The sequence below is a fragment of the Anopheles nili genome, chromosome X, assembly GCF_943737925.1.
Source record: "Anopheles nili chromosome X, idAnoNiliSN_F5_01, whole genome shotgun sequence".
NCBI lineage: Eukaryota > Metazoa > Arthropoda > Insecta > Diptera > Culicidae > Anopheles > Anopheles nili.
Genome location: NC_071293.1, coordinates 12,162,832 through 12,234,642, shown reverse-complemented (window position 1 = coordinate 12,234,642; position 71,811 = coordinate 12,162,832). Strand labels below are relative to the sequence as shown.

General features: G+C 45.7%; 3 protein-coding genes across 3 annotated transcripts in view; 2 read left to right on the top strand and 1 right to left on the bottom strand.

The window, feature by feature from the left end:
* The first annotated feature begins 22,281 nt into the window (after positions 1-22,281).
* LOC128728260 (forkhead box protein K1) lies at positions 22,282-26,161 on the top strand. Its single transcript, XM_053821879.1, has 6 exons — positions 22,282-22,802; positions 22,875-23,290; positions 23,410-24,061; positions 24,150-24,361; positions 24,451-24,740; positions 24,848-26,161. The coding sequence occupies exons 1-6, from the start codon at positions 22,530-22,532 to the stop codon at positions 24,991-24,993; spliced, it is 1,989 nt and encodes a 662-aa protein (XP_053677854.1). The 5' UTR covers positions 22,282-22,529; the 3' UTR covers positions 24,994-26,161.
* A 17,707-nt stretch (positions 26,162-43,868) lies between these two features.
* Positions 43,869-53,435, top strand: LOC128728987 (uncharacterized). Its single transcript, XM_053822636.1, has 7 exons — positions 43,869-44,174; positions 44,253-45,969; positions 46,055-46,442; positions 46,508-46,683; positions 46,846-47,013; positions 50,380-52,094; positions 52,164-53,435. The coding sequence occupies exons 1-7, from the start codon at positions 43,869-43,871 to the stop codon at positions 53,433-53,435; spliced, it is 5,742 nt and encodes a 1,913-aa protein (XP_053678611.1).
* Positions 53,436-64,752: 11,317 nt separating this feature from the next.
* Positions 64,753-71,811, bottom strand: part of LOC128728986 (solute carrier family 41 member 1) — a 7,581-nt gene continuing 522 nt past the window's right edge. Inside the window, exons 2-9 of the mRNA XM_053822635.1 lie at positions 67,923-68,311; positions 66,985-67,035; positions 66,069-66,393; positions 65,853-65,999; positions 65,633-65,780; positions 65,359-65,564; positions 65,128-65,276; positions 64,753-65,037 (exon numbers count right to left, since the gene is read on the bottom strand). Of these exons, the coding sequence (XP_053678610.1) occupies positions 64,753-65,037; positions 65,128-65,276; positions 65,359-65,564; positions 65,633-65,780; positions 65,853-65,999; positions 66,069-66,393; positions 66,985-67,035; positions 67,923-68,311 (1,700 nt within the window). The remainder of the gene's footprint in view (positions 65,038-65,127; positions 65,277-65,358; positions 65,565-65,632; positions 65,781-65,852; positions 66,000-66,068; positions 66,394-66,984; positions 67,036-67,922; positions 68,312-71,811) is intronic.

Below are 71,811 nucleotides of genomic sequence, written 5' to 3'. Positions count from 1 at the left end.
TGTGTGTGTTTGGAAGGGCTAACTTCGTTTGCTAACTTTTGCCACTTTCGCCATTTAATGCTTGAGCAGTGGACATCACCGGATTGTATTTAAAGCCGTCATTTCTGGGTTGTGTGTTATTTTTTATTGCAACGCTACTGCACCCCGACCGGAAATGTAGCCCTCTACGGTATGGCATTATTTTTGCCGCTGTGTTTTAATGTCTTATCGATGCATCCAACCCATATCTCAAGTCCGGACGTTTCGCAAAAAGAAAATTCCACTCCCTTATCGTAATTACCGGTGCCAGTATGCCGCGAGGACTAAAACCAGGGGTACGTGACTTGTACCAACAGAGACGCACACATTTTCGAGATTTGCTTAAATCAGGCTAATTCACTGCTTTATGTAAATATAAAAAAAAACTAAACAATACAACATGATAGCTGACTACTAACTAACAGACGCCTTCTCATCCGCCAGTTGTTTTCAGTTAGATTGTTCCGCTTAGCGCATTATGCCACCATTTAATGACAGGTTGCACATTATGCGCGTGTTAAATAATGCACTTTTTTATCGCTCTTTAACCCTCCTTGCAATGCGAAATCCCATCGCATCTATGGGGCCATCTCGCAACTGCCCGCCGGCTCCAACGACCCTATAACAGTTAAATGTTTTAAATATGGTAATAGCAAGCGCCTCCACCGTCCCCACAGCAAACGTTCGAAAGTCCGCGCGAATCGTCAAACCAATGTCTCGGAGTTCATTTATTGGTCTGCGAAATCGCGGTGCAAAAGAAAACGTTAAGAAAGTGAAACAAGCAACGCGAGTAAAAGGGGAAAAAAAGGAGAAAATGCTGCGAACGTCATCACCCCCGAACGGAAGACCGACGTAGAGGGTTTCGGAACCAAAGACACACGCCACACACGCCGAGAGATGAAGGTGACGAATCGAATTTCTGGAAAAACCAACCACCCCCTTGAACCCGGCCCATTTCCCTTCCCCTGGGGGCGTCACTCGGTCAACCCTTTGCAAGCGACATCACGCCAGATGAGATTCCTCGCGTTGGTGCAACGCTTCGACTCCGTAGAAGCCACAATGGCGCCAAGTAGTACGCGAGATTGGCCATAAAAGCGCGGGCCAAGGAATTTGGCCTTATAGCAAGTTGATGATGTCGGAGAAATTTACAACCGCGTACCGCGCCAAGGTGCGGTTCCGGTTCGCTGAACTTGTTTTTAAAGGCGGCTTTCGCTTGATTGCGTTTTGTTGAAGTGCAACACCTCCAGAACCCTGCAAATAGCTTGTGCATATAGGGTGACGATCTCGTTTCATCTCTTGGTTCTCCAACGCTTGGCTAGGAATGGTAAAACTTGTGTTTCTTAGCAGGTGTTGGCGCCATGTTGGCGCTGCAATAAACCCAGATCGTCGCAGACTCGCTCGAATGGTGTTAAAGTCATAAACAGTAGTACTTGACTCCGTTTGCCAATTAATTGCGGTTCAAGGCGTACAAGCGTTGGGTAATATGGATTTTATGCATTTGCTTTATCCCGGGTATGCTTAGTTTCATCTCTGTTGTACATTTTAAAACTTACAGCATCTATTTTTGCCCTTCTACACTTCTGACTTAACCTTCAATCCTTAATCCTTAACCCTCAACTAAACCATATGAAATGTTACCCAACTTCACTCAAAGATGTCAATCCCTGTTATAAACACATTTTTGCATCCAAGTAATTATTGTAAAAATGAACAATTTAAAAAAAAAAACAAAGTAACAGACGGAGGAATGGTAATGACTTACTTTTCCTTCAAGATTTCTTCTTCTTCTTCTTCATTATGATATCACCTATCCAAATGCTGAAGCGAAGGCCCAAAGTACTAAAATAAAGTAGTTTTAAGTATACAAATTAGTCATCCGCCCTAGGATAGTTGGCCCTTTAAGCCAACATTTGCAAACAACGATAACGACTCTTCTCACAATTACTCACGAACGTCGATGGGGCGATTCTAAGAACCCGCCAAAAAGCAAGCGCCAGCTATTTACATGCGTTAATGGTGGCATAAAATTCAGCGCAATTTTCAACCAGTGATAACACCCATAGTCTTTACAGCGGAAGAGATGAGACTAAAGCAAGAGCACGCTACTAGGGAGGCCGATCTGATAGGAAAATCCCCCACATAACAGGCAGCATCAAACAGAGAAGCGAGCGCAAGAGCGAGAGCATCCGAGAGATGCCGAGGTGTCGGAGATGCTCACGCTACGCCAAAATAGCCCGCCCGAGTTTCGCCGAGTCATCGATTTTCTGCGAAAATCGCCCTCAAGCCGCCCTCGACGTGCAATAAACAGGCCCACCGATCCTCGTCACCCTGTACATCCGACGCTGAACAATGAAGCCATTGAGCGTGGTTTCGCTCGCACGCGTCCTGAGATGCGCTATCCTTCTCGCTTGCTCACCGATACGCAAATCACGCACGCTGCTCCCCAAAGACCTACAGCGCAAGTTCGAGCTTCAAATCCGGGCTTAAAAACGCATAAAATCCCAACGAACGGATCCGAGGTGACGTCACTTGATCGAAAATAAGAGACCAAACAACAACAACAAAAAAACGCCCAATAGAGAGCCGCAATAAAAGGTAACCACAGCCACCACAGCGACGGAATAGTGATGACGCATCGCAACTGCCCCACACCTGCACCTACCACGACGCTTTCCCCCCCACCCCGGGCGAGTCCACAAGCGTGTTGTATTGCTTCCCAAAACACGCGAGCTTGTGGCTCTCAGCACCCACTAAAGCAACTGTGGGATCCAATTCACGGTCATGACAGTGGTTTGGACCAATGGCAGCCGAGAATGACGATACCGCGTGGTGAACGCGCGTTGTACGGCGTTGCTTCACTCGAAGGCAGTGGCCATTTGCAGTGATACTGTGGATCTGCGAGTCGCTCACGCCACGCGAACGAGCACAACGTGCTCATGTTTCGACGCGTTCGTGCAAGGGAAAGATGATGATTTCGGGCAGGTCAACGGTGGCGGGATGTCGTTTGGGATGGAAGGGCCTCTGGGATGGCAGGGCTTATCAGCTGGCGAACCTTGGCGGACCTAAACATAGATTAGTCATCCATTTTACTGCTCTGGGGATAGCCTAAATGAATGGTGAGGTAGCTGATGCGTTCCAACACAACCCGGGAGTACCTGAGGGTGACGTACCAGGGCGATTGCGTGATATTGGAGAGATGGTGAAAGCCATCTACAGGGGACCTGAGGTGTTCCGTAGAGTGTGGAGCATTTCGAGATTACGGGATGTCTTAAACACAGGTGTCAGGGAATTAAAGGAAATACTGTTGCACAACATGTAGTGTAAGGCCATTAAATGTAAGTCTAGTTAAGCTATAGCAATAACGGCATTTCTGGTCAACTCAAAGAAAACTTTGCCTCTATAGATAGAAGCTTAAAATACGCATTCTTATGAATCTTTTCTCATATAACCCTCCGTACTTCCACAAATTATATGTCCCAAAGAAAGTGGCTTCCAGCGCATTCCAGTGCTGTCAACCATGGCTTTCTTTTTCCGCGGGAATTTTCCGATCCTTCCTGTGCCATTCCACCCGTCCGCAGCACGTGAACCAATTCAGAGTGCAGCTACAGACGTCCATCGAGCGGACCAGCAGGCGAGTGCCGGAAATGATTGAAATATTTTCCTCACTGTCTGGCGTCTTCGAGGCAGAGACGAACCCTGGGGAGGTAGTTGGCAAACATGTGGCGCCTTTTCAACCGGCGTGCCATGTGAAGACACCATCGTATTCCAGCAGCAACAGGTCTTGGGCATAGACCACCCGTGAGCGGAAGTGCCCTTCTGTGTGTTAAAGTTGTTTGCTTTCCGATTTCGCGCCATTACCGAACAGAAAGGAGCAGATCGGTATTGTGGTGTTGGGGCGGCACTCTTGCTTGGGGCGGAAGCATGCTTTCATGCTTCGTTACATGCAGCGGCATCTGCAAATTGAAAGCTGACAAATTGAACAAGCAACGATTGTTTTATTTATACTGTTATCAAGTGGAGCTAATTTTCAACTATTTCTCAGAAAACTACTTGTTACATGCTTTCCTTGCAAGTATCAGAGTTCACTCCATGTCTCAAGTGAATTGTTGTTCTTCTTCGATAAAGACATTGCGAATTATTGGTCACATAATCTTGCTACGAACGTTTCGAACAGCTTACTATTTCACAGCAGCAAGCTGCCTAATTCAACTGATAAATATAACCAATTAAGAATATCATCAAAATCATCACAGTAACCCACAAAATATTGTACGATGTCGACACACACCAGCCACTGCCAGATACATGCCAGATGTTTTTCTTTAAATTCTTACAGGCCAGAGGTTTGAATTATTTTACAAAACCCTCATAAAAGATGTATTGGACAAATGGTATCCTTTTCCCAAAAGCTATACAGTATAAATTATCGTATTTTTGCGGAAATAACATTTCTTTTTTTTTATCTACGCTTTTTATGCCGATAAGTAGGGATAATGGTAAACACGAAGATTGCGTTTCTTGATTGAACTGAAAATGATTTAATTTAATAAAATCATATAAGGGATTCACGATAGCCGAAACGTTAGCGTGCGGCACAAACACACGATAGTATCGGTATTGAATCTCGTCTGAGCCCCCCGCGTACGCAGGACTGATTATCCAGATACGAGTAATTAAAAAAGTCATGAAAACCTTAACTAAGCATAGCAAGGTAGGCCATGTCGTTACGACGTGCTCAATTGAGTGTGGATCAGTAAAGAAGAAGACTAGATAGTGAGAGACTACAAAAATAGTAAATGATGGTACATTCATGATATCGATGAAATGCGTTTCAAATATTTTAATTATAAACATCAAGAAATTAATATCACATTTAAATTGAGAATTTATAATGCTCTACAGTTTTGGGTTCAAATTTTAAATATGTCTCCTCATATGCAGGACTTACTATCCGGTTACGTTATTACCCAAGTCAAGGAGGAAGACAGGACTTGATCGACAACGGTTATTATATCACTAAGGAATAAAGTACCACAGCTTCTAGTATCTACAACTTTCTAAGGCAGCTTACTGCATTATTACATTATACAGCAGTTGTTATTCCCGCGAATGTATGTCGTTAATGAACAGTGATGTTTGTCACTTTCCAGGACTCCCTATTGTTGAAATCAAGCCTTTAATCTTCATTTATTCATCACAAATGTAAATCTAATACGCGACACGTTGTCAAACACAATCAAAAGCTTGTTAGGTAGGTCAGGCAGCTCATTGTGGTCGTCGTGATACAGGATGTGGGATAAAGCAGAAACGTGAACAGGTACTTACCGCGCGCGATAGGAATGAATTCGTCACATTCGGTGTTGCAGAGGAGTTGATAGACAGGTCCAGCGTTTTCGGTTGCTTGCTGAGGTCCGCAACACATCCGGTACCGGACGGAGGCATTTCCGGTGGATTTTGCGAGCGTCCGGCGCCACCAGCTGTCACAGCATCGTCACTGCTGCTGGCAATGGTGAGCCGAGTGTAGTCACTGTCACTGTTGCTATTGCTGTCGCTGTCATACTGCGAGTTTTCGTCGAACTCGCCAGAACCGATATTGCTGCGGGCCTTCATCGTGGCCCCGGTTCGCTTGGAAACTTAGCGAAAGGATACCACGGTGGGCTAGGTTGGACGTTTCGATAGCCCCCAGTGTGTGGGCTTCGTAAAGAGTTACAAAGGGCGTTTAGGGGACAGGGCGACACGGAGATACCCTTCTTCACGACGGTAGCCCGTTTGCGATACGTAAGCGATGCTTTTTGTTTGCCTGTTCAATTTATGTAGTTCGTGTAATACTACGCTCCCTTCCACGATCGCTCTGACGTAAGCATAAAAACAAACACGGTACTCTAGTATATTAAAATTAACTGATACTCTCGCAATTTAACTGTACATCAATTGCAGTGTGTTGTAGTACCAAAATCCCAAATACCGCGAAAATCGCAAATTTACGACAAAAAGCAATCTAGCCAAAGCACAGCAAACGCCATCCGCTAAAGCGTGGCGAATGGCGAGGAAATCTGAATTAAAGTTCACAACAAACCAACTACAAACAAATAAACAAACATCTGTCAGTACTCCCGGGGAAATTATCAGTTGACAATGAAGTTCACACAATAAAAAAACATAATACACAAAATTGCACGCCACAGCTCTAGAAAAGGACCTTTTTTCTTATGTTGACTAGCGTTCCACAAACAACTTCTGACGTAAATGATTCATCATCAAGGTCCGCCAGCACTCACCAACACCTGTACAAGTTCGTGGCGCCGCTGTTGGTCACCGTTCCTGGTCCGGTTGGACGGCATTCTTTGGCACGTTGGAAACGGAACGAAGAGAGAGAAAATATTAGCTACTTTGTTCACACACACGCACACACACAAACCAAAGGGCTTACGCGAAAAGAGTACACAAAACAGAAGGGCCTCGTGGGCCGTTTTGTGTAACGAGTAAGAGCGAGAGGCGTGCACATGCCCTACAAACGTGTGCGTGGTTACGTTATTGTTTTTCATTCCACTGACGTTTCCCCGATCAGTGACAGCTTTCATCGAAACCTGAGTTATAGTGTTCTTTGCGAAACTATTTGTATAAATGAATGAATGTGCACGCACTTTACACGTTCGCTTTTTTTATTGAGTAATATGCAAACGATTACAATTAGACATAATAACGCTCAATTGTCGATGACATTCCGAAAAATTGCTCTCCATTGATCTCATGGGGTTTTTAAATGCATGCTTTATTTCAACTTTTGTACTTTCAAACTAAAATTTTATATTGTACGAAATAAAATTCGGGAGGAGGAAGTTCGCTAGTCGAGAGCGTTAGCATGCGAGACAAACATAAGAATAGTTTCGTATTTAAATCCTGACTAAGCCTCTCTCGTATTTCAGATGCGTAAGAATTTCAGATCATAGTCTTAACATAAAAGGCCTTAAACGCATAACAATTTTTAAGCTATTTAGGAAGCAACAGAAGAAAATACACCATTATGAATTTTAACTAAGTATGTAAATAATTTGAGTCAAATTAGTGTCTTATTGCTAATTCAATATTTTTTATTTCGATTAAGCTTATTTAGCGAGTTTAACGAATGTACTCAATTAGTTAGGTATCAGAGAAATGAAGAATTTCAAACTTTCTTCGATTGTTCATAGTACTTCACCATAACTTATAATATATATACATTGAAGATCATCTCTAGAATTTGGTAGCTTTTTTAGCAAGAAGAGGAATACAGCATTTTGATTTACGTAAAAATACATCATATTTTCTTATCCTTTGCTTAAACTTTCAACCATATTCATACCATCGCTTTTAGTTTAAATTGATTTATTACTTATTGCATCTTAAAAATATTGTTACTGATAAACGATTTCGACAACTTTCACTATTGCCATATCTCAATCCAATTTTTAAAGAAAACTAGCAATCTAACGAGTAATATTTTTAAAAAAATATTTTAAATTTGACAGATTCATGAGCATGAAACGTATTGTGCATATTTACTGCAAGGTAATAAACTATATAATAATATAGAATGACAAACAATGGTTCTATGCAAGTAAATCTTCAAATTTGATACTAAACAAATACAATTTTATACACAAATGAGCAATGCTTTCATCTAGTATGCCTATGGCTGCTCAGTAGTGTGTCAGTGTCGAGTCAGCTATATTTTGACCGCATTGCATAGAACAGATGCGACGGGTGAAGTCAATATTGTTTACATTTTTCATTGCTGTGCCGCGCGGTGCTTTCCATTAGTGTGTCAATCACAACATAAATATCTCTCTAACACCGCAAATCGAAATGTACGTAAGAATAGAATTTGCCATTACCACAAACGGTATATTTGCAAACGAAAAAAAAAATCGGAAGAGAAATAGGCAATCAACACAGAATCATTAATCTTACCATTTTGCGTTTGCAGTGTAGCGTGTGTGAGCAACCATCGGTGTGATTTGCACTTAGCAACGGTCCTATAATCGACCGAAAATCGGCATCCGGGTTATGCGCGTCATTTCCCTTTCATGTTATTCTGGGTATTCGCACGCAATTGTTTAGTTGGTAAGTGGAGTTGCTATTTAGAGGTTTTATATATATGTATATTATTTTTCCCATCCCATCACTGGTGAACACACACATTTGGTCATGGTAAATGTGGGTCAGCTAGGTTAAGACTGGAAAATTCTATCACCAAGCCGGTTTGCATTGCCGTAAATGAGTTCCATGATTATAAAATAATCTAAAAATTACCGAATTTGACCGTTCATCGCGTAAAGGATAGACCTAAGTCGGTGGGATCGTTGCAGAGCGATGATAAAATACAAAAGTGTACGCGTGTGTATGTGCGTTGTTTGGGAGAGAATAGAGTTAGCTTTGCATGGGTTAGCTTTCCGGGAGCTGCACACGAGCAAAAGAAAAAGGGTTACAATCTCTGCAGTCGCGGATCGAAAACAAAGATGGCGCTGAGGTAGAGCACTGTGCGCGGCTGTTGCTGTCATGCACACTATGATATGATGCTGTCCGCAGTATCGGCACTAACCCATGCACATTGTATAACGATTTGTCCAACACGCACACACTGCTGTCACGGGCACATAAGCTAGGCGTTCGAAGTGCTCAATTTGTTTTCAATCTCGCAACGCAGTGCTGACCGAGCGGTGAGACCTAGTACGCAGTGTAGTAAGGTGCGTTAGTTTTCTAGTATTTGGAAAATTCCAATTTTGGTGCCAGTATCCAGTGTGAAATAGGTAGGCAGATGTGATGGGTCGAATGAAAGTGTCCTCCTCAAGCGGGTTGTAAGTTGTAAGCACTTTTTATAGCTTGCAACATAGCTTGGTGAGTGGAACAAAAGAAAGTCTTCCTGGTACCTCAACCTAGTAACCTCAACTGTTAGCGGAAAATGTGAACTATTTCCATGTTGGTCTATTGCTTCTTTACAAGATAGTTTATTTACTTGGCAGTAGTGAAACGTTGGTAGCTTTTCGTTTGAGTTTACAGCGTTTTGATAGGCGACAAGAAACACGAAAAACGCGCTTCATAAGCTTGGTTAAATATTAGGTTAGGTGTGCAATGGTGTTGGTTCCGTAATGACATTGCTACCGCGCATAGAATGCTTTGCCAGCAGAAAACGTTAGTTTCGCAATATCATTCCAGCAACCAGTAATTTGCTACAACCAATGGTATTATTTTCATGATTCTATTGCGAATGTAGACATAGTATGAACTTGCACTAGAAGGAAAATGGTGTGCGAGTGTACCGTGTGCGTGCGTGTGTGCTTTGTATCAAATCCGGCGCGATGGTGGTTGCGCATTAAGGCGCTCCCGCGATCACAGTTGTGTGCGTGATCGCTCCGGCAGGCAGGTTAATTCGGCAGAAACGATCGAAAGTTTTCAGACGAAAGGCATCGGGGTATTACTTTTCATTCTGGTTACCATTAAAATGTTATAGTCACAATCGGAATGGGTATCATGCGACTGAAAGCGAAGCCTATTGCGTCATGTGTTTGGTTTTCTTTTGTCCAGCATCGTTTGAAATATGGAGCGTTTACAGTGATGTCTCGAGTTCTTACCAGCGCCGTTTGTTTTTGATGAGGAGCAAATTTCGGTTGCTTGCAAGGCGACCTTCCGGGAAGGATGATACGGAAGTATTAACGCAGCACAAATGACGGGAAATTCATACTCAAGCCAGCAAAAAAGTTGCCGGAGTTGTTTTATCTTTATTTAGCTTTTTGACGTTCTTTTCGCCCCGGTGTATAAACGGTCACCATTTGACGGACGCGTTACGTACACACGCGGTTTCTCGTGCACATTCAATCTTGTTGAGAGAAGGGAGGCATTTGTGAAAATGTTCTTCCGTTTTTACCGCATGGTGTTGTGTCTGTAAGATTTTCTCAATCGCTACAATCGTGTTTTTCCGTCGTGTTGTTTCCTGCCGATGTGTTTTCGTCTACGTTTGTCAATCCTGCCGGTGCTCCGGGAATCCGCCGATGGTGCCATTGGTAAACGCGCACCGGGAGATCAAGGCTGCAAAAGCAAGTGTTTATCCTCGTGTGTTGAGCACATCTAGCCATTGTGTAGGGTCCAGGGAACGGTCGAAGGGCCAGGGCCAGTGATTCCATGGGGGAAGAAAATCACTTCCCATTATCCGCAATCAACTCAATGGAAGAAGCGCATTCTAACGCGTTGTGTAAGTAGAAACCGACACCAATTCACTCGTGCCTTCTAAAACGGAACACGCAGCACAGTGTGCGAACATCGTTGGTTTGGAATGGCTGTTTTGTGTTTTCCACTCCTTTTCAAAAAAAACGGGCCTATCTGCAAGGGATTCTTTTGAAGTGGTACCTTTCATGCACTGCTGCTGGGTGCGAGACAACTTTCAAGTATGTGTGTGCGGTTGGTTGAAAACAAAAAAGACTAACCTTTTCCAAGTGTTGCTATTTCGCAACAAGCTAACAATGCGATACCGCGCTGGTGCACCTTTTTTCTATTTTTCTTGGTAAGAAGCCCTACTGGAGTGTTTCATTTGGTGTGGCCCTTAGGAAGGCGAGGCTTCGCGAAAGGGACGGGAAGCGTAACTTTTCCATCATTATGTCCAGCTGGGGTTTGTTTGTCGCGCGGCCAAGCGGTTTCTGGAAGTAGGCGAAAACAACACAGGCAGAGAATCTAAATCAAGTTGGGCGGAAAACTTTCCATGTTTTTAAAATTTTAATGAAAACGAAAAGGAGGAGAATGTGGTTATCATGATTTTATGAGGGATGCAGATGGCGCGAAGTGATATTTATTATTTGTGTGTATATATTTTTTTCATCCATCCTCGGATTAAGCTAACCCTTTGATCTTTGAATTTTAATTCTTTTTTTCGAATTTAGTATAACTTGAGTTTATGTTATAATTCGTTCATTAGAAAAATGTTACATTTAAGATTTACTTTTTCATACCAAGAACGCGTTTGTTTCTTCGATTTTCCTGGGAAAATTGGAGTATTCGAGACAATCGAGCCTTTTACCACGGCTTACCATAATAACCAGAATCTGGACAGGTGGAGCTCCGTGTTTGTGTGTGTGTCCATGTTTTTCGCGCGCCGGGAACGTTTTCCCACTTTTCTTGGCTTTTGTGTTCGCTTCGTTGTTTTTGTTTTCGGTGCTTTTTATTTCCGGCCATGACAATTCTCTTCCCATCCGCTGTACGACGTGTTTTTCTGTTTCTTCCCCAGTATTATGAATTCATGTGTGTGTGTGTGATGTTGCCTTGGTAAAAGATGGGAAAAATATAAACAAACAAAAATAGTCTCATTTGGGTGCACGGTACATCCACAAGCGCGAGTGTGGTTGGAACGAGTTAAAAAACATTGCTTCGCAAAGAACATTGATGTTTGCCTGCCTTTAGCACACTCTCTACACTTCGCTTATGGGTGTGTGAGTGTGCGATTAGACAACGCGAGTCACAATCTTCTCTATTCTCGCTCTCCTGTTAATGGTTCCTCTCTATTTTCTCTATCTAATGCCTTCGACATATAGTGCAATGCACAGTGGGCACACCCATACAAATCCCGGGATAAAAGTCTAGCGCCATTATTTACCGAAAAATTTGATTTAAACGTACAATTTGGTATCACTGAAAACGATGTATGATCAGTTGTTGGTAATTCATACCCTTTTGCATATTAAAAATCTTTAATAAGTTTTTTTTTTGTATTCTAACTCCAGTATGTATGTAATTGCTAAACGTTTCGTTATATTTAAACTAGCTGAACGGGTAAATTTTATCATTTTTGATGAATGCATAGTCACAAAATAATTTAAATAATATAGTAATAACAAAAAATTAGCGTTACAAGTCATTTGAAAAAAAAAAACAAACACATAAACTGAAAATAACATCAACTTGCGATACGAATAGGAAACTAGGTGCGATTATGTCATTGTAGCTCTATAAGTGTCTGATAATATTATAATATGGATCAAAACTTATACTGAAATTTCCTAGAAATGATTCAGTATCGTTACAACTATTGTATTTGATCCATTTGAAAATATCATTTGTATGACAAGGTATATATATATCCAATTCAGTTTATTAACCGGGGCTTTATTCATTGCTAATTTTATATTACATACAAAAATGACACTGATATTACAAAGATGTATATTTTGTTTTTTTTTTGCTTTGTATTGCTTGTCACGTGAAAACGAACTCAAATAAGGGCCCAAATAATAAAAACATTTCTCATGATCGTTGGGCGTTGCAACAAAAAAACAACAATTTATCTTAGAAAGAGTATTTGTTATACAAGGCAACAACGCATACCATAAATCAGCAGTCAAAATGTAAAAAAATCTATTGTACATACTGGTTTCATTCAATTAAACATTCATTTCAAGTAAAGTAGGTAAATTTGTTTCAATTTTCTGATCTGATTGCAAAATCCTTGCTTTTGCCTCTATTTCAAACACGATTACAATTAAGTTCAAAAAGTTGGTACTTTGACAAAAATTTTGAAGAAAAAATTGGTGAAAATCGGGGATGGACAACCTTCATGGTGCATAAAAACCCTACTTGATCTATCAAAACACACTCTTGTGTTGTCTTACTAGTGTCGTTTTTGAATAAACTTTGTCAAAAAGGTTCACATCAAAGTAGTTTTGCTTAAATTACCGTAAGAAGTTTCATTCCTTACGTCACACCATAACCTCAAAAACGGATGGTTTTGGTCGTTGAACCCTGTATCGTGGCTCAGAAAAAATTGATTATCTTGTGGTGTGGCACAAAGTGGCAGCAGATTTTGATTCGAAATGAAAGATAAGCTGTTTTACTACAACCTGTATTAAGTTTTAGCTTGAAGACTTTTGAAGCTTAGTAAAAAATTCGTCTTTTATTAAAAAAAAACATAATTTTACATGGGGTTTTTCATACTTTTACAATTTTTTGATGATGTAAATCTCAAAAAAAAAAAATTAAAAACATTTAATTTCAAAATGGAAAATAATTTTAATTTCGTATGCTTAGTTCAAGAGAGAAAAATTATTAGACAACCAAAAAAGAATTGAAAATTTTTAATTTTTTTCTCGCATTTTTTACTTTGACAGGCTGTTACTCCGAGAATAAACGACTTAGACTTATAATATTTTGGAGTTAACTAAGTTTAACCCTCTATTTTAAGAAAATAATTACAGTTTTTCAAAAATCTAAAAAAAATTTTGACTTTTATCCCGGCAATTGCCCAACGTGCAATGTTTAGCTGATGTTTTATTATTGAGATGGGCTGTTTTTTTCTCCGTTTTTCATTACGCCGTCACGAAAAGTCCCTGTTTTTCGGTAGCAACGAGAGTGTATGAGCAAATTTTGGGCCCCTCTTGCTATTAAAACGTACCATTTTTTTGTTTTTGCTTTTTTCCTGTACAATTTATCTCGGGTGCTGAGCAATCCAAATTGAACCGTGTGTGTTTTAGGAATTTTATTCCATGTTATAAATTCCGGACGAATGACATAAAACATTGCTCCCGTGGGTTGACAGTTCGATGCGAACGATTGACTGGGTGTTGTGTGTGCGCGAGTGATAAATTCGAGAAGATAACGTCTCTTGGTTAATGTTACAAAAAAAACAAGAAGCCATTCGACACCGGAAAAAGACCTACAGACGAAAGGGTTGGTATCGGGACTGATTTATCAAACTTTGTGTAACTTTTTCAATTACATAGCTCACGTACCGGATTTGCAAACCTCTCAGCATAAGTAATTGCCGGTCAGTGGATCAGTAATCGAATTTTTGCCTCTTTATGTTCGGAATGATTTTTTTCTGTTTGTCGAACTTTTTCAATTACGTATCTCACGTACTGGATAACGAGCCACTCGGAATAAGTCTTTGATTGAACATTTTGAATCTTGATGTTTGTCATGATAGCGCAGTATGGTTGCTTGTCTAACTTTTTCAATGAAATTGTGTAGTTTCAAATGAATATCGTACGTACTGAGGAGATGCGTTATGAACTAATCAGAATAACTCATTAACGGGTTTTATTCAGTAGTTAGAAAATATGCCACTTGATATTCGTAATAATTTTTCTACTGTTTGTTTGTGTAACCATGTAATTCATGCAGTCAAATGTCAATCAAAAATATCACGTACGGATCTTCCGTATTAGGTCACTTACTTACTTATCAGGTGCTACAACCGCTTAGCGATCTTGGCCTGCTCCAGGAGAAAACCGAAACAGCCAGTCTGTGGGCAGCCCATCGGAGCCTGGCGAGTTTATTCCATTGTCCTTCCACACATACAGGGCCAAAGATGGTTTCGTCAGCTTTGGACAAAGTCCATGTCTCAGAGATGTATTTGAGTACTGGAATTATGAATATTTTATATAGTTCCAGCTTCAGCCGTCGCGACAGCTATTTTGAGTGAAGAAGTCCGTAAAGTCCTTTTAGACTGCCCACAGGCTGACTGTCTCAGTTTCTCCTGGAGCAGGCCAAGACCGCCAAGCGTTTGTAGCACCTGATAAATAAAGTAAGTAAGAGTGATCTGTTTATCATGCGGTGCTGTGTACAATGTAATGTCCACTTAGCTACCCCAGAAACACCATGCTAAATCGAACAGCGAGCGTCGTTCGCGACACAACACCTTCCCGGCTCGATTACTCTACCCGTGCACCGCTTTTTTTTGTCGATCAAACACATTTTTCCCTTGCTTATTATGGACTAAACAACAGCACCAGTTAGTGCTGCGGAAGCGGGTGTTTTGGAAGGAAGAGTAAGCCGAACAAAGCGAGATAGCACCGCAAAAAAAAGGAAAAGGGCTCGCTATGGTGCGATGCAAAAGAGTAGCACGGAATCATGGTTAGGTAGGGCGAGTTCGAATGACAACCGGTAAAGCGTGTGGAAAGGATAGTGGAGATGGTGTCAGAAAACAAAACAAAGATAGCAGAAACAAACAATCACCGATGGTAGGCATTCCGGGTATGTTCTCTCATTCTACGGATTTGGTGAGCCGCCTCGCTTAGCAAGCGCTCTCCCTTGCAACGCAAGCAAGAGAAAGAGAACGCCTATTGTATTGTCAAACGCGAACGGGACAGAGAGAGAGAGAGAGAGAGCACGTAATTTACTCACCGCAATTGAGCTCTCTTGGTTCGCGCGCGTTAAGTAAGCACTTTTAGGTGTGTGCGTGCCACCCGTCCGCTCGAATGCAAGCTTGTGTGAGGCGGGCTGTGTGCGTGCGATTCGCGCTCGCACTCGTTAGTCGTGCAGGGAGTGTTAAACAGAGTGTTTCGAGGTAGTAGCATTTTGTGTGCCATCGAAGCAGGCGTTTTATTGGTGCGCCGTGGGTTTTCCAGGCCCATTTCTGGTCGGCATTCGTTATTTGGTGTGTGCTTCGACATATGGTGTTTCTTTTCCTTCGGCATTACGAGCAGCGAACACGCATTTTTCACGGGAAACTCGACATCTCGCACCCCGTAGGAAAGCTGGTAAGCTTTTGTTCGTGTTCGGCCGGTTTTGGTGTGCCCTCTTGCACTGGTACACAAAAAAACGAAACGTAGTGCGCCGCGTGAACGTTAGTGCGCGTGTGTTGGTGAGGTGAGTTCACGATCGCATGTTGGTATAGGTTAGGTGCGTGTGCCGATGGCACAGTGTGGATATAGCGGAGGTGCGAAAAAAAATTACTAAAGGTTCCTAATGAAAGCAAAGCAGTCGTTTTGGTTTTTTTCCATCTGTGATCCTTTTCCGTGAGCTAAGTTAGCTAGCAGTAGCAGTAGCAGCAGTCGCCCATAATGTTATCAAAACTCAAACGAATCAACTATCAAACGAATCAAGAAAGAGAGCGCATTCTCTACACGCGTGTTATGGATGGAAAATCAGCAAGGAAAAAGCGAACTGAAAGCACAATAAAACAGAGAGAACGCGTCACATGAGTGGAAACACTTGAAGAAGCTGATGAAAAGCGGCATTTCCACCAAAACCGCGCACCGGCCGGCCGGCTGGGCAAAGCTCTGGTGAAAGCCGTCCGGGAGCGAGACAGAACGAGAGATACGTAGGAAGGGATATAAAAAAATGAAACAAAACATACAACATCGAACGCGACAGGCAGTCCGTGCACAGCTTGCTTGGGATGAGCTGTGCGTTGCGAGGACGCCCGTGTTTCGGTGTATGTGTGTGCAGCTTGTGACCCCCCGTGGGAAAGGGACGTGTGTGGCAGAAGTACCCGCGGCACAGGAATGACAGGAAGGACAGGAAGAGGGCGCATCATTTATTTTGGAATTCCGAATTGCTGGCATCATCTGCCCGCGCGCGCGAACTCGTGGCCCTGCAAGAGGTCAGCCGAGATTGGGCAATGGCAGCATAATCTTTATTTTCGCTCCCAACCATTCCCGTGGAGGGCAGTCCATTTAGCTAGCCGCACACACCATCATCGCATTAAATAATGACATTATTGCGTTTGTTTGCACGGTAACACCCACCAGGGTGCTGGGAGCGTGAGGATTGGGCTTGGATGGCGCGCCGAAGTATGACAGGGCGGAAATTGACGTAAAGGATGTGAACATAACCTCACACTGGTGGGGTCATCCTGCGTAGCGCGTCGAGCAATGACAACCGAAGGGTGTAATGTAAGGGCCCTTGTTTGATGTTCATCCGGAAGAGAAGCATTGCGTTTTGTTAATAATTTATGTGTGGGCTTGTGTTTTTATAGGATGCTTTGACGAGTATGTTCGAAGCCGGGATTTAAGTTTTAGGCCATTTTTTCCCCCACAACGCGCTCGCCTAACTTTATTTTAATTAAAAAGTTGTTTTTTAATTGAATAGTTGTAATAGAAACAGCAGCTAACAAATTATATTACCCTCATTCTTTTCTGCAGGCACCGTTTCTAGTTTCGGTAAAGGTTTTCTCTCTCTTTGTAGATCAGGTCTGGTTGCATAATGTAAACATGTACTGCTGCATCCTATTTATTGATGAGAAAAATTATAGGCAAATAAGCTGTACATAGTGCAATGTTGGAAGATTTCGCTACTTTAAGAGGAAAAGTAGGCTAATCTCAGGCTGAGAGCTAGACGTATGCTAGATGCATTATGAATAATCAATTGCTCGAATGTGGTCCCGTTTCCAAGGTGTCCAGAAGAACGTAGTTGATATCGTAAGCCAGGATCAAGCATATGCGAAGGTTACGACGTAATAAGCAACATTGCTAAGGTTAAGAATAGCACAATGAGTACAGCTATAGTGAAATTTATTCTAAGCGCTCATTTAATGGAAACTTGATAGATTTTGCATATTTAGGACACCGTTTCGATTTTTAAATAATGCATGTGTTTCACTTTTACTTTTCGGTAATGATTTACCGGTAAAAACACGATTCAAACGAAGATGTGCTCAAAAATCAAATTTCTGAGCATATCGCATAAAAAACATTAACAGGTCAGCTCTTTGTTTACATTAAGCGGTAACATTTTTTGTTCATGAAATAGAATGTTTTTGTGTTTTAAGCACATCCTGATCAAACAACAACCAAATGGGAAATTATTCTAAGGAGGGAAAAAATTCTGCGCCTGGCCATGAAAGGATTATATATGAAATACCTAAAAAATCTACAAAAACGCTTATAACAGCGTGCTCACATAGCCATTAATACAAATATTCCTAAACAACACAGCATCAATAGACATCATAAGATGGACCACGGAACAGGAAAAGATTACAAGGCTTGTTTCAGATGGAATTCCACAAGGTGATTTGTACTACTATGCTACTATGTACATGAACTAAATAACACATGGAAGAAACAATCACAAAATTGATAAAGTTCAAATATCTAGGCGTATGGATAGACAAAAAATTATCCTTCAAACATCAAATAGAAAACCTTAAAAATCAAAGCTCGCAAAAGACTATAAGTCATAATGAGAATATGCGATCCAAAAAACAGCTGAAGTCCGCTAAGAGAACTATTAGGTTGGGTGCAAACGATAGGGTGGGTGCAAACGATAGGTTGGGTGCAAACGATACGGAACCGTTCCGGGAACAGTGTCTGGCTCCATACAAATTGTAGGAGCGATGTTCGGTTCCAGCGGTTCCGACAAAATTACGGGTACCGACAGAACAGAACGATGTGTATGTAGTAGTGAGGCTTTTCGATCGAGTGAATTCGCGTAAGAGTTTGAAGGAGGGAAAGAGCAAGCAAGTTATTGGCAATGGCAAAAGTTACACTTTTGATTTTTTGAAGTGTTGATGTTCATGCTCGTGTACGATAGGCCGATTCGGTTCCGGAACCGTGGTACAGGTTTGCACCACCCACCCTTACCACGCATAGGGCCCTACTAAGAGGCGTACTCGATCAAGGATGATCCTCATACACTCAAAACGCCAATATGCGCTTTCTTCGGAAAAATATAAGGATAATCGTAACTACCAAATTCTTAGCCAGTAAAGAAATCATTAAATCAATAACATATTCTGAAATACATAGAAGACAAATGGTAAAAAGCATTACAAAGGCAGTAAGAAATCATAAAATAACATAGTCAAACAATATCTATGAAAAACATCAGGAATCAATTAAAAAGGTGGCAAAGATCAAAGAAACCCAAATCGGAGTTCAACCTAAGGGCGCACGAGATAAAAAGCATGAACAAAATACTAGCAGGACATGATTTCTCCAGAAAATGGTTGCATCTCATGAAAATAGAAACAAATGGAGACTGTGATATGTGTAAAGTACCTGAAACAAGGATCCATAAAATCTTCTTTCGCATCAAATATCATAAAAGCAGAAAAAAGACCCTAACATAAGCCACCATAAACTACAAACAGACTGGAGGAACCCTTACGGTAAAACTATAAAAAAACAAACTTTGCAAAATTCAACAATATATCGATATGAGCAAATCCTCAGCAATTAAGAATAGAAACTTAAAATTTCTAAACAAATCAAATTAACCAACTAAAGCTAACAATCCATCCAAAATTAACCAAAACAAACAAACTTATCAAACTAACCAAAACAAACCATAGACAATCAAATCCAACCCAACCTATTCAAGGGCATACGGCGCCAGCAAGTCGAGCCCACAAAGAAGTGGAAAACCTTTGAATATATTAGAAATGGCCTCTAGGGATATTCAAAATAGAAGACTACATTTCACTTCACAGAAAGAAGATGAAGGAATGTTTTTAGCGTTTCGAGGGCGGGTAATTGTACCTCTGTGTACCAGGGAGAGATTTTTATGCCCTAATCGACTAACCTTGCGCTTCTCAACATGCTCCCGATGAGTCTTTCTCGGATTTGTTTATGTTTATGACAGCAAACATGTTATTATTTTTCTTTGCTAGATAATCCACTTTTATTGCGTATATCTCCCCGTCTCTTTCTCTCTCTCTCCACAAGTAGAAAAGTTAGAACAATCGACACTCGGCCTTCTCTCTATGGGAGTAGTACTAAGCACCGTATCGCCCTACTAAGGGTGGGGGCAACACAATATGCTATCGCCTGGCCATCGCGCGGGCGCAGGAAATAAAACGCAATTACGCACACGAACGCACGGCGTCCGGGGCTTAGCTCGCTTCCAAAAAGGGGGGTGATCGATCGATCTTTGCAAAACATCGCTTGTGTTGGGTTGCGATTCAACGAGATTTTGGGTATCGAAGATGTCCCGAACAACTGCCAATCGCTGCCTGATGGAGCGCTACTATGCGCGGACATATATGGCGCGTGAGCGCGTTCTATTGCGTAGAACGCAATTTTCTCCGCAATGTGTGTATCCGTAGTTCTCGCTCTCGCTCTCTCTTTCAGTCTCCCCTGCTACATCGCTTCTATGTTCAAGGGCATACTGTTGTCGCTAAGGCACCACAACGATGGCTTTTATTTGAGGTGAATTTTAAGCGTGCCGAGAGCCGAGAGAAAACCCCCGTTTCGGGCTCCGGAAACAACCACTAAAAACACCCATACATTCTGCGGGATATGCAAACCGGAAGCATCCTCTTCGCAACCGGAGGCTGCTTAAGAGACGCGCGTCGCGTCTTGTCACGCACGCATATGCAACGGTGTTACTTTTGTTTGTCGGTTCTGAGGCCTTGAGACACCACCACATTTGTCGTGTGCCTCTGTACCGCCACATGACACTCCATTCTGTGTCATTTTGCTCATTAAAAGGTGTAGCTGCAATAATCCACCGTCTTGCGTTCCGGTCTCACGTTTGCATTTTTTGTTTGTCTCTTTTCCCGGCAATCATAATCATCCCCCGTTGCGCAAACAATCTCCCACTCGCTTGCTCAGTTCGCAGCAGTGAGTTTTGGAAAACAAACAACTGTCAAACGGGACACCGCGTTGGTTTTGACAGTTTGACGTTAACCGAATGGGGTCCCGGATTGCTCCCTGCGCGATTGGAACAACCATCTTTGTTGCTGCCTCCTCATCCCATTCAGCAGGCTCGTTTTTCGTGGTGGTTCATTTATCTCCCGTTACCGTAAACACGAAACAAAAAAAAACTGAACAAGATAACGCTCTTAGGTAATCGACGCCAGGCACGTGTGCTCTCGTGCCGAAGTGCGCTTATTATTTCACACCCCACAAACGTATGTTGACTGTTATTGTTGTTGTTTGCGGGCTTGCTTAAGCCACCAAGCTCACCCCAGTGGCCATTTTGAGTGCTGCCTGTCGAATGCTAAACATAAAACGAGTGAGATGCGCTCACGATTACTAAGCCACACAAACCTTGCACCACGTGCGCTCGCGCGTGTTCGTCACTCGGTTCGGGAATGTAATGAAAAACACCGTACCAGGCAGGAACCGGGTGTGTGCTGTTTTGTGTAAGTCGTAAATGATACAAAAAACCCGGGCGTGTGCATCGACTTGCCAATATGTGCACTAAATCGGTCGCAATCCATTGATTTGTTTTCATTCCGTTTCACTAAAGCCTGTTAATCGGTTTCATTTGCCTGCTTTAGATGACGTGCAGAAAAGAGACACCCTCCGCTTTGCTCTCTTTTGCTCGTTGTTTGTTTGTATTTCATACGCGGTAGTTTGCATTTTTCCTAGCCCAACGGCAATCTGACACTAATCGTCAACAACATTCCCAAGCAAAACCTAGCACAACTTCATTGTGATTGTGCCCCGCGTTGCGCGCGCGCATGTGTGTGTGTTTTTGTTTCTAACAACGCAAAATTGATTGTTCCCTCCGCTAGGGGTGTCGGGAGCTCGACAAATCCACTGTTTCGTTCAACAAATCGAATCGAACACTGGTGTGGTGTGCTGTGTATTTAAAGGTGTGTACGGGTGCATAAGATGACGGCACCCTGAGGGCTTTTTATTGAGCCGGGTTTAATCACCTTTTTGCGAAATGAAGTTTCGCCTCATTTGGGCCAGTCTCATTCATTTGCGGGAAAATAGGCTACTACTTTTTTACGGGCTCTCACCCCCGGGGAGAGAAAATCGCCCTTCTGTGCATCATCGCTCTTTTTTTATCCACCTCTCGTGGTTTATACTGCCAAATCCTGGCGCATGCGCGTGCACCCTCTCGCGGCCCTTCTTCCCTCACCCGACGCAACACTGGCCTGGAACGTAAAATCAATTGGGATATTATCGTCAACAATTGCACTGGCGTGTTGCGGTCCTTCGGTGCTAGATTGGCGTCGGAAAACGAATGGCATTACAGCTCGGGGGAAAGAAGATAAAAATGGAAAAACACGTTTACAATTTCCGCAGTAAACTGCGCATTAGGAATGCGAAAATTGCTCGAGAAAATCCAACACTCAGCGAGAGTTCTTCGCGGGTTAGAAGTAATCACGAATTGCTGCATGTTTTTAATAACAATGTTATTAACAACCAGCATTTAATGTAGAACAGCGCGCGCGGATCATGGATGAGCCTTTCTTTTTCGCAGCAATTGCGATTTGCATATTTCATTATCTAAAATGTCTTCTTTTTGTTCTTTTGCAGCGTTACTCCGAAAGCACATTTGTGTCTGAGCAAGGACGGAAAGTAGTAAGCCCTTTGGTACGGACTTGTGCGTGAAGGAAAGACGCGCGTGTCATCCTTGTACGCTTGTTTTAGGTGTCGGATTGAGGTGTAGAGCGTGCGCGCGCTCCGTGTGTTGTGGAGAAAATTCAGAACTTGGAAGTGGACAAACAAAAAAAAAGTTCACACACGCGGTGGGTAGCGTGTGTGTGTGTGTGCGTGTGAAAAGTATCAGTTGGTGGGGTGGGGACCCCGGGCTGAAAGATTACCCTTCCGGAACTTCCGGTTGTGACCCAAGCACGTGGACGATGCGAAACTCTCCTTGCTCAGCAGAACAGGCGCCTAGCAGTACAGCAAACCGTTACATCGCACGTGTGTGAAACATCGCGTATCCTTGGAGTGTGAGGAGCCGAAACATCCCAGCGAACGAGTAGAGGACCTGCTAACGGACGCAGGAACAACAGCTCTAGTGAGAACCAGCAAAACAAACCCCCGGGGGTGTTGCTTGTCCTTGTCGTTAACCCTCGCAGGCGCGTGATGTCCAGCAGCACGCAGGACTGCATGCCTACCCGTGGTAACGGCGAGATGAAGGTCGTCAAACAGGAAGCCCCACAATCAATCAAAACCCCGCTAACCGAACCGGCCGCCAATTCGTCCACCGGAAGTAGCAACAGCGCGCCCACCTATCAAAAAGCCGCCCCCGCAACCAACAACCGCACCCGGCGCATTTCGATGTCCTCGCCGGTGTCCTCACCGTCGCCGACACCCGCGTCCGCCACGGTGAAGCTGAGCAATGGCGCCACCGGTAAGGTGTCGAGTGGTGGTGGCGGCGGTGCGGGTGGTGGAGCTGCGGGTGGTGGTTCGGGGGCAGCCGCCGCAAAGGGTGCTCTGGCGAATGCGGCCGCGGCTGCGGCTGCCAATGCCACCGCTTCCGCCACCGCCATTGCTGCGGCAGCGGCCGCGGCCGCGATCAGCTCGTCGGGAGGTAGCTGCGGGGAACCGAGCGGGATTGGGCTGCCCGTCGCCAACACCGCCAACTATCACAACTTCATCGGGCGGCTCATCAGCAAGGACAACATGCTGCTGATTAGCGAGGACGTGATCGAGGTGGGCCGGAACTCGTCCAAGTCGATGGTGGACTTCCACGTCGGCAAGAACAGCTTCATCTCCCGCAAGCACTTCATCATTCAGCACGACATGAACGACGAGTTCACGCTGTTCTGTTTGAGCAAGAACGGTGTCTTCATCGACAACGTGTTCCACCGCAAGAGCGACGAGCCGTACAAACTACCAAAGCTGTAAGTGTGTGTGTGTGTGTGTGAGAGAGAGAGAGAGAGAGAGAGAGAGAGAGAAAACGGTTGTCCGTTCGTCCTACCCGAGGAGTAACTAATTTTCTCTATTTCATCCCCAAACGCAGCTGCAGCATTCGCTTCCCAAGTACAAACATCAAGATCCAGTTCGAGAACCTGATCGACCAGGCCAACAATGGTATCCTGGTGGATCTGAACGAGCACACACCGGTCAAGATCGGTACCGGACCAATGGGTGGTATCCCTCTGCACGTCGGTGCCATTTCCGGTCTGCCGATAGGTGGTGCGGCGCACGGTAGCGGTGCGTACGGTGCCACCATCATCGGCCACGGTGGTGCCGGTGGTGCAGGTGGTGGCGGAGGTGGTGGTGGCGGCGGTGGCGGTGGTGGTGGAGGCCACTATCACCATCGTGGTGGCAAATCGCCATCGTCGAGCGTCATCTACGCGCCGTTAAAAATTTCGATTCCCGCCGAGCACGGTCCGTCCGGAACCGGTGTCGCCCTGCTCGGGGACGTCCCGCGTGGCCATGGGCGTGGTGGGCACGGTGGCAGTGGTGCCGGAGGACGCACCAGTGACATGCACGGTGCGAGTGGCAGCGGTTACCCTTCACCGACGGGTACGATCAGTGCCGCCAACAGCTGCCCCACTAGTCCACGGCAAAACGTGCACGAGTTTGCCCAATACAATAGCAACCATCATCACCATCACCAGCACAGCACCGCCAGTGCGGTTAGCAACAACAATAACAACAACTATTGCGTGAGTGCTTCGAAAAAGGACGACCCCTCCCCGGAAGGATGAGGGTTATGGGAAGGAGGTGTGCTTATTTTTCGTCTTTTTGGTACAGGAATTTCAAGCACCGGCCACTCAGTCGATGGAGAGCGATAAACCACCGTACAGCTACGCCCAGCTGATCGTCCAGGCCATTTCGGCATCGCCGGAAAAGCAGCTCACACTCTCGGGCATCTACTCGTTCATTTCAAAGAACTACCCGTACTATCGGACCGGCGCGAACAAGGGCTGGCAGAACTCGATTCGGCACAACCTGAGCCTCAACCGGTAAGCTGCTGCCCAGGAGGCTTTTGGAAGGATCCATCGCTGTTCGGATCCACAATCGCTGCTAACTTTCATTCTCCTCTTCCCAACAGGTACTTCATCAAGGTACCGCGATCGCAGGACGAACCGGGCAAGGGTAGCTTCTGGCGGATAGACCCATCCAGCGAGCTGAAGCTGATCGATCAGAGCTACCGGAAGCGGCGCCAGCGCGGTTCCCAATGCTTCCGCTCGCCCTTCGGTATGCCCCGCTCGGCACCGGTTTCGCCCAGCTACACCGATAACTCGCGCGAGGGCTCACCGATCAATGAGGAGCTGCTCATGTCGGCACCGGGCTCCCCAGGACCTAACAACAGCGGCTACCATCCTCCCAGCAACCACGAAGGTGAGGGGTTTTCTAGCTTGTGCTTTGCAAAAGCACATCCTTCCCTCCCTGCCAAACCAACTAACGGGGGTGGGTGTTCTTTTTTTTCTCGATTTTTTGTTTTGCAGCTACTCAGCAGCAGTCCTCGTACCAGAATCAGTACACCGCGTACGCCAGCGGCGATCATCAACCGGGTGAGGTGTACGAAGAGGATGAGCAGCTCGAATACGAAAGCGACGACTACGAGCCGGGCCTCAAGCGCCAGAAGATATAAAACCTTCGAAACCCGCAACCCCCCTTCATTTAGCCCTCCCTTTTTTTATTAGTGGGTTGCGATAACCTGCCCAAGAAATCCAACCCAATTCCACACATTTCAAGCCCGGGTCAGAGAGCAACATATTTTTGGGGCACGTAGAACACACACACCCATCCACACACACACACACCACGAACCACGGATAGCCTGTGGGGGGAATGGAGGGCCCTGTTCCATCCTTGCCCCATCTTTCCTCCGCAAACTAGGCGCTCGTACGGCTTATGTTTTAATTCTTTTTTAACATTGAAAAGCACGCGGTGTGTGGAGCTTTTTGAGATTTTGCGCAATAATTTACATATCCTTCAGTGTATGCACTCAAGTGGAGTTAAAGAGTCGAATAGAAGCGCGAGCGGTTAGGATGCGTTTTTTATTTTCTCTTTATTCTTATCAAAAGCTGCTGTTAGGACTGGCAGCATGGTTAAATTCGAGATAGAGAGAGAGAGATATGAAAGGGTGCGAAAAAGCAGGCAGCCAAGAAAAACGAAAGGGTAGTACATGTAATGCGTTTGGTTGTTTTGTTCGATTAATTTGAACAAAATCAATTATTGTAGATAGAACAGGCTTTTGTGGCACGCCCCTTTCAATATCTCGCTTTCCAATAAGCAAGATCCGTTTGTGGTTGCTTTACCGACATCTGGGATGGAGTTCTCGTTCGTAATACCAGGGTTATTTTTGTCTAATCACAGTCAAACATGCCTTGGTGTGAGGAACTTGTTGTAGGACCTTCCGGCCCTATGTATCCCTTTGTAATGGAGCGGACAGAAATTCCCGCGCCTCGTGCAATCACACTAGCACGTATCATTATTATTATTATTATTATTGTATATGTATGCATCATTTGACGGTTATAAGGAGTAACCACGATGCGAATTCACAGAAGAAAATTACATACATTTGCTGTCAAACTCATATTGCAATACAGACTCACAGACTTCATTAATTTGGTAATTCGTGGTAACACCACATGGAGCAAACTGAACTACGAATATGTTTCAGCAGATGAAATCAGAAAAGAGAAAAAAGGAATTGTTCTCATATCAAAAAGAAGCCCTCTTGCGTTTTTGTTTTCTTGTTCTTCGCTTGCCTTCCGTTTTGCTAGCCTTTCCAGGAAAGGTCCGTTGTCGTTCGATTGGCAATTGTGCAACTGCAGGTCCAGCTGCGATCGATAGTTCTTCGTCTTAAAGAGGTGGCCACGCCGTTTCGCAAACGAATGGTTGAATTGTGTGTGTGTGTGTTTTTTTTTTACTTTTACCGTTTGGTGTATTGTTTTATTTCGGTTGCACCCAAGACGTGTATCCTTTTAACGGCGCTAGGAGCGACAGTTTGGCGTGTTAATTCCCTCCTTAAACGAGTTGCGCACACAACTGCTGGTGGTACCATTTGCGTGCGTGCGTGTGTAGATGTTCGATTACCGGAAGAGGTGTTGTGCTACAGGTCGCTAATCCGAGACCGGAACTGGCTGTTGGCAGGAGATAATCGAGAGAAGGGTCGCCTGCAAGGAAAACGACCAGCTTTATGCACCTTCCCCTGAACATGAGGTTAAAGAGACGGAAGGTGGAATATAATAAAATAATATAAAATAAAATAATAATTATAATAGTTGTAATCATAAAACAAACACATACACACATCCTGCTCGGTTCAGACGAGGGGAAATCATACGCGAGAGAAAAAACAAATCACGCAACTGTAATAAATCGTGAAAGCAAAGCATATGAAAGTTTATATTTATATATATATATATATATATATATATATATATATATATATATATATATATATATATATATATATAAATATATTTATAGGCCAAGAAAAGTTAGCGTAAACGAAGTGGACGTTAAGAGTAGTTGTAAGTGACATCTCATCCTTCCCTGCTCATCATCTGCATACATCTCTCTTCTCCTGGCACCCATGGTTTTACCTCACAACTGGACATACCGTTGGGTGTCGTTATCCTTCCCCATCCGGAGCCACGTTTTGGTTTACAGGTCAGCAGATCCCTATCCTGAATAGCGCAAGCCCTGGTTAGAGATATAGTTATAAATCCTAAGGAGGATTGATATAAAGAAATGTACATCTACTCGGTGACATGAACATCTCTACCAACATGTAGACGAGCTCTACGAACTATACGATAGCTTCACTGTCGTGCAGCGAATTAGACTCGCTAGGATCCGGTGGTCTGTTCACGTCATTAGAATGGCACCGGACGACCCAGCCCGTAAAGTTGTTTTAGGCTGCCCACAGGCTGGCTGTTCTGGTTTCTCCTGGAGCATGCCAAGACCGCTAAGCGGTTGTAGCGCCTGATAAATCAGACATCTCCTCGGTCAGTTACGGCAGGAGTGCAATTTGTAGAGCAGAGGAGACACGGCGAAACACCCTTCCGGCCACTCCTCCAGCGAGCCAGCATACCCTTTGAAGGATGTGAACGAAGCTAACGGCTAGTTCTAGAGGAGGAAGCCTCAGGATATCCTCAGCTGACCGCGGACTGCGAGGTTATACAGTGTGTTCAACTGGAGAGTGGAGGATGCCTGCTTGGTCGGTTTATGTTATGAGCGCATGGGTGTGCGTGAGTGTGTGTATGTGTTTGCTGTAAGGGAAGTAGAAGTTATGTTGCGGCCACGCTTACAAGGCGCAAGAGCAGCCTCGTTGTGTAGGATTTTAAAATGAAAATCCGTGGCAGGGAAAACAGCGCACCATCACGAAAGAGAAAGAGAGAGAGTGAGAGAGAGAGGGGTGGGGGGGAATCAACATAAGGCCATTGGTTTGAGGCGTTAATTCATACTTAGATGTATTCTGTAAGAATGTCAGAAATTTGTGTCAGCATAGAGAAAAAAATGAGAGAACAAAATACAAAACAAAACTAAAAATCAATTAGATTGATTTTGAACCAGATGTGTTGAAACGGACGAATGCTTTAATGTGGCGCGGCGTAGTCGAGGTAGGTGAACCAGCTGAAGTAGAGAGACAGTAAGAAATAATTAGTGATGTACGGGAGGGATTGGGGGCTCGTTCCGGCCACACGACTTATGGAGCACATGTTGGCACAGTTTGTGCGTGTGAATCTGGGAGATTGTGTGTCCTGGCGCTCCAGGGAATGAGCCCTGCTGTTTTCGCTATTTGTTGCACGGTTATATTGCCTTTCCAATGTGTGTATGTGCGTGTGTGCGTGTGTGTGCGTGTTGATGTAGAATAGGAGGGAAAGGATCTTCTACCACGGGTTAACAGTAGCAGAAGGACATTTATTTAGAGGTTAGATACTTAATAGAGCCTCGTCATCCGTGTCGCTGTGGTGTCGATTCCCTCCTGTTTTTTTTAGACACCATCTCTCCCACCCTCTTGTGCAACATCTACTTTTTTGTCCCTCCGGTTCCCGTTCTGCTCCATGAGCATTTTCCTCTCCTGGTCATCGTTAGAATACGTAATTCGTGGTAGGTGTGTTCTGACGTGTTTCAAGCCAGTCCTTGTGGCATGTCCTGCCTCCGGCAGGACTATACAAGAGAAAAGCGTAGTTCGGCCAGGCTAGCGCGTAGCAGTACACTGGATCCAGTAGGTTAATTAAGGTTTAGTTAAAAATTGTCTAGGAACAGATACTCGACAGATAATAATCCCATCGTAAGCTACGTCTAATGTATGCGTACGAGTTGTCGTGCTGGATCGGTGAATTGAGCAGCGAGATGGTGCCCTTAGAATCAGCCTAGAACTTGTGGAATGCTGGGTTGAACTACTGCTCTTTCTAGCATTGAACAGGCGATCGAGGAAGAATATTATTAAGGACATCGATCGTTTCTTCTGTTCTACGATGCCCAAACACGGTCGTACGCATATGCATACAGATATATACACAACAGAATACATGTATATGGATGTGTACATATACTCTGCCTACATTTCAACTGTTTGCATGCCTATATGTACAAGTGCATTGGACTCTGGTGATTGTATATAAATATGTGTTTTAATTGTACCTTTATAAAAATATTCTGAATTGATGAAGATACTTCGGCTAAATCCTAACGCTCTCGACTTTATTCAATCGAACAATTGGAAAGAAATATTGTCTAGCGTATGGAAGGGCCTAGATTTATTCTTTATGCTCAATATGAAACCATATGAAAAGCCCTGTGGGTTATGTTGGTTGGTTGGTTGGTTGCTCTCATGTGTTGATGTTATTGAATTTATTGCTTATAGAACTGTGTAGCGTTAGTAACATAGTTTTGCAATGAAACTCTTAGTATATGTACAAATCTAGCATATTTGCTCGTTAGTAATTTATTGTAAATGACCTAGATTTATTGAAATCGATTTAAAAATATAAACAAAACCTATTTTGACACATAAGGGTCACAGCATGGATAAGATGTGTATGTTACAGGTAGGTGGTGAGTGCTATATTAACCTTCCAAGAACTAATTTATTTCGTCGTGATTTTAGCTTTGTTTATGAGAAATAACTCTGCCTATTGACTTTCAAAATAAAACAGACTCGATTTAATGCTATCATGAGTCATATATACCGTAAAAAGTATTTTTTGAATCAATCCAAAGGGCACGAATGATAAAGAGGTATCATTTTCAAGAGACAAAAACGATGCCGACGTTGACGTTAGTTGTGTCAATGTCGCTGTGCGTGCGCGATTGTTTTGGTCAGTATTTTACTGTGTGAATTATTTTAGAAAATTTTACAAAAAAACAAACAAACTTTAACGTACGAATGTTGATAAAATATGCTGTAACCAAAAAAAATCCTGAAGAATAAAGTCACCAACCATTCCTCCAAACTGCACTTCTCAGGCGAAGCATGCTTCAGCTTCGTTCAAGAAAAAGATGAAGAAGCAGAAGAGCTCACTGACAAAGAAGCAAAAGAAGACATAGCCACGGTCTCGGTCAAGCCATCAGAAACAGCAGCGACTTTTCGATTGAGTTATTTCATTCGGCCAGAGGTTGGCATCAAACCTCGTCCGTTCGTATCGTCGCTTTGTGTTATTGTGTTCGAAGGGAAGCAAACCAACGAGCAGCTCGGGAAAATACTTTTTCTTGTATATTTTGTGACTGTATCGACGCAAAGGACACCCTGGTGCAAGATAGAGAGAGAGAGAGAGAGAGGGTGATCGAGCGGAGGCATTGTCCTTAAGGATAACGCAGCGAGTCTCTGCGCTCGTCGTAAGAAAGTCGTGCATTTCTTTTTTTGTGTTTGAAGCTGCCAAAAAGCGAACGTCGCAATCGCCATTTTGCAGAAGGTAGCCCTGCTTCGAGTTTCCCTTTTTTTGCGCGCGTGTGTATTTGTCGCGTAGTTCGTGGTGTTCGGTTGTTTGTTTTTCCCCTTCTCTCCCCCAATTGTTTGGTTCATCTTGCTGCTGTTTGGCGTGTGTGTGTGTATGCATGTGTTCGTGCGTGTCGTCGGTGTGTCGGTGCATAAGGGCTGGTGCAAGTGCGTGAGAAAAGCCACCCCTCCAGCAGGGAGCCTGCAATATCATTACCCGCACACATCGAAAGCTCTACTATCAACCAGGTGGCCCCGGGTTGAGGGTGGGTCCACGAATCGGCAACAATCAAACCCCACCGAGTCCTTAAAATATCCAACCGTGTGCCACTCGGTCAGGAAGCCAGCCCACGCGCGCAAGCCCTGCTGCTAGGAGTCGCCTAACGTCGAGGTAACCATGTTGTCCTTTTTCGCGGGGCGACTCGAGGGTCTCTTGTGCTTCAGGAACCAAAAAAAACACTGCCTCTTTCATTTTGCTGCTCATTTCAGTTCATTTACGCCGCGGTTTCGCGCAAATTTCGACGTATCCTGACGCCACGTTTTTTTTTCTTCCACGGCATCACGACGATGGCAATCGTGGAAGGTGGCCAGTAAAACGCCAGCCAGTGAACACCTTCAAAACCCCAAACCGCACACACATCCCCAACCAGTATGGCGGATTAAGGGCGGTATCCTGAAGGGCTGCACAGCGGGAGATGATGAACGGCAAGCCAGCAACAGCAGCAACAACGGTGGATTATGTAAAGTAAACATACACACTTACCAGCCCCAAACCCCCAGCAGCGAAGTAGCGACAGCAGAGGTATGTAATGGCGGCGATGGATGCATCCTTGGCGTGCATCGTCTTTTCCACTGTGTCCTTTTTTTTCTTACTCCGGCTGCCAACATTTCGCCAGTGGAAGGTCACGGCGAAAAAGCGCCATATTTTTTTCTCTTTTCACCGTCCCCCCACTCCCCGGTGTCCTTGCGCACACCCTTCGGACTTGTTTTTTCCACGTCCACAGCAGCGCTTTCCTCCCACTGTGCGCGAGTTGCAACCCTCGTTTCGCGCGTGTGTGTGTTGTGTGAGGGGAGGGTTGGTGTGGTTTTAAAATTGAAATGTTGCTCCCAAACACATTCAGGAAGAAGCGTTTTTCTTCTTCTTCTTCTTCTTCTTCCTCAATGAGGCGGGAACTTCGCCCTGTGTGAACTAATTTTAACAAAGCGTTTAAAATAGTGTTTTCGATGGTTCGAGAAGGTTCCTGCTTCTGTTTGCTCCAAAAACAGCTGGAAGGCAGTTGGGTGTGTATGTGTGCGTACTCGATGTACGTCGCTTGCAAGCGTTGGTTTCTTCTACCCCACCAAAGATGCAGTTTCCTGTTTCGTGAGGAAATGAAGGGGGCCTCAGTCTGCAGCGGTTGCAAATAAACCAAAACGCATTATAAAGTGGCTGGGCTGGACTCCGGCGTTTCGGTCTCCTGGTCTCGCGAGGATTCTTTGTGGATCACGTATGTCCCCGAACGTGTGTTGAATGAACGCGAAGAAATAAGATCCGCTAAGTGGGAATTCTGTGGCATCGTGGGTAGATATCTGATCATTTTTGCTCTCTCGAATGTCTTTATCTTAATTCCTGCATGCTGGCTTAGGTTGCACAAACTTCTCAAGCGTCTGTTGTTTCGTTTAGCCTTTTATTTTTCCTTCGGGCATATAGCTTTCGAGTTGATTATTTAAACGTTTGGTAAAAAAAAATGTATTTACGTAAAGAGATATCGGAAACGTTAAACAGATTGGGACCCAGTTTCATTGTATATAAGTTTGTTTGCCACGAGTTAAGTATATTTTTTAAGTTTTTTTAAATGCAATCGGCTGCAATAACACTTTAAATTCAGCTCACAATTTAGAGTGGAAAAGAGCTTGATGGGATTTTTTAGATTTCTATCACTACCGAAAGATTCCGTCTTATTTCGTGCGAAAAGGGAAAACCGAAACCGATCCCGCTTGCTTGCGGACGATTGGGTTTGTCTAGAAAGAAAGATGAGAAAACGGAAACAAAAAAAACGCATCGAAGAAAACAAAAACCATATGACTCGAAGCAGTAATAACAACGCACCCGCCAACTGTCAAACGCCGCAGCCGAACGAAAGAGACGGCTTGGCAAAACGGACACAGTACGCAGCCAATCGTCCAGGTGGCTGCGTGCGTACAGTTGTGTTGAAAAGCAATACAAGCAGCCAAAAAAGGGGGTCGTGCGAGCGAGAGCGATCAGCGAACACAATCAAAACACAACGCACCCTTCTCTCTCCTTTCATCCCTTCGCGCAAAACCCTTCTATGAGCTGATGGTGAAGATAGTAACGCGCGCGCGTGTGTATGTGGGGCGCAGATGTGTTGCAAAAGAGGGACCCAGCCAAGTAAATGTGCGACAGTGTGTGCGGATGTCGGACAGGGGCTAGTGTGTTGTTTGAACCAACAGCTCAACGGGGTCAGTACAGCTGAGCGTACGGAGCAGATAGCAACGTACATCCGCATCGCAGTTCCAGTGACGGATTTGCTTTTCCCATTTATTACGCTTCCGTTAAGGGATCCCCCCCCCCCTGCCCTCTGTGTCCTTTTATCCCATCACGAGAGGGGGATCCTTCAGATTTGTGGTTTTCGTTTGTTTGTTTTTGTCTCCCATTACAAAGCCCCTGGCCAAAGTGACAGCTGGCTGCGCGCGAGCGAGCAAACCCGCTGACGGGTAGTGCAAGCGAGAACGAAAACATCAAAACATTGTGTTGTGTTGCGTTTTCCACGTCGAAGGGTCGCCTGTGCTGCGCCCGCGCTTGTGTGTGTGTGTGTGTGTGAGAGAGCATAATTTTTTCTGTGGCATTACGTCGTCGCGAAGTGACACACGAATCAGCGGGCTGTTTGTGTTTGTGCACGACGTTCCAGCTTGTGCAGGGTGAAGCAACAATAACATCAACAAAAAATCACCACCATTTTCCTGCTCGCGGAATCGCGAACCATCTCCGAAACATCTCATCCTGCGAAATCTTTATCTCGTGAACGCGTCCGAGAGTGCACAACATCTATGGTGTAGGTGTGTTGGTGTGCTCGGTGCATCCGCTCGTTCCCGTGAGCGCGCGCGCTCTTTCGCTCTTCCCTGCACAATTGCATCAACAAACACACACACACACTTGGTTTGTGTCCCTCAAGGGGTGAAGAGGGGAGGGAAGGCTAACCCACATGCCGTCAGCGAGAAGCGTCAAAACCCAACAGTAAGCGTCTAACGTACGTGCGTAGCAGCAGCTCGTAGGAGTCGCGATCGCGTCAACGTATTTTTGCCCTTTTTTTTGTTTCATTCTCGCGCCCTTCATCCCTTCATCCCTTCATTGAAAGCCCTCTATCAATCCAGATCAACGAGTGGCAACGTGTGAGCGAGACGGAGCACTGAGTGGATCGTGAGCGTGCCCCAACGCGCGCGCGCGTGTGTGTGTGTTTGTTTGTTTTTTTTTGTTTGTTTTCGAAAGCAACAGAACGGGGCACGCAGTTTTGACAATGACGCAGTTTTTGTTTTGATCCGCTTGTGCGTACCTACCACACACACACCCTACCCATCGCTCCCCCACGACCCAGCAATCCATCATTCAGCTCTGTTCGCTTCCTGCCCTCCACCCCAGTCCCCATCGACCAAAGCAATGTTCGCCTAGAGGTGGAGGACTTGGAATCGCCAAAAACACGCTGGCTGTGCTTCTTCTATCAAGTAACGGTGGGAGGAGGAGAAGGAGGAGGGGAGGTGGTGGTGGTGGTGGTGCGTACTATGCGTGAGGTGGATCGAGATACGACGCAGTCAAGTGAGTAACCGATTTGTGTTGACATGGAAGGGGTGGAAGAGGGTGGGAACTGGCGGAGGGAGCATATTAACCTAGAAACGGTCCTTTGTGTGCACACTCTCTGTATTAGTGTGGAAAAGGAGGGTTGGGAGGGGGAGTATGTCCATCTCCCCCTTCTTCCATCCGGAATGCATTCGAGCTCGGATTTCTTCACTCACCTTGCTGATTCATGCGTTTGTTTTTTTTCTTCCAAACACGAGCCTATATGAGAGAGGGAGAACGAGATAGAGAGCAAAGAAAGAAAGAAAAGCTAGTACTGATGGGAGCAACAACGAGCGAGAACGAGAGAGCTGACATTTATTGACAACCCAGCAACACGCGCGCGACAATTAGCTCGCTTTGTTTGTGCTGTCAAACGGGCTCGGCTGGACGAAACGTCATTTTTATGCACTCTTTGTTGCAGGCGCAATCGTGCTTTGGTTGTGTTTATTTCCCCCCTTTTTTTCTATTACTACTACTGCCCTTACGAAACGCACGCCATCGAAAGGCCCGTTCCTTTGTCCTTACGCACGCTCCTCGTTCTAACGTCGTAAATAGATATTCTCTCTCTCTCTCTCGTTTGGAGCGCATGAGCGTAACGGGGGTGCGTGAACGCTCTCTTGGTGCCGTGCGATTGTGCGTGGGCGTTTTCCGTGATTGTATGATTGTGTGCTTATGTCGCCATCCATCTCTGTCGTCTTGATTTTGTCCCCACGCTGTCTCTTTCCGTTTATCCGAGACAACGGACCGTCTATTGGTTGCAATTACGCATTGCCAGCTGCTATGTTTGTGTGTACGCATGTAGCAATGTGTGCGCATTGTTGGATTTTCTTTCCCACAGCTCCTGCTGTCTTCGAGGATTCGAACTGACAGGTCGGGAAAATTTTATAAAACAACTGCATAAATATTGCATACAAATGTTGTATGGCTTTAAACATTCTAAAATAACTACAACATAACTCGCCACATGAGATTGATAGGATTGTAAGACTGATCATATAGGACAGTGGGGTGTGTCAAAAGAAAAGGGGCATTTGTTTTTGTTTGTCCTTTCTGAGACATACTTCGTTACGCCTGACACATTCGGGAGCTGATTCGATCATGCAGCAACAGCTCCCGCGACGCTTATTAATATCAATAAGGCAGTTCAAGTGCAGCTCACGTGTTCTCAAGTGTCGTTAATTGATTGAAATCTCTCTCCCACCCGAGCGAGAGCGAGCGCGAGATCTCATCCTGTCTCTATCTTCATCCATGTGGAAAAAAGGGCAAAAGGGAAAAGAATAGCTAGATGCAATTAATTAAAGCAACGCTAAAGCAGGAAACTAGCCGCTCGCCCCACAAATACCGTTTTTCTTCCATTCGATCATCTTTCGATCGTTTTCCGAACAGCTATTATAATAATGTTAATAAACAAAAAAAAACAAAAATAATTCAAAGGGGATGCAAACTGCAAACGTCAAAACGTGCGAGAACCGTTCGTTTGCGACGTTTTTTCGCTTCGTTTTGTGGTGGTGTGCATTCGTCGCTTTGCGCAATGGTTTTTGTTTTTCCTCCCCCATCCTCTCCTGTCCACAATCTCCCTTCCCCATACCCTAGTTTCCTCCTTGTTTCGTGCCGTTCAAACAGAGCTTGCGGTTGAGTTGTTATTTTGGCTTGCTCATTTCGACCTCCCCGACGAACACTCTTGGGTTGGAGGGGTGGGGGAATGGCCTGGGGATAAGTGGGGTGTTGCCTCCCTCCCTCTCCTCTTCTCTTTCATCTTCACCCCCCCCCCCTCGCTCTCTCATCATTGGCTGTTTCTTTGTTCTCGCGGGCAGATAGAGCGAACGTTGAGCACAACACAGACCCAACCTTTCCGGAGCAGCTGGTTTCGGAATGGTTCGGTCGGTTGGTCGCCACCAACACACCGATACAAGCGCCCGCGCACACGCCACTTGCAACCGTGCGTATGGGTGAGTTTTAGACGAATGCACACACGTCTTCGGCAAACAATCGGGCAACCGTTCGCGCAATAATGCACTATTTATTTATTTGTGGGGTTTGTTTTTTTTTCTTGAACGTTCGATTCGCTGCTGAGTGCAATTTTGCTGCAATGCTTGTACACACGTGTGTCTGTGTGTATGTGGGGGCTAATTAGCCGTTGTGGGTAGCCCCATGACAGCCGCTCGTGTTGGCATTGGGAGACGATGTTGCAGCTAGAATTGTGGAATAAACGCAAGCTCACTCTGTTTAAAAACCCGAACCTGAAGGTGAATGCTATGGCTCGAGAGCAGTAGTTGGTGTTGCTGTTTGTTCTCTTTTGCTAGAGCTATATGCCGTTAGATGGAGATCGTTTTTGCAGTAGTATAGGCGTGCTGTTGCTTACTTGAACCGTGCCCAGAGATAGAGAACTGGGCTCTAATTTAGGTTTCAATTATGAAAAATAGCCCCCTTTAGCTGATAAGACCATGTCGACAAAGTACATTTAATTATTTTAAAACAAATTATTGCTATTCGATCGTTTTTTATGAACTGTGGGTGAACTTCATCTCACGTTTCCTTTACTATGTTTAGAGGGATCAAAAAGATATAATATTTAGAATTTTCCATAAATTCACAAAAAATGCACATAAAACACAAAACAGAAGCTTTATAAATATTCGCAAATCAGAGTATTTTAGTTTCCTGGATTTCCTACTGCTAAAAACCACCAAAAAGTGCATTCCCATTCGTCTCGTCTGCAGGAAAGTGCTGTTTTATATTACGTCGTCTCAGGTTAGCTTTCTTACCATGCAGCCCTTGCTAGCCCTAAAGCAACGTGAATGTGTTTGAGTGTGGGTTTACTATCAACCTTCCCTGAGTGAGCGAGGGGGGTGGCAGGGATGTTGTCCCGCCCTGATGGTGGTGAGAAGGGGTGTAGGGTTTGGCGAGTGAATGGTGGGTCAAAACAAAGGTCCCACACGGGATGATGCACGCACGCACACAACCACCAGTACGCATACATACGAAAAGCGGGGTGGGTGGGGGCATCAAAAGCACATTTTGCTGCTAAATCACAACAGGTTGGCGACTGATCTCAGGATTCAGCGCGTTTGTTGTGGATCCAGTCCTTTTTTGGGGCAGTTTTAAAATGGCGATTTTGTCTTAATTCACTTACGTAAATGTCAAACTTAACGGATGTTAGCACATTAGTTTCAGTCGTGCTGGAGATTTGTTCGAATTTTCGATCCCATTTTTCCATATTTGATAAACGTATTTTTTGTTTGTGTTGCTTTTTTGGCTGTCACGCAACTGTCATATCGCTTCACAATTTCGATAGCTGTCTCTGTCACTGTTCCAGATCGAACACGAACGGACACGAGCAGTTGATGGAGTCCTACACCCGTCTCCCAGCCCAGCTCCCTTCTAACCCTCCTCTATCCTTCACCATGATAAAGACCTCCCATACGTGTGTTAAGCGCTCGTTTTGTGGCTGAGTTTCGAGTCGTTTTCCGTTCCCTTTTCTTAAGGAACATTTCCAGCACATACATATCTGCAGCTAACCTTCTTTCTTGCCAACTGCAGCGGCTATAGCCCAGTGCAACAGGTTTCGAGTTTCTTTGTCTTTCGAGCCCGAGAAGTGCTTCCTCTCATCCGTCGTCTGTCATATTTGCGGGTTTCTTTTCTTTTGTGGCGCATTATTACTCGGCGTGAGTGTTCTTGGCCGGGACTGACGGGGGATTTTACGGTTTCCGATTACAACAGCTTCCGGGCGGAGGATTGGTTTATGCAAATCAGCTAAATGAGACGGATCTTTGAAAGTCTTGTTAATAATGCTTCATTTAGCGAATGGCTCCAAAGCGTGATAAGTGAGCCTCGAACTTACTCAAATACGCATAATATAAATTGTAAATAAATTTCGACGTATATATTTAAATAGTAAAAAAAGAATTAAAAACAAAGGCTTATAAAGGCTCGAGTGATCTAAACATATTTTGCTCCGTTTCCTTTTCATTCTTTTCCCCCCTTAAGTCCGTCCGTTGTATGCGCTCTTCCACTGTCTCCCTCGCCCTCCCCCTCCCCATCCTTTCTTCTCCATCACCCCACGCACCTCGAAAAATCCTCTACAACGCAAACACGTGACAGCGGGCGCATTTTCCTGCACAATCCTGTCTGAGACGCGAACAGCCCCGTGGACTGCGCAATATTGGGCATGTGGCGCGGTTTATTTACTTTGTTTTTTTTTTTTTTATTTTCTCTCTCTCTCACAAACATCTCCCCGCGCCACATAAATGCGTAGTTTATGTTGGCTTGCGAAGGTGCGTGGCGAATTTTCTACCGATTGCGAAATTCAATCTTCTCCCCTCCCTCTCTAGAAACTCTCTTCCGTGGGTGCGTGAGTGTGTGTGTCATCGTGGGGTGTAGAAAAGGGGGGGGGGGGGTGTTTGTGTAAAGTTGTTTGTTTGTTTTCGCTCTCACTCGCCACCCTCCCATCCCTTTTTTTTTCTCCGTGAGCTGTTGTCTGGGTGTTGACTTCAGCATTAAACTATGACGTTAATCAGGCAAAAGCAAAAAAAAAACAGCGAAAAATGGATGATACTGCTGAAACGGGGCACAGGGGGTGGGTGTGACCAACGTCTATTGGTTTTTTTTCGAAATCGGATGCTCCCGATCAGTTCACACTGTGAAGCTGAAGTGTAGCAACCTCTGCTCTGTGTTTTTGGGTTTTCATAGAAGAAGATTTAATTGAGGTTTATCTAGCAAAAAAGGACATCAAATTTTTTTATTTTCTAGTGCTTGAATGTCGACACACGTGCGCATCAAATGTTGACCGAAATATGTCACCATTCGGGGCTGGATCTATGTCTCAACAAAATGACGTAATTATTTCTTAATCTGTTGGTGTCTTGTAAAAAAAAAACAGAAGAACAGCTTAATCAATACTGAATTAACGCTCAACAACCAACCCATGTGCCTTGCAGATGTGCAATCACACTCTACCAATGTTCTTGTCGCTCTCTTTACCTCCAAAAGTGAATCATCGTCGCCAATGTAATTAAGCTCCTGGAGTCTGCTGCTGTTCTGCACTGTCCGGGTCGGTTGCTTCACTAATTGCCATTCCAATCACCCGGATTTGTGGGGTTTTTTATACTCTTTTCCGGTTCTTTGTTTCATGCAAAAAAAAACGAAAAAAAAGCACAAGAACAACAAGCCAATAATCGTGCCTTCCGGGAAAGGAGAGTCGGGTCTTTTACTTCATTAGTCGTTCTTTCGCTCGTTTGCTTCGCAAACACCCCCGATTCACCTTCAAAGGCTGTGCAAAATGAGACGGATCACTATGTCATCGTGCAGCGACATAGCTATGCAACTGCAGCAACTTGGTGGTGTGTATGTGTGTGATTGGTCGCTGCAACCAATGCCACTGTGACGGCAAGGTGTATGGGCGTGTGACTAGTAACAGTGTTATTTTTAAGCTACCAATCCGTCTCGTATTATAGCTCCATTCGTTCTACACCTTTAAGCGCCATCGAAGGTGGCAGATTTTCCAGTTTCAAGTTTCTCCAGTGGAAGAAGAGACCTAAACTCACGAGAAGAACCGTAGAAGGTTCGTCAACTCCGGCGGCAACTGATGCAACATCGTTGCATTTGCACTTTGCCGATGCACTATGGGATACCTGTCTTTTTTCGACATCCCGAAACAGGAACGTCAGTTTATTTCTGGCCTCACCAAACGCCCTGCTTATGTCCTGTAGGAGACCGTAAGGTGATTGCAATCAGCAGCAGTACTTCCAAACACATACACCGATACACCCACCAGCTGATTGCACGACAGGTGCATCGCCCTGTGTACGCATGTTGGTATTTGTGTGGAGTCTTTGTGTCTGGGCTGGTTGGTGAGGGCGAAAAAAAAGTATTTATTCTAGAAGCAGCAAGTCGGGTGGGATTTAGGTGTTTTTACTACACCTTTGCATTTCGTTAAAGTGATTAGAGCTCGCGAAGTTTGTTCGGACGTAGCCACAGTACGTTGAATTGAATTCCAAATTATAGTCGACTAATTGGTGTTGGTTGGCCAATTAGTGGAAATAAAAAGAATGCTTATGATTGATGAAATAACTTTGCTTTAAGTTATCGCTAGATGATCATTAATCAAGAGCATAAATGACCTATTTGAGGAATAAAAGTTGTCTAGACCCGATGGACAATATTTAGAGCTGGTTTTTATTTATTTTATCATTTTTTTGGTAATGAGATTATTATTTCTTTTTCATAACAAAAGTATATGATATTTTTAGCTTGGTTACGTAATTACCTTAACTTTCATCAAACAGCTCCAAGTTCTCTTTTGTTTGGTAGCTATCATACACCTCCATTTCTTGCAACCTATCAGTATCAGGTGTACTCGTAGTCTCATTTTTTTACCTCGGCGATAATTTTGCGCTTTTATCGCATCAACTTCCGGTCGACCTAGAAAACGTCTAGAACAACGGTGCACGTTTCAGTAGCTTAATGCTTTATCCTCAGACTGCACACATTAATGCAGCGTGTCAGTATCATCCCTCTAGGTCAGTCTCTTTGTTCGCATGATGCAAACAAATATTCAAGTGCAGTGTAAGATGGGTGTGTCTCTAAACCTGAGGGTGGTCTACAAACGCTTCATCGATATTCCAAATCCAATAATCAGGTATCAGAATGTGATCGGTGTAAGTGTTTGGAGAAATTCTGACAGATCGCCAAGTGTCACGTCTACTAACGAGAGCCCGGTGACTTTGGGATGACATCTCGGTAGAGTTTCTCGCAACATTACGATGCCTTTAGGGTTATTTTTTCGACCTCGCATAAGGCGTGTTTTGTCGTCTTCTGACCCACATAGCTGTTACTCCTCTTCGGTCCTAGTTCTTCGGCTTTTACCCCCTAGTAGCCTGTTCGAATCTTCGAATTCTGTCACCAAGAACACGCGCGTTACGTCTATGTTGTGCATTCCTTGAAGTTCAACAACCCCACCCCTGCAACGGTGGCGAAAATTGTAATCGAAGAAAGATTTCATCCCCCTCTTCCTCGCCCAAACACACACACACGCACACCTTCCCAATCGCTGAGCATTGCTTCGTGTTTGTTTACGTTACACATCTCCGAGCGCAGCAAACGAAACCAAATGAAAATCAGCAAACAATAACCGAAAACAAGCAAGCCACCCCACAGGAGGGGAGAGTGTTGTTGGATTTGTGCCCCAACACAACCCCCCGGGATGTTTGTGACCTTCTCGGGTTGCCCCTTGGCCTTGGAATGTTGCGTTTTGGCTTCGTTCGCATGGTGGGAGTTGAACAATAGCCGAAAAAAATACCAACTCCTTCACAAGGGGTGCGTGATGTGCAGTTTTCGGTTGCCAATCGGCCGCTTGCGGTTGTTCGTTGCGTTTCATTGCACGTTTGCTGTTCTTGGTTGCCAAAGGAAACCCGCAGACCTGCACAAGAACGAGTATTTGTCGCTTAAAACGATCAGCTAACGAGTTATCCTTCGCAGGGTTAAAACGTTGAATAAAAGGCCTCCGTCGAAAGGAAGGTGTTGTTGGCGGATAAGAGGCGGGGGTATGCGGATTAAACATGTTTTGCAGCTGCTGCTGTTGTTAGGTTGAATGTTAACCAGTATGGGGTTTAAAACCGACGAGTAGCTCCAAAAGTTCTTCTCAGAATTGCTTCAGAATATCTGGATTCTGAAAAACAAAACAGATGTTGCCTATTGGGAATGGTGCTTTGATCATATTAGTATTCTTTTAACACAGACGAAGATGTTTGAGATCTATGCATCCTATCCTCTAAAACCTATGATTGATCTATGATTTATATCCTCTAAAAACCCCTCCAAAATGTCCACCTTTGGCTGAAATCTGACATATATGCCAAAGAATGAAGTCTTTTAGAACTGCTGCTACGCCTGGGCCTATACGAAGTGAACTTCTCTCAACGTCACTCGTCAAGGACGAGTCACGTACGTGCCCCATACAGTAGTTTACTAAATCCCCAGCATCAGCCTTTCGCTAAGGTTGTCCGTAGGAAGACCAATCGCTTAGTGGCTCGATTTGTCGCAGCTGACTCGATTGCCCTATTGCGGGGTTATTGAAGGCGAAGAAGGCGAAGAGAAGATGTTGGTACAGTTGACGATGTTTTTGTTGCTGATGTTGCTGTGTTGTTGTGCGCCATAACACACCCCCTTTTTTTCGAAATCAGCTGATATCGAAGGTCACCCGTTTGGTCGTCCGTTACTGATGGATTAACTTGTTGGCCGTTTGTTTTGCTCTTGCTGCCTTCTTCAATCCCCTTCTCAGCAACCCTCTCTGATCCATTTCATCCCTCGTTCTCCTTCCCATCCACTCGTGCCTCCCTGGACGTTTCCATGTGACTCCGACAAGTGTGTTTCAAGTCGTTTTTCCACGTTTCCCCTTGGTGTGGTGACCTTCGGGGTTGGTGTTGTGGAGCAAGAAGGGGTTGGGTGGTCTGCTGGAGGGGAAGGGCAACGCAAGGGGGCACGGGCATCCATTCGTTTGGTTAGCTACGAGGGCATACCAATAGGAACCCGCACACCATCAGCAAGAGGGCCTGTCTTGGTTGTGTTTGTTGTGTTTGTTGCGACGAGTTCGTGTGGTTTGGTGTGATGTGAGCTGTTATGCGCGCGTGTTGGATCAGGAAGGGTGAGACCTTTGCAAGGGTGTCCCTCCCTTCCTCCTTCTCCAACCCCCCACTCTCTGCGCTAGGGCGATTGCGAAGGACGGGCTGTTACGTGACGACAACAATGTTGGGTTGCGTTGCAACTGCATTGCTTCAGGTTTAGCATTGCTTTCGTGTGCAGATATCCGACCGAGGTGTGCCATATTTCCACGTTGGCAATCTTTTATTTTTTTTGCTGTCTACAGCAAACATCCTGGAAGAAGCAACATCATTTTGGGGAGGTTACGCTTGTGACGCCATCTTGTTGAAAATTGTTCTTTTTTTAAAAGAAAACGATGATATTTAAAAATTATCATCTGTACACTTCATTACTATGGCTTAAATCTAGAAAAATCAATACCTAATTTATACAAATCTTCTCAGATTTATATATTACAGCTATATCATACGATCTTGACGATACACATTATTCTAAACATTACTTGTAATAGATTTGTAAATAATTGGCCACTTGATTAATCTCAAGCTACTAAGTATCATCTTTTGTGACATGGACACCTCCGAAACTCCTCATTGTCTAATGTAAATAAAAGGCTGTCAAATGTAACGCACATATGGCCTTGAACTAGTGGCTTAATTCTTAAATAAATGGGTAACATTTGCGTATATTTTTGTAAAGAACGCTGTCTGATTTGTTAGTAAAGGGTTTAGGTTAGATCACATCATCGTTTAGCTCGCAAAAAAATCGCTGTTTGCCCCTAACTCGACCACACTACCAGGGTGTCAGCGAACCGATCGGTCCAAGGTGCTATTTTAAGACAAAACTATTCTCCATCCACCTCCAACTTCGGTGGGCCTCACTCGCCCCCTCGCTTTGCAATGTATCAGCAAAGAGTACAGCTGGCTAGAACATCTGTTGGCTGCCAAAAAGCTAGCCGAAACCTGGCAGCGGCGCATTCGTACCTGTCGCTCATTTTGTAGACGGCCAAAATGGCCGTAATAAAGGGTTCCACGGGAACAGTGCGCAATTGGGAAATTATCGACAAAAGTTAGCTGCTTTAGTGTTTGTAACAATCCTCCTACTTTCCTACTACATCCGCAGGACATCGCATCTGAAAATGTCAGCCGACTCCCAGCGCAATCGCCCGGGCGGGACCGGCCCCGGAGTGGTGCGGTGCATGCCCGCCATCGTACCCCCGCAAGCCGTCAGCGACCGGTCCATTATCGACAGTGTGGCCGGGTTCATCAACGACGTGACACTGCAGGCACAGGCTCCTGTAGGCGACAGCAAGGATCACATCCTGTGGGTTCGGTTTGAGAATGCGGCCGATATCAGCGACCCATGCCTTGGTGACGACTGGGAGCTTGAGGGTGGCATCGCCCCACCGTTACTGATCATCCTCGGCTACGTGACAGGTGTACAGGTGAGTCGAGCGCCCTCTGGCGACGTGCTTTGACAGTTGACAGCTCTAACCGTGCGCTTGTTTTTCGCTCTACCGTAGGTTTGGATCGTGCCAGCAAACGGGGAAGCAATCGAGGTGTTATCCTGGCGCCATGGCAGCGTAAAGTGCCTGCGAGTGTTGCCAACACCTGCACCCGGTGATCGCGACTCGGCAACAGACCCAGCCGATCAGTACACGCACAAGCGCCCCCTAATCGCACTATGCGAGAGTGGCCCAACCGGGGGTAGTGCGGGTGCGGCGGTGGCCGGTACGAATGGTGGCTTTCAGTACTGTGCGGTCAATTTCGTCTCGCTCAAGGATGGAGAGACGGTTCGCAGCATCAAGTTCAAGAGCGCGATCGTCGACATCCTTGCGAACCGATCCTCGATCGTGGTGACGTTTCCGGAGCGCATCGCTGTGTTTGACGCGCGTACGCTTGAAGACCGCCTTACGGTAACGACGTGCCATCCAAGCCCGGGGCTCAATCCGAACCCGGTCGCGCTGGGATCCCGGTGGATCGCGTACGCCGAACGGCGGCTTATTCCCTCGAAGCGATCGAGCGGTGGTTGCGAAGGTGATGGCGTCACCAGTTACACCGCGACGGTGCTGAACGCGGCCAAAAGCCTTGGAAAGGGTTTGCGTGAGCTCGGGGAGCAGGTGGCCGCTGGGTTGACTGGGAGCCATCTTGGATCGAGCCTTGGATCGAGTTTGGTTGGGAGTGGAGGCGGTTCCGGAGCGTCCGGTATCGGTGGTGGTACTCTCGGTGGACCCGGTTCGACTGGTGACATCAGTGGTGGTGGATCACTGGCCGGTGGGCTTGGTGAGAACAATCAGCCCGGTGTTGTGACAGTGCTGGACATCAAGCACCCTATTAAGGACGTAAGCCCTACGACGGGTACACCAATTACGTGCACCGGTGGTGATCCGATCGTAGCACACTTTCTGGCACACTCGGAAGCCATCGTAGCGCTGGCGTTTGACGCCCCCGGTATGCTTTTACTGACCGCCGATCGGCGTGGTCACGATTTCCACGTGTTCCGGTTGCATCCGCACCCGAGTGGAGCATCCCTGGCAGCCGTACATCACCTGTACGTGTTGCACCGAGGTGACACAACGGCCAAGGTGCAAGATATCTCCTTCTCGCTGGACTCTCGGTGGGTAGCGGTCTCGACGTTGCGTGGCACAACGCACGTGTTTCCGGTCACGCCGTACGGTGGTCCAGCTGGGGTACGCACACACGGATCGCCCCACGTCGTGAATCGGCTGTCCCGGTTCCATCGCTCAGCGGGTTTGTCCATCGATGGCCGCTCCAGCAGCCCGGTGTCACATTCCGGTGAAGGTGGTGCCGGATCACACCACACACCGACGGCTACGGCTTACGCAAACCCACGTACGCCACCATTTCCACATCCGACGATTGTACAACCGTTGGCACAGTTGCGCCAGCCGGCCAGTTTGCTCGGAGGTGCTGGTGGAGTTGGCCTAGGATCCGGTGGAGGCGGTGGATCGGGATCGGGGAAGGTATCGGCCGGGGGACATCACCATCACCACGCACGCCAACGTAACTCCTCGTCATCCTCATCGGATGATCTGGTGAAGCCATTGCGTGTGTGTGCCAGTTTCGCTAAGGCTCGGTCTTGGTTGCTCGATCCGCCCGGATGTTCCGTGCGCGATACACCTGCCCATCGCATCCAGCGCAAACCGGTTGATTCGCTTTTCATCATGGCGGCACATGGCGCTCTTATTCAGTACGATCTCGAGCCGAAACACGCCTCGGGTAAGTTAAGTTCACGCTTACCTAAACTCTGGTTCTTTTTTGTGCGACTACAATAATGGGATGGGATGTCATCTTTTCGCTGCAGGCACACCGAAGGAGAAGATATGCGACGACACACCGATCGAGCTCGAGGTGGAGGCGAAGGCCCAATGGTGCCTCCAGCGCCAGGAAAATGCTTCCTCGAATGACATCCAGCCGCCGCTGTCACTCGACAATTGGCTTATAAAAGACCGGTTCCTGGAGGAAGGTGTCGGTGGTGGTGGTGGTGCCGGTGACGGTGGTTCCACGCTCGACTACGGGAGTGGGTACGATCGGCTGCAACATCCGCATAATCGCGGCAGTACCGGCAGCATCACCATGGATCACGACGATCGGTGGCTATCGCAGGTTGAAATCATCACCCACGCTGGGCCACACCGGCGCCTATGGATGGGACCGCAGTTTATGTTTAAAACGTACAACACACCGAGCGGGTAAGTAGTCATTCGCTCACGTGTGTCACGCAAGTCTCTAACGCGTAGGTTTTCTCGTTCCACAGCTCCCCACTATCGTCGATCGATACGGAAGCGGTGGAAATTTGCACCGGTGGCGCTGGTGGCGGTGGTAGCGGTGGCGTGTACAACCGGCCCCTCCAACGGTCCAACCCGATGAACATGCCTTTAGCTGGAGGTATGAGGCCCTTGGTACCAGTTCTCATTGAATCAGGATCATGTAGTAATTTTCATTCATTCGCAAATTTCCGAACCACCACTTGGATTTGAATTCACTGACGCGCATTTTCCGCTCTTTTCTCCTTTCCGGTGCTTCGATGATGGAAAACGCACAATACCTCAAAAAAACTCGAAAATTAACAACGTTTGCGAATTCTGCAAGCAGGCAGCTATGAGCAAAGTCCGCGTATGATGAACATGAACGAGTTTCGCCATCATGAAAATCTTGACACGGAGTTTTCCTCCCTCGGTCCTGTGGAATCGCAGCTGCGCGAGGATCTGGCGGATGCGATGCGCGAATCGCCTCTTATTGCGACCGGCAGAGATACGACAGGTACGGATCGTCTGCACTTGCGGTGTGCGTTTATACGCCACCCGTGTGCGATACTTACCTTCACTAAACCCCTCCTGAATTTTCCACCCTCATCAAGCACAGAAACTAAACCAAACCGCCATTGCGTTTCTTCACATTTGGGTTTCTGTTTTCGATTGGTTTTTTGTTTTGTTTTTCATTTTTTCTTGTTTAGTTATTCACGTTTCATTATTGCCATTAAGAATCGCACTGTTTTGTAGTTTGTTTGTGTAGCAAGTGGAATCTTTTCCTGTAACTTATTTCACGGCTTAGATCACTGTTATGTAGAGTAGGTTGTTTCAATCGTAATAACTTTCATTTGGCACCGGTTTGGGCTTGTTTTGTGTCTCTTTTGCTGTTTGTTTTTTTTGTTAGCATCCTACTGCGTCTGAGGATTGTATCAATTTATGTTTACCAAACTTGTTTTGCTATCCATACATCAGCCTCTTCCCTCTACTGCCTACCATGTTGCTCTCGAGACGAGAGAAATTTTGTAAGGGATGCTATGGGTTAAATTTAAAACGTTCGTGTACATTTAGCACGTTCTTTAGATACATTGAGTTATCATTCGTAGCGTCCTGACCCTTTCGCCCTTCGATGGGACACCGCATATCTGTTGCATGAAGTGGTTTTCGACGCCGAATGAGTGTTGTTACTTTTTTGATACAGCTTTTTAAATATTCTTTTTGTTTCTCGCTTTTTCATCATCCATCGCATCATGCTTTTATTTGCTCATAAATGATTTTATCATTGCTTGTTTTATTTCCTGCTCCTTTTAAAAGTAAAAAAAAACTACAACAGCAAATAAAACATATTCCAATCCCCTGCGCACTAGCTTGTAAGACAACATTTTGTTCTCTGTGCACCCCACCTGTTTTTAAGAACATTTTGTTTGCCGATGTAATATAATGACACGTGCTACAAACCGTAGCTGCATTGTTGCCACCTGGTGGAGTTGGGTGACAGAGTATTTATGTTTTTGGTTTTGTCGAAAGTAATATCGAACCCTCGCAACACATCCAATTCGCCCGATACCGTACGATGCCCCAGAGCGCTGTGGTGTATTCTAAATTTGCTAAACTGTGCTTTTATCATGCAAGCGAAAACGAACGCAAGTGTACGTTTATCAGTATCCAGCTGTAAGAAGGAGGAGACGATGGAGATGACATTTGCAAACAAGCAGAAGTAGAAACAGGAGGGAACAAAAAAAGCGTCAAACCACAAACGATAAATCTGTGTAGCGATATGTAGCTGTATTTCGTCGTGCGAAATTTTTTTTACGAAAAAAACCTCACGTGCATTTCAGGGCGTTATCGTCGATTATAACATTGAAATTGTACAAAATAACACAACCGTAAAATAGAAGAAGTAGGAAAAACATTGAACACCCCTTCGCTCCCGTATCGATTAAACACACGTTGTGAATGAAGAAAAAGAGAGAGAGAGAGAGAGAAAGAGAGAAACAACACGAGAAGTCCACAGAGAAAAATGGAAGCGAGAAAGTCAGAGGCAATTGTTGAAATGAACCATTCTGGAATCACGATATAGAAATATTAGATAAAATTCATACCCTTTGTGGAGTATATTGATGCATGCTGTTGCTGAAAGTACACCTTAACCATTTATGGCCATTACATTACATACGTCTTAGCAAAGAATTTTCTTTTGTGATTTCGAGACATCTTAGGGTATTCTTTACTATAGTTATTTTTTAACATATTAGGATTCTTTTGAGTGCAATGGAGCGTCAGAATTTCTCGTAATGGAATTCAAATGATTTTTAAAACGCTGAGCTAAAGTTTTTTGAAGAATGTGATAATGCATTATCTTGTACCTTCTTCATTTGCATACATTTATGCAGCTCTTTTTAAATTCGGCATCGCGTTTGAATGCCCATTACGCTAGATGATATTTGTTTTCCTTGTTCATAACACGATGCGTTTCTTGCTCCTTTTAGTTCGTTCTGCTTTTGGGTTATGTTTAACAATGTTGTGCCATTTATTTCCTCTTTGTTTTGCTTTCGCGTTACGTTTTCGATTTATAATTTTCTCGTTTTTTTGCCAAACTCTAACGTACAGATTATTAGTTTTTAGTAACGTTAAATAACAGCACCTTTTCCTCTTCCCGCCCCTGCGGTACGTTTCTATAACGTTTCTGTACATTTGTTCTTGAATTACTCGTTCGTGATCGCATGGTATACTTTGCAACCTGCTCTTTGTGCAGATACTTTAGGTGCTTAAGTTTCGATTTTGTGTTTTTGCGCCATTACTTCCGGCATATATGCATATAAAGCGGAAGTTGTGGCTGTATTAATACGTTACTATCGCCCCTAAAAAACAGAAACAACTCTGCACTCCGCCTGGTTTGTAAATCTAGTTTGTTTTTTTTTGTTACATCACCCAGCCAGTGTTCGCATCGTGCACATTCCTCACATAACCTGTTGATTTATCTGTACCTAGTCTGGCTCTCTAGTTGGCGTTTTAGATGTTTTGGTTGGTTGAATATTGTTTGGTACTTTTGATTACAACACAAACCTCCCAATAGTAAATCGAACAAAACATCACTTAAACAAGCTGAAACGTAACGGTTGGCTGCATTTTGATCTTCTGATTGAACAAGATACAAAAATCAATAAATCAGAACATTGCATTGCGATTTCGTTCGTGTAAACACGCGCACCGAAATGCAGTTGCTGGCTTGAAAAGAAAAAGGAAAATCCCACTTAAGACATCGCCATTCTATCCTCGCATAGACATCGCGAAGATCGAAATCCTTAAATCAAGTAGCCCAAACTGAAACGAATAGCGAAGCTAAACAAACAATCCCTAATATCTCTCTCACTATCGATAGTAGCCGAAAATGTGACAAAAAAATGGTTCTAAAACATTTGCCAATGGCTTCTTTCTTTTTTCTTCCCTTTTCTCTCTCTCTCTCTTTCTCTCTCTCTCTCTCTCTCTCTCTCTCTATCTCTTACTGCGTATCCTGGCCGTGGTTCACACACTCTCACACAAAACGAATGAAAATAAAACCAAACCGCCGTCGCCCTTGCCTTGCGCGGGTATAACAACATTTCCGATCACGTGACCACGTGGGTCTGCTCCGTTTCCGCCGTCACGTGCTTCCGGTCTGGACACGTGCTTTCGATCTCCGTCCCTGGACATCTTGATGCTGTGCCGCGCCGCTTGCCGCTCAACCCATCCAACTGGCGCCAACTCATCTCTCAACCACGCCCTTTCTCTCTCTTTCTCTCTTTCTCTTTCTTTCTTTCCTTCCCTGGCGGTTCTTGATGCGTGCGTTTCTTTTTCGAATCACCACTACCCTTCCCGGAACTACCTATTATTGTTGTAGGCAATCTATCGGCATCAACCGGTTCGACGGGCGGCGGTGGCGTCGCAGGACATCAGCAGCATCATCATCAGCAGCAACACCCGAATCCCGCATTGAACCAGCATCCATTGGCGTCCGCAACCGGGCTATCGTCCGTGTCGTCTTGTTCATCCACGTCGATCTACTCATCCACACACTCCTTGAGCTCGATCTGCGACCATCAGCAGCAGCAGCAGCAGCAGTACCATCACCAACAGTGCGGCAGTGCTAGCGGTGGCTGCAGAGCGACCGGTGTCAGCGGAAGTGGCGAAGCGGATGGAACCGGATGTTTCTATGAATGTAAGCAGCCGCCGCCCTGCACCAGCGGCGGCGACGGTAGCAACAAAGCTAGTGGTTTAGTTATGAAAGGTCTCGGTAGTGCCCAGTCGAGCGCGCAATATCAGCAACAGCAACAGCAGCATCACCATCACCACCAGCAGTACTATCCAGATCCGGGTCGACCGGATTCGGCCGCCAGTGGGCGGAACGTCGGTGGCGTAACGATTGCGAAGGTGGTCAACCCGCTCGGTACGGTGACGACGATCAGCAACGCCGGCAGCACGGCCGGACCGGAGAGCCTGGAGTCGGACGATTTCATGCAAGAGTGCGGTGAGGCCTATTTGCACGAGAACTGTGACGAGGCGCTGTTCCGTCCGGTTGTTACAGTGCACCACGGTGCAGGTGGAGGACCGGTTCCGCGCGAGTTGGATGCGCACGAGATGCACCCAGGACGGTATAGAGGTTCGTCCTTAGATCGGACCGGTTCCGGTGGCACCGATGGGGCTGGTACGTTGTTGAGCGGTGGGTTCGAACAACGTCCCGTCAGTCAGCCGGCTTCCTTGATCGGTCGCGATTTGATCGTACCGGTGATTGAGGAGAAAAATTTGGCGTACTTCAGCAGCAGCGGCAAGCAGCAGGTCCAACGTGGTACCACGGCCGGGGTGGCACACCGGAGCAAGGAGGTTACCATGATCATGGAGAAGGAAGACCAGCGGCCGCTGAGGGCTAGCGTGCGCAAAGGATCAGCAAAGGAGCAAGATGGCAATAAGCAATTGAAGGACGACAAACCGGAAAAGCAACCGGAACCGAAGCGTAGGTCTGTTGAAGTGATCCCACCCGCGTGCGAGGAGTTCGTCAACATCGAGCTGCCAGTGGCAATGGAGGAGAGTGTCTCTGCAATCCCGATGGATGCTGGAAAACCCGGTGGAAAGGCCGAAACGAATGCGAACAGTGGTAAAGGACGTGCGACTGCCAGCGATGTGGGAATGAAGGCTTCTCGTAAGGAAAAATCGTCCTTGCCAGTTGAGGATGTGTCGCGAAAAGCTAAAAAAGATACGGGCAATGGTGGCTTGCCGCAGGATAAAAGAAGCGCGCCGGAAGGGGACAGTACGCTCACCGAGAAACGAACCGGTGGTAAACGGAACGCGAACATCCAACCAAAGGATGGTTCCAAGCGAAAAGATACCGCCGTATCCGTTGAGCCGGATCGAAAGCAACGCACCCCGCCAGGGGTGATAGATGCCGTGGAACTACTGCCTCCACTGGAAGCACTGAAAATAGACGATTTGGAATTGTTCGGGGAGGATACGGATCGGGAAGTGATGTCGAAAGCCCCAGTGGCCACTAGTCGCAAGGATCGCAAGGATGTCGTAAGCAAATCGAACACGACGAGCGGTCGAGGCAAACGTGATACGAAGGTAATCGTCACCCGATGCTCAGTGGAACAAGTGGAGGAACCATGTGTCGAGGAACAGCCAGCTGCAGAGGTGTCCACAACTATGGACACCTTCTACGACCCATTAGCCACTGACGATAGGTACGAGATGTTGGGCTTCGTTGAGCCACCGTTGCCTCCGCTGGAATTGCCGGAATTTCCCTCTGAGGGTGAGTCCGAGCAAGTGACGACTGGTGCAAAACCAGAAGTCGTCGAGACCACCGAGCGAACGCTGATCAGCTTCGAAAGTCCTTTGCACGAGCACGCGTTGGATGGTGTTGAGCAGGCGAACGCTGAACCGACCCGTGTCGACCAGCAAGGTCAGGTTGCGGTGCAGATGCAAGGCGTACTAGCCGGAGGCAACATTCTGTTGGCCATGTGTTCGAGCCTGCGAGAAGCTTCGCCAGCGGTGGCGTCGGAACAGGCCACTGAGACAGGTGAATCAGCCGAAATGCACAACTCAACCACCTCGATAAGGTACGCTCCGAAACAACCCTCGCTGGAGGGGCAGGATTCGGACTACAAAAGTCTCGAGCTGGATGTGGAACTACCGCCCTCGCCTGGGGCTGCAGATGAACCGACCGATATGACGAGCTCGGCGAATACAAACGCCATCAACACCGCAACCATCGTAAGTCTCCTGTCGTCGGCGTCTGAAGACGACGAGGATGTAACGACCAACTCCACCAACAACGAGCAGGAAGAGGAACCCGGTGACGAAACAGGTCCTACGCCGCTGGTCGAGCTGGAGGATCTCCCAGTGGAGAAGGTTGGAAAAAGACGGCGACGTAAAAGAACCAGCCAGCATGGTACCGTGAGCAACACGAACGCCGACGAGGACGATGGTGGCGATGAAGAGGACGAAAATGGTGACGAAGAGGATGAAGAGCTACAGCCATTGATCTCTAGCAACAAGACGTCCTCATCGTCGCTCTCGACGGCTCCGGCAACGACGACGATGTTGGGGATGAAAAAGGACCTCCCGCTCCCGGTCGAAGATCCTCATCCATTGTACGACGTCGATAATACCGCATCCACGTTGTTCACAGCACTGCCACCGGAGGATGACGGTACGGACACCAATGGCGAGCAGCCAGTGAAGCAGGCGATCGCAACAACGCCTACTTCGCCGGCAGTAGAAGTTGCCTCCTCCACGGATGTATCTGCGACAGCTAAACCGCTTACGACCAACAGCAGTAGTAGCAGCAGTAGTCTCAGTGCGAGCGTTGGGGTCACCTTGGCGGGCAGCAAACCGGGTGCCACCCTGGCCGGTGGTGCGAATGGAAGCAATGGCAAGAAAAAGTCGAAGAAGAAGCGCAAATAATTACTGGTGAAGCGAATGGTGCTGTTGGCGCTCTCGGCGGCATCATTGCTGGTTCTGTTTTTGCTGTCCTACTTGCTGCTGCTTTATCTTTCTTGCTTTGTGCTAGGGGTTTATTTACTTAGATATGCCTAACGTTTAGCTTCCCGACCTGTGGCCTTTTGTGTTAGCTGTTTCCTTTGTATGTGTGCCCGCTCGGGCTCCAGCCAAAAAGGTTCCTTTTTTGGCCGTTCAATCTTCCGATCGAAACAATTTCGTGTCCTTTTGTGCTTCATTTTTCTCCATGATCCTAGTGCGCTCTCACTCTTCATCTTTTAATATGTTTCGCGGGTGGTGACTAAATGTCAAAACTCCTCTTTCGTTCTGTGTTTATAAGCTATCACATACGTTTGTCTTGAGCATCTGCAATGCTATCGAACTACGAGCACACGTCTATTAAACAAGCAAATAGAATTCGAATGGCGAATGATGCTGCCGAGGCCCGCCCGGGGGGGGGGGGAACATAGAATACCCCACGCGCACGTGCGACTGACACCTCTCCGATGGAAGTGCTTAATAGGCGGCAATAGATAGTAATTAGTCTCGTTTTGAGCGATCTCAACATGATATGTAACGTTTCTTAGCGATGTACTAACGATACGAGCGTTTATTTGCAACCGATCTTCATGCGGATTCATGCGCTTTCGAATGCAGCCAGCAATTTAGTGAATTTTTAGTTCTTTTTAGTTCAAATTGTTTTAACGTTCAGGCAGTGGCAGCGATATCGCACTAAGGCTTATTTGTTTCCCCTCCCAGCTCAAGCCTGAAAACAGAATATGGGGAAGCGATCATTAGGTAGCGTTATATTTATTGTTAGATCAGCAGAACCACCCTCCACAAATCCGAGCATGACGCGTGTTCAATGGCTGCCCAATAGCTTCCGTATTACAGGGAGAAACAGCAGCAAAATAGTCGAATTAAGTACGCAACCCCGGGAAACTCGCCGAAATGGCGAGTTTTGGTTTCAACTTCACTCCGCCAACATTGCATTGAATTGTGAACGTGCCATAGTAAGCTTGCACACCGAATGAGACGGAGCAGCAGTATATGTCGCATATAAAACCTGCGCGAAGGCGTGACGTGAGTGATGTTGGTCGCCAACGAAGGCTCAGTTAAACAGCAACGGCAGCATTTTTCGCGAACTTCACGAACCTGTGTGAACGGATTTGTTCTATCAAAAAGCTTCCCCATATACTAACTCTCTGGTTGCTGAACATAAGGCATTAATGTTATGTTTCGTCTACAAGTTTTAGCGCTTCATCCCGGATGCACAAATTTTACACTGTGAAGTGTGTTTTTTCGTTTCAAGTATAATCATGTATGTTACGTTTTTAATTTAAAGAGAGCAGAAGAAAAGGCCCACAACAAAAAAAACGATAATACGTAAGAGTTTTAAGGCATCAAGCAAAGCAAATGAATAACGCTGACATAGGTCAATGGATATAGGACATTCGCTGAGTGTACACACGATACATACTCACACATAGACATGTTGAGCACATGTTGAGAGTTGCCGCTAATATACAAGTATGTTTTTTCTCTCCGTTTGTTGTTAACTGTACCAATGATGTACTAGATCTAATCTAATAGAAGCAATCGATCAATCAATAGTTAACCGGCGAAGCACACGGAACCGAAAGGAATAACAATCGGTGTTAGGTAGCGCCATATAAGGCTTCGAGTTGGAAAGAGAACGAAAGGGAGCCTATCAATTGACCTATTACAAAACTGTAACGAGACAAACAAGTGACTTTACCTATCCCCCGGTAGATGACGGTACGTTTGTCCGTACAGAATCTTTGTTGAGAGCTGTGGAAAGTATGTGTATTCACTGTTTAATAACTTCAAATGGTGGCAGGTGTAATGTTCTGTATCCGGTTGTTCTGCTAGTTTAATTTTCATTGTCGTCTCGATTGTTGTTGTTCTTTTTAGTCCATCGTTTGTTTGTCAAACTGCCAGTACACGTATTAGGCGTGTATATAGAAATACAAAAGGCAACCATCCCCTCCTACACATACAAACCCGAACACACAATTACAAAACTTCACAATCACGGAAGAAAGCATAGGTGTAGGATTAGATAAAATAACGCAAAAACGGACGAGCTGAAATTATGCTGTCGAATGGTAAAAAAGATATTTTCGAATATCTCATAAATACGATAAAAAAAGATGGGGCGAATCCCGTCGAGGTGTATCGTTTGATTTTGGTTTGTTCTCTTAAGTGGCACTGCATAGTTATGATTAGGGTAAGACTACTTTTACTACCATTTCGAAGCCGAAGTCAGTCACCGAACAACGTGTTCTGCACCAGAATTTTTCTCTTACTCGAGTCCGTCAAGATCGTTAAGAATTTGTTTTTTTTTTCGGGACAGAAGTGCCCGCTACGACGGTCGAATAGTGTATTTAGCTTGTAGACTAATCCGTTTTAGTTTAATCCTTTTTCCTATTTTCGATCACATGTCTGGATGAGTTTCGCTTAATTTGGGGCACACGAGAGGTGCCTTTTTAATGTTTGTAATTACGGAAAAGTAAGAAGCATGTCCCACTCTGATGTTAACGTTTGCTTACACGACTAATACCCTCTGTAACATGAAAGGAAGAAAAGAAAACGAAACAAACTCTGCGTGAGCTGCAGGCGACACAAAAAAGTATAAAAACACACATCCACATAAAAGCAGCAAAAAAAGTACTAGGTAATCGAGTTATTCTTAAATAGACACCAAAATAACTAAACTTAATAACAAATGCGCATATATTGAAAAGGCTGAAAAAAAATTAAACAAATGGGTTTAAAAATAACAATGCGACACTTATAGCTTGGTTTAGTTGAACCAAGCTTAATGTAAAACAGATGACTAGTGAAAAGGAACAACAGCAAAAATCACCGTTGCATTCTTACTTACAGAAACCCTAATTGCAATATAAACACACTATGTTGATGGGATGTAACGCGAAGAAAAAAAGTTAAAACGAAAACGAAAAAAGAAGAAAAAAAACGATAACTATTAACGCAACGTAGCAAAATGCTGTGCTGGCCGTGGGAAGACGAACTGACTGTGGGGTGTGTCGAATGGGGGTATATAAACCGTTTCACAAATTAGAAACCCTTCCTCCCCACCCCAAGCTCCCTACGACGAAAAAGAAACACACCCACACGTACGACGCAACATATGCAAGCAAACTGATACCGGAAGAAATGTGATTATTTATATATTTATGCAGATGGGTAGGGGTTGCAGAAAGAAAAAAGAGTACAGAGATGAAGAAGGCGGGGGAAAGGGACTAAACGGAAGAAGAGCATAGGGAAGATACTGAATGATACAAAAAAAAAAGTATAGAAACACGTGTTGGTATAATTATACTTAAATTTTAAGTCAAACAATGTAACGAAAGCCACTTGTACATGCACACAAACACCCACACTCATACGAGCAACACGAGAGATATGCACGAACATTGTGTGGGTGTATGTGTGTATGGGCTCGCGAAACAAGTGGTAAAAATTGCAAACGATCAGAGTGAAAGTAGCGGTGGGAAAATTCTATTAACGGTTGAAAAACGTTTGAAAAAAAGAGAAAAAAACTCATAAAAATGAATAACGTAATAAAAATGCAAAAACTGAGAAAAAGCTCGGCGAAAAAAAATGCATACAAACAAAACAAAACAAAAAAACATGGTGATTGTGCGTTTTACTTGTTTCGGCATCGAAACTTTCGGTTGTCAGTTTTGGCTCTGTGTTGCGATAAGGGAAGAGGTTTTACTTGCACCCACCATCCATCTGAAGGCTAGTACTCATGCGTCCCATGACCTCTCTCACACAAGCAAATGGGGTGGGAGACAGGATGTCCTCGCAAAACGTGGTAATATGTGCTCGTGTCTTGAATACCTTTACTTAAGCTTAGCTTCTCTCTTTTTCTTTTCTCCTTTTCTTTTACATCTTGTGTTCTTCCATCCGACAGATGGGCCCTCGCCGATGGACGAGAGTATACCCGATGATGAGGACCACCCTTATCACCATCATCATCATCACCAGGTGGCAGATGGCGCAGGAGGCCTGCAATCGGCCTCGCTAGTACACCTCGACCAGGAGGATCTGAGCAGCAGCAGCTTTAGCTCAGCCAGCCGGGCGTCTCTCGAGCTGGCCCAGTCGTCATCATCCAACACTGGTTCACCGACCGCGTCGTACGGAGATGGTCTCCTGCCGTTCCACGGTGACTCGAGCGGTTCATTATAATATTGCGCCAGGCGGGCCAGGATCGCGTCCGCTGTCTCCGGCCCGACCTTCACTGGACGTCAGCTGCGGCTGCTGGCTGGCCAACCACGCCGGATCACGATCGTGGATGGGCGGCTGGTGGAGCTGGACGAGGAGCAGAGCCTCACACCAAAGACCGACGACGATAAGGCCACCGGCGATGGTTGGCAGCGAGTTGAAGCAGGTGTTGAAGCACCAGAGAAACCCCGGTCTGGATCACCGATGGAGGATGAACTGCTGCATTCGAAGAAGCAGGAGCTGGAGGAGCACGAACGGCTAGAGTCAATGGCGCGCCAGCGGCCTTTGGTGGCAGGAGTGAGCATCCAGCGGTTGTACCGATGGATGCAGGGTGTAAAAGTGGGCTGCCAGCGATCGTTGGGTCATCACAGCTAATAGAGGAAGGACCACCGACGCCGACATACACATACACACGGAAACATCTTAGTGGTAGCATTAACTATTCGTAAGATTAAGCCTATTTAGCGCCGAGTGACGTGGTACAGGATTCCATTGCGTTGACTCGTTTCGTTTAGCTATACTTCTGCAAGAGTTAAGTGTGAATGAATGGTTGGAAGATGAGGTAGGCAATAACGGTGGAGAAGCAGTAGTGATCGGTAGGTGCACATATCCCCTCATATCGAGACACACTATCGTGCTGTTTCTTCTCTGCCCTTTCCCAGTGTATGTTAACCCACCAAACGTTTCTCTCTCTTCAGCTGCGAACTTGATGAAGAAAAAGATAGGTTAACCGGTACGGAGAGGATGGGATCGTAGCGAAATGAATAGGACTTTTGGCGGAACCTTGATGCCGAGTTGGGTGCATGTCAACAGCTCGCCGAAGCATACCAAATGTGATGCTGGTGAACGTCACTGTACGACATTTAAGGATTTGTAAGAAGAGTACCGAGAAGACGATCGAAATGCGAACGGATAATTGAGTGCCTGTGATATCGTGGAGCCGAATGGATGATTAGTTAGCGAAGGTGTTAGAGAAGAAACGGCTCACCGTGTCGATCCACAAACGAAACGAGAAATCAATTTAGAGGAAGGAGAGACAAACTACCCCTACTACAGCGGTCAATGCGCTGTAAAAGGAGCGTCTTAGTGCTGTGTCCTTATGCTGTCCCTTCGCTCGAGGTATTGAATGCTGGTGGAAAACGCGTTCTCTTCTTCCTAACCGAACTCGGTGTGCCATAGTTGGCAGAACCGGAAGTGCAGAATTGGCAACCGAATACGAAAGTGATATTACAACGCTAGGGTGTGAGGTTATGTGGGGGTCTGTAATGCACCTCTAACCCCCAACTGCTTCACACTTTCGCGGGCCCAGCAAGGATGGTTCCGGTGCAAATCGTTAACTAGAGTCAGGATAAGGAGTACTTCAATGTTTACGTGAGTGGATCGAAGGAGAGCTATATTTTTTTAATCGTTTAGGCTTGGTATCGTTTGGGTTTTAAATTTTATTTTTTTTACACTATCCACCTTACGCTTTCGCCTCTTCGGCTTTTATAGACATGTACATCAAAAGAGTTGGGGATTTTAGTTTCATGCCAATGCTTTATAACGGTTCTGGGAACCGGAAAATGCAGTGAACAGGCGTTTTATTTCCTTTAAATTGGCATTTTAAGCATGAGTGAAGTCATCGCTGGGAGTTTTTATTTGAATTCATTTTATTATATGTTATAAAACATAAAGGGGTTAATCAATGCCAAGCTCCTTGATTAGGCTTAGTTTACATCAAAATATGTGAATTTATGTTTTCCTTTCACTCACGAAGCCTTAATTTGCCATCACCAATTAATTCCAATACCCCCACAAGTCAGCTCTTCCACATACATACGTATATACATATAGTTTTTTCTCCTATTCAACGCTAAGGCCGAGCTTGAACACTAAACAGGAGAAAAATGGACGAACATTTCAAACCTGCCATTCGGTGTGCTGGTTAAATAATTAGGTACTATAGATACTCTTTCTCTTTCTGCTCGTACGGTGTAAAATGCTTATACATAAATTAAGGAAGGCAGAAAGGATAGGGGCGGCATATATTCATATACATATTATTAAAATAGTCCAGCCGCGTTTGGGAAGCAGGCAGGATGGGTTAGAATGAATAAGATAGAAAAGAAAAGGGAAAAAGAGATAGAGGGAGAAAAAGGTAAATAGAAGATAAACATAGATAAGAAAGAATGGAAACCAAACCAACAAAGAGATGGATATCTAAGAAGGGATAAAATAGAACTCACAGTACTTTATATCGTATACAAATGTTGTTTTTTATCTAATAAATCAATAATTGAATAAAAAACTATATACACTATAAACTAGCTGGCAAAATACAGCAGTAGCATAAGATATGCATTGTGAAAAAATAATCACTCCCACACATAAACTCATTTACACATACGTGAATGTGAGCTCGGTGCATTGAGGTCTTTCCCTGGCAGTAGAATAAGACGCTGGCCATTGAACGGTGGAAAAACTAGAGAATGTATTACATAGGAGGGAAGGGAAATTGAATGCAATAAAAAAATACGCCCCACATTTTCAACGAACATCTTCGTGTTGGAAGCATTTCTTTTCGGCATTTAAGCAATATGATAGGAGACTACTGCATCTCCCTTTTTTCTTCATGTGTGCTGGAAACGAAAGAAAATCGCATGCAATAAATATCACTCTTCTGATTCAACACAATCCATTTTTCAAGATGCGCTCAAATGTGTGCTGGAGAAGGTATCTCATCGTTTGGTGCAATTTCGAACGTTAGCCTTCGTGCGTGTACTGTTGTAAATGTGAGTGGGTTTTTATCGTGGGGTTTTACAATCGTAAGCGGTGATTTATTTGACGTGCTAGGTGATGTTTAGTAAATCCGCGAGCCAGACATTAGGCCTTGGGTCAGTCGAAAGCACGGAGACGTCACCTTTCATCTGCCGTAGGTGCTCTTGGGAGACGGATCCTTCCGCGAGTACCTCCAGGTGAAAAGGTACCGTAGACAACCTGGAAGAGAGCCTGCTCGAGAGCCCGTCACAGTGGTCCGACATCTGCGAGGACATTCGTCGTTTCGCCAGCACTTTCACCGGGATCCTCTGCCGATCACATCAAAAATTACAATTTACATATCACATTATCACAAAAAAAGATGCGTTCAAATGCAACATAATTCGTTTATTTTCTGTAGCATCATCAGAACATTACATTTTACAGAATATTCTGGGGAATAGTAGAGAAAGAGAGCGAGGAAAGAGCATAACAAAATCGCCTTAAGTTTCGATTTTGATTTTCTGAGAAAAAATCACAAGATGTCCCAGGATTTTGAGGCCTTAGTGGAAATTTTGTTCGCTCCTTCCCATTCCCTCCCCACTCGCAAAAACCCCAAACCCACTCGGAACCGGGGTCAAAATGCACGGTGGAATTAAATACATGCTTTTTTTTTGTTTTCTGTTCTCTGTGTGGTTTATTTTGTTTTTTTTTGCTAACTTTATTCGTAACTGTCATTGCTATAAGTTCCACTGTGGCTTCCTGCCTGGTCGCGTATCTCTCTCTGTCTCTCCAACTCCACCTTCCTCCCGAGCTGACGCTTCTTTGTATTGCCGTTTCCCGTCCTACACCGATTCTTATGCCATAATTGCGTTCGATTCGTGTTGGCTTTATTCTCTTTGTTTGGTTATAATGTTTTTGGAAAAATATACTCTTTCTGCTAACAAATGCCCACCCATCTCACCCACTACACCGCGTTGCTTAGATTCATCTATCCACATCTCTGTGTCCCTACATGAAACTCGTTCTTTCGCCTTTCATTCGCTAAAATCACCGTCTCTAGTTCTTCTCTCTTGCTCTCTTTATCCTTCTCTCGTTCTCTCAGTGTGTTCACCTCATCTCTATCTCTAGGGTTTGTTGTTTATTCATTGTTTTTCTTTAATTATCTGTTTTCCTCTATTATTACAAGGGACCTATGTATATACACTTATATATTTCCTTTTCAGTTCTGTTATTTCCCCACCTTTTCTAATCCCCCCCTGTAACCCACCTTTGTTCCCATCGGCCAGCGGTGTGGCTTTCTCTTACGTACTCTGCCTATCTTCTCTGCCGTCTCTTCACCTACCTTCGATCACACTAGCGAAATTGGCTCGATCTGGGTCTCGTAGATGCCTAACAAACAAGAAACAGGCATTTGGACCTACTGGCATCTAGTGCTACTATGTACTGTATCTGCGCGTATGTGCTAATGTGACGTGGACCCGTCGTGGCACCGCACCCGCACACTTGGGCATCTTATACCCCTGAGGGGAGTGCCCTCCAGCCAACGAGAGTATGGGTAAGATGCTGCTGCACATGCAACACCTCCTATCTGTCGGATCAATCGCTTGCAATGTATGCCTCTTAGGTGCGGTTTATCCTTCTCCTCTTTCGCACACCGTCTATCACAATATATTCGTCCTCATGTACTACCGGAACCACATCCTTGGTGAGGACGAAGGTGCAACTCCCGGTTAGAGCCTCGAGGTGGCGGCTTATTTATACACGTACTCGTCCATTTCTTCAAGTGAGCAGCTTGAGCGCTTGGCGACGGTCTCTTCCCGCGCGAACAGCTTTACCCTTTTATTTGTGTTGTTTGCTTACGAACTAATCGCTTAAATTACACGTACACGTGTGTTCAGCGCGCGTCTGTCGGTAACGATGTTGGAGAGGTTGACGAATCACGTGGCCTGATGTCCTGCCAGGGAAAATGCAGCGTTGCTCACCTTCCTCTGGTTCGGATCGTTTACCTCTCCCTCTTCCACCATAGCTCTCGCTTTCTTTTTCTCTCTCACTTTAACTATGCTTTGTCGTAAGTGCGTCCCGCTCCACCAACATTCGAAGGACGAGCTTCTCTATCTCATATTATCCTTTAGCCACATCATTTGGTTGTTAACGTTATTGTCACAGATACTTCCCTAAACTATAGGATTGACGTCGTTCGCTGGTACGGGAGATACGTACAAACGGCATCGAAGATTCCGGATCCCTTGCCTGAGCTAGAGATCTTGGAGTTGCGTCCGGTTGAGCAAATGAATTTCTGGAACAGCGGGGTTGAAGCACCATAATACCATCCCTTTTCGGCTTCCTCCAACCTACTCGTTCCCACGCTTTCTTAGGCACTTCTTTGATTGCGTTCATGTGTACTGACATATCTCTGGCCCTTTTTTTTAATTGTGCGCTCGCTGTTTGGGTAACCCGATCAACCCCGCTATTCTGTTTGTAACGAGCTTTTCTTCTGTCTCTTCTCCCCTTTATCAAACTATATTTTTTGTGGGAATCAGAACATCCCTTTGTTCCTGGAAATACCAAAATCAGGACCTTCGCGAGGCCCATGGGCATCACTCCACGCGATGGATTGCAAATGTTTTCGTCCCTTGTGGTTTCGCATAAAATAGTGGTTGTGCTTTCTTGTTTATCTCTTTACTTGGCTTTGGTGTGCGCGCCACTTCTACGCTACCGTTGTGCCTGCGAAAAGGATGAAAGGAAAAGCGCTCATAAAACCGGGAAACCGGAAACCGTGAACTGGAAGCAAGCGGTTGATAAAAGCGCAAGGAACGGAAGCGTGTTGGTGTTTGAGACTCCTTTCCACTAGCGACACTTTTTTGGGTTCGCTTACGGGCGATTTTTGAGCTGTCCCCTGAAGAACTTCTTAAATGACCCCCCTAAAGCGCGGTAACGAATGGACGGGAAATGGAGCGAGGGAAAATCTCACAGAAAAGCCCGCGGAGTGGTAAAGGCGTCTAACTAATGGCAAGGAGAAGGGGACAGATGTGTATGAAAATCTCCACTTTTTTGCAACTGGAAACTCATTTCGATAGCGGTGTGTTTTCCCTCGCGTTCGCGCGTTGTTAACTGCTAATGGTTTTTGTTTATTGTAAATTCGGTAGAAAGCGTCCACAGGACTGCTAGCTGTGTGCCTAACAATTCTCAAACCCCCCGTTTGTACGTCTTCCTAACATGAGAGGCGCGTCTTCCTACTACTATTACTACAACTGCTTGGTAGGCCTGCTGCTGGTCCAGACCCGCGGGCTGTCCGGGACGAGTAATTCGATTAAATTAAGATAATTCAGATACGCGGGTTTGCTTCAGCCGCTGAAGATTAGTTCCGTAGTGAAGTAAAGGTAGTGAAATAAGCATGCTACGCGCACGTGTCTTGCAAATTCTGGCCGCTTCCTTGTGTAGTACAATTAGTTAAAGTGGCGCCAATTCGAACCGATTTCCGAAACCGGTAACGCCCGAGAAAAAAGTTTAAATTATGTGCGCACTGTTGCACGCACTACCAAATGAACAAATCAGCAAAAGGTTATATTTTGTAATTAAAAAAAAAATAATAATAAAAAAAGGCGGAAAATAAATGCGGCCAAAATCGAGCAAAAGGGCAAGAACAGTTAAATTTTGCAATTCGTGAAACTCTGGTCTCTAAACGCTGATTAGCGAAACGTTGTCTTCCTTTTTTAGTCTACCGGTTAATACTGCTGCTGATCCACGCCGAACACCACCTAGTGGAGGTGATAGGGGTGTATGTCACGGGATCAGGGCTAACTGTGTAGCAAAAGGTCACAAAACCACTGCATAAATACCCTCTGACTGATTCTGCCTGTTCCGCTAAGCGTAAAGTCTTCCCGTGTCTCTTCACATCCTGGCGATGTATGAATTTCTCTACTCTCGCGAACTATATGCTATTGTAATTAGAACAGGTGAAAGCTCTCTGGCCGTTCGTAGTCCTATATGAATTCAAACTTTTTTTTGTGAAAAACGATTGCATCCCCGCAATTTCCTCAGTGTCGTGGAAGCGGGAATGCATTGCAATGAAGAATAGAGAAAAAAAATTAAAGGTATCCTTAAAGCTACGTAAATAAATGAACGATATTCGGTGTATGCCCCCCCCCCCCCCCCCCTTCAGAGGCGCTTCCCGCTCGTTGGACGGCGCTTCCATAGGGTGACGGATTGATGCTCTCAGGTTCGTTGTTTGGAACCGGCTTTTTGTCGCCCAAGGCCTTTCTTCGCCCTTCTACAGCCCGCTGATGTTGCGCATCAGGTTCGCGAGTGTACCTTCGTCGATGACAGACAGCTGAGGTGTTGTTGGAAACAGTTCCACTCCGTCGACCGCTTCGCTGTCGGTAACCCCGTACGGATGGCCAATCGAACGCAGGAACATAAACGCCAGCAACAGGAAACTCGAACCGAACAGATCACCAAGCGCCGTCAGGTACGGGATGGCCGAGTTGTCGGGATCGAACTTCCACTTCCACATGGCGTGGATGATGACGTGCGCGATGTACAGCAGGAGCATGATCTATTGGACAGATGTTCGAGAAGAGAGCGTAATGAAGGCGGATTTAGTCGTGCTGTTTGTTCACGATTGGTCGAGATAGTGCAATCATACCTGTACGGTACTGACTAACAAGTAGGACAGTATGAACGGGTACCCGATGGTAGATCGCGACATGTGAATGTAATCCGCCACGAAGATGAACAGCACTTGGCCAGGAATTGACATCGCAATAAGGATACGAGCAGTTCTTGCATACGGGACTGAAAGGAGATCGAGAAAAAAAAAGATATCAATCAGCAACACCACCAAGATCGATCCGTGTTTACCAAAGGACACACATACCTCCTTTGAAGAGCGCTTTCCAGGGTAGCTCTGCAATCTTGGCGTGTGGTGGTATAATACCGATTATCGAGCTTTGGTGGAGCATTGTAGAGATCTTGCTGGCCTGCACTGATACGAGGTTTCCACCGATACCGTTGATGATGGGTTGAAACACAACGAATCCAACAAAGTCACCAACCGCTTTGTCCAGTACCAAGCCGCCCATGCTGCAAAATGAAGGATTGAAATCGATTAGAATATGACGAAGGATGTCATGAATTCAACTTCAACTTACCCACTGATGAATAGCGCGGACAAGACGGGTACCCAACCCGACGATAGGACGGATCGTGTGTACTTGTTCCGCAGGACGATAAGCAACCAGAAAGGCATCAAAATCACGTACCCAGCTACCATGACGAACGTCACCCAGAGGTGTGTTTCTGCAGAAGATGAGCAATAATTCTGAGCTAGATTTGTGACGCTTATCGATGGTTTTTGAGGTACTAGCTTACCGAGGTTTTCGTACAACACTTTCGAAATGTTGGCCAGCAACGAGATCGAGACCAAATCACCAACTGATGCGGCCAGCGGTGTGGCCAGGTTGTCCGGATTCCACTTCATTCGGTTCGAGACCACAATCACGCCTATCAGGAGGAAGTCTGGAGAGAAAGCGAATAGGAGAGATTAGCAGTCGTTCAACACGCTGGAGGCAATTAAAAGCATCATACCGAGCACAAAGCAGGAACTAGTAGCGGTAAACATGGCTGACGCAGTCAGCAACATCACATGATCGAAGATGATCGTCCCATTGAGGATGAAACCGATGCCGACGGCGAACATCGACACGATGAACGAGGCGACGGTTGCCTGCACCTGTACGAGCGCGATGTTGCCAAGGATCATGTGGAAGATCTCGCGTCTACCGGACATGTTGCCGAGGTTAGCCTGCGTCGAGAGCCGTGATGCCAGACACATGTCCAGGTTGCCCTTCAACCCGAGCAGAGACGGCACCAGGATGAACAGCTCTGTGATGTGCATAAATGCGGTCCATTTCTGTACGGCCGATGGTGACGAGGACGAGAGGGATCGAGTATGAATTTCGAGATAGAATACAGCATACGTCGCCATCAGTGTTCGTAAGGGGAATGGTTAGAAAAATAACAGTTTGTTAGTACGGATCTGGGGATATGGCACATGCGACGTTAGTGATATTAGATAACAGAATAGGGAAGACGATCACGAATTGGTTAGAGAATTGGAAAACCTTGCGCACGGATAAGTATAACTAACAATGACGTTCTGCCAGAAGAATCACAGATTTTTCTAATTCACACAGGTTAGAAGGAAAGCGTTATAATAAATTCGAAAACACAGTTCTTCGAGTGGTGACTTGAGAATACTTCAGAAGCATATGCTGTAAACAAAACGCTTGAGCATTAGAATGCACAGAAATTTCTGTGCGGCGACCTTTCATCTTTTGTTAATATATTTGTCTAACATGCAATCCAACTGAATACCCAAGATCATCTAGGTGACGGCTAGCTAGCTATAAACTACTATGGTAAGCAATCCAAATGCACACGCTTCAGCAATATCAACTTCTGCAACAACAGCATGCATATGGGAACAAGATTCGCGTCCTACCGAGTAATGGATTATGAACACTCCACAATTTATATCCAGCGGTTTGTTTTCCTGTGAATTATGATCATTATCAGATTAGCCGCTTCTTACAGAATGGGTTGGCATTTAACACCACCGATCGACAGAGTTCACCTCAATTGGGAGGGTGGGTGTTTTACTTTTATCTTCAACAAGGAATAGTTACGGTTGTCAAGCTGACGCCATTATGCCGTAGGACGGCAAAGTACTTCTAGAATCATGTTCATTCAGGGGAATCACCTTCTTGCATTGTTGACCTCCTGTCGGAATATTCTTGAGTGGGTAAGACACCACTCGGTGCTCTCTAACATTCCAACGGCACATGGATGGAATTTCAAAGCCTGACTAATCACCACACCTGGTCCCTGGCATCGTTGAATTCCGAAACCTGAGCAATTACTCTTGGTCCGATGAATCGTGCTGCACGCCAAGGAAGGCTCGCCTCTCTGTTAATGAGTTTTCCACGAACAGACGCCGGCTTATCTAGTGTGAAACGATGTCTAGTGGCTATAGAGCTAATGTCGGCGGCGAGCAGTTAAGTTTAATTGTTGATCGCTTGTCCCACCGGCGTGCGATATTGCGAAGCTCAAGTGTTGACCAGAACCTACCACCCACCCCAAGGAGCTGTTATCACGATGCCGTCACGAAATCGAGAGCGACCATAGATACAGAAGGTGTTTGGTGCAGGTGTATATACGAACATATACAGACAGTGCAGACAGTTTGCCGAAGGAGAAGGAGAAAGACACAGCCCCGAGGATTCCAGATGCGCGTAAACAATTCGTCCCCGCAGAGAAGGGTGAGTTTGGGTAGTTGTTGCGAGCTCCTCTGACCTCTGGCAGGTCTGAGACATCTCCCACGTACCCCCCTCTTCCCCTTCCCCACGGGTTCCCCCTCTGTTATCTTACCGTGTCACTCACCTCAACGCGGCCGAGTATGATACCGGCCCCGATCGTGCCAAACCCGGCAAGGAAGAACGGTAGGGTGATCTGCAGCATCATGTGCCACCACTTCTCCTGCTGAACACCTCCCTCACCGACGGTCTCCGTACGTCCATCGCCGTGGTGATCACCAGATCCAGGTCCGTCAGGTCCGCCACCTCGGCCAAGTACGACGGCCTTCTCGTCCAGCGGACCGCCATCGCCTGTGTCACCTGCCAGACTTCCGGTGCAGCCGGTACCACCGGCACCACCACCGTTACGGTGATCGCCACGGTCCGGGTCCGAGGACGCAATCGACGTCGTTATGATCGAGCTCAGAGATCCTTCCGTCGAGGCGGGTAGGATGGCGTTCTTTCCCTTTCCATCAGCTGTAGAAGAGTGTGTGTGTATGTGAGAGAGGTGGAGTTGTTAGGAGAGGAAGAGGAGTTGGGGGTGTCATGCGCACAATAGGAGTAAGAAGATAGAGAACGTTAGACTAAGCGCTACTATACATCGGGGAGTTTACTTCGCTACTCCGGAAATGCTTTACACAACGATATTAAACAATTACAAGAGCGTTCTACACCATAACTAGCTGTTTTAGAACTTGTTCTGGCAACACTGCTACACATAGAGGTTCAGCATAATGCAACAGAGCAAAGCGTGAGGTAGCGCGCGAACTTTGCTGCTGATAGGGCATGTGCGACATTTGTGTAGCCACTGTGTGCAGTGCCAACACCTACTAGAACCCTGCTTTATATCCCCGCTTCGGCTGCCATTAGGCGAGTCGCGAAAACAGGTGCAAATGTAGTTAAATTTGCAGCTGACATACAATGTGCAAACACCTCATGAGCGGCTCACCACAAAATTGGCTCCCACGGCTTTGTGTGGACTTGAACCCCCAGCTGAACCATTTATTGAAGGCGGTCGTCCATGGGGACACCATCAACTGCCAATGGCAATGTCACCCTACGCGGCCCTCGCGTGTGAAGGCAACCACCAGGCAGCAGTAGGCAGCTTCCACGTCCCCGGGAGCGCGTATCTTTTATCACGCTCATCCACCTCCGTAATCATCATTATAATTAGCTAATAAGCGGGAATGGCGGTGGTTTTCATTTTTTTTCTCCCTTCTCGTTTTTTTTTTTCATTCTTTTCCATCTCGCATACTGCAACAATCGTGGGTCGCGACCAACAATGTGCGGTGGTGTGTTGAGTAGTCCGTAACACGCGCTAACTGCACAAATTTATTGTGTCACACCGGTTGTTGAATCCGGTGTTGGATCCGTGCTCGATACGGCCACCGTAGGGCTTGTTGAAGCATTTATGTGTTTATGGCGGAGTGTACAAAAAATAAATAAATAAAACAGCATCAAAGGGGAAGGTGAAACATTCAAGAAACAAAAGCACAAACTTATGCAACAACAGTACAGCCATACTCTACAGGGAGAGGGTGGTCAAAAGCACATGCACAGAACACGGATTTGGGGTGGAAAAAGAAAATAATAATAGTGAAGCTCTTGCAGAAGCGCATTTTATTTGCCTTCGTTGAATGTTGCTGCTTGTGCCTCGAGGATGTCTGCTTTTCGCGCAGACAGCTTTGGCTGGTGTGATGTACCCGATTACAAGTGCTTTCGATTTATACTGGCTTAGATCAAAGCCCTCCCACCAACCGGAAAGTCCATATCACGAGAAGGTTAAAAACACACGAGTGTATAAAATCCATACCCATATATGGTAAAAAAAAGACAGTTTGCATAGTTAGGGTATTTGCAGCAATTTCAAAGAATGATTTCCGGAATCAGGAAGGTTGTTTGATGCTATTCTGGAAACGCCAAAGAAGTGTTTTTGTTGGGTGTTGTGATGGTCCAATTTCATAAATCCTCACACAACCCAGCAAACTCCTCATCAAACGTTAAATCGACAACGCGGGGTTTTTTTTTTTTCAAACTACGGTGACATGTTCGAACACCTGAAAAATCTGCCAACGGCCAGATCAAGCCAGTGACATGTGACGTGGAAGTCCACAATCAACTCGGATAGGTTCGCCTCTCACCGCCCACGTGCTCCAATTTCCCATCCGCTCCACGGCGGTCCCAAACTAATTGCCAGCTAAATTCAGTCGTGATGATGATCGGCTTCACGATCGGTTGATGATTGAAAACTCGGCGTTTTTCCGTGGGCGCTGAGGGTCAGAGGAGCTGGGTTGTACTGAGGTAAAAGCAACAGGATAGAGTGGATGATGTGCTCAGTACTCATCTCTCACAGATTAGAAGTGGGGGATCTATTTTGGACGCAGGTCTATTTGCCTCACGTGGACGTGGGGCGGTTTTATTGTTGCATTTTTTTTTATCAACTCCAACACGTTCCTATACCTCAGCTTTTCACGTCCATCGTCTACACTAACGGTCTACTATGACTGCCACCAATTAGATCCACTCTCCAAGCGCGTGTACACGAAACCTGTAGCAAGTGTGTTGCATACATGCAGGGGCGCGAATAGGACACTTAAGTGCAAAAGATAGAATTCTCACACACCCCGAAAGAGGGTGAGGATTTTATTGCCTAATTTTCGGTAGCCGGTTATTGCGTAGCATCCGGACCTGGAGGTGATTGCCTGGTCGGATAGCCAAGGTCTGTTATTACCGGCTGGCCGGAACACCTGATAGTGGAACGGTTTGATGGCGGCACTGATTAAGACGGCAATAACGCCCCAAGCCTGTTAGATAGCTCACAGGTTTCTCACACTTCATCGCCATAAATGCGCGCCCAAATCTTTTCCCGCCATCCAAAGTCTAGCCAGGCGTGCCCTCAGCCCCTAATCGCGTGAACTTCATCTCCCACTCGCTCGCTCTCTCTCTCTCTCTCTCTCTGTTTGCTGTGCTGTCGTTCTTCGCGAAATGCCCACAGACGTGACCCAATCAGGTGTATCAGTCCAACACAAGGGCCACCTTCCCGGAAGGGCTGATATACGCCTGCTTCACTCTCGACGCTCTAAACTACACAGCAACGCATCATCAGCGTACTAGGCGCGTGCTGCCATCCCTCTGAATGGGCGCTAATTTGGCGCGAGATGAGCGCATAATGATAGCAGGCGGTGAGTTGCACAAATCTGCATATACTTTAAACCGCGCATCTTCCCACCTCCACTGGGCGGATTTTTTTTTATAATTACCCCCTCCAGGTCGAGGTGTATACACGCTGTATGCAGGGGGAGGAGGGGGGGGGTCCCGTTGGGGGAAGCAATAAGCAGCGCAACAGATAAGATGCGAATTAGAAGCAAAACAAAACGAGTTAGCCCTTCAACGCGCGCTGCTGGTGAGGCTAAGAGAAGCATAGGTTCAAGAGAAGCTGTCGAAACGGTCGACTAAGAGTGGCAAGGTACTTAAGGGCAGCTCATATTATGGAACGTGATCCATCTTTGATCGCCACGAAGTGCTTCTGTCGCCACATGAATGTTAACATTCCGAAAAGGAACAAAAAAACAGCCGTATGTTTCGATGATTCTGGCACGAGCCTTGGATTCTTGAGAAATATATAGCAGATAGAGGTATAGACCGTTACTAATTCAAATGAAAATACTTGGTCAAGGCGATTGCCCGGTAAAGAGGGCAGCGACGTGACACCCGGCACGTGTCTCTTTCAATTGAACTGCATTCGACACGACAATAATAGTGATTTCTCTTTAGCACAAGGCGATTTGTATTCAAAAGCTGAGGATTATTTTTTCGAGCCGACGAATAGAGCACACACAGCGCAGAAGAGAGAAAAAAACTAGAAACGATAACGAAAGTATATAATAACAGGAACTGAGGCATCAGAAAACATGAATAGTGTATAGAAGAAGAAAAAAATGCAACCAAAAAATCCCGACCAAGAAACTCCGAACGGA

Excerpts from the sequence above, each read along its gene's own strand:
- LOC128728260 (XM_053821879.1), top strand. The coding sequence starts at position 22,530 with ATGTCCAGCAGCACGCAGGACTGCATGCCTACCCGTGGTAACGGCGAG. Across the intron at positions 22,803-22,874 it reads GCAATGGCGCCACCGGTAAG|GGTGCTCTGGCGAATGCGGC; the intron begins GTGTCGAGTGGT and ends GCCGCCGCAAAG. Across the intron at positions 24,362-24,450 it reads CACAACCTGAGCCTCAACCG|GTACTTCATCAAGGTACCGC; the intron begins GTAAGCTGCTGC and ends TCTTCCCAACAG.
- LOC128728987 (XM_053822636.1), top strand. The coding sequence starts at position 43,869 with ATGTCAGCCGACTCCCAGCGCAATCGCCCGGGCGGGACCGGCCCCGGA. Across the intron at positions 44,175-44,252 it reads GCTACGTGACAGGTGTACAG|GTTTGGATCGTGCCAGCAAA; the intron begins GTGAGTCGAGCG and ends GCTCTACCGTAG. Across the intron at positions 46,684-46,845 it reads CATTGAATCAGGATCATGTA|GCAGCTATGAGCAAAGTCCG; the intron begins GTAATTTTCATT and ends TTCTGCAAGCAG.